The sequence below is a fragment of the Rutidosis leptorrhynchoides genome, chromosome 6, assembly GCF_046630445.1.
Source record: "Rutidosis leptorrhynchoides isolate AG116_Rl617_1_P2 chromosome 6, CSIRO_AGI_Rlap_v1, whole genome shotgun sequence".
NCBI classification, from domain to species: Eukaryota; Viridiplantae; Streptophyta; class Magnoliopsida; order Asterales; family Asteraceae; genus Rutidosis; species Rutidosis leptorrhynchoides.
In genome coordinates this window covers 323,114,259-323,186,347 of record NC_092338.1, presented here as the reverse complement: position 1 = coordinate 323,186,347, position 72,089 = coordinate 323,114,259, and the positions used below count along the sequence as shown (strand labels likewise).

Here is a 72,089-nt window from a genome sequence, read left to right as displayed (position 1 = left end):
TTATTTGTAAATAAATATGTATATATAAAAATTGTAATTTTATAATATAAGTTAAATTATAAAATATAATTTAAACATTAGAATTAAATATGTAAAATAAAATACAAAATAATTAAGTATAATTTAAAATGAATCTATATATAAATATATATGATTTCTATGCATAATTATTATTATACGTATATTGTAATATATAGGAATCTTAGAAATAATAAATAATCAATAAAAGTTATTATATGATATATTATATGAATAATAAATATTACATAAGTAATAATACATATATATAATACAAGTATAATTATAGTTGTTATAATAATATTGTTAATACTTTCAATATTAATATCAATACTAGTATTATTAATATTATTTTAAATATATAATCTATAGATATGAATTTAATATATATAAGTTGTTATAGTATTATTATTACTAATATCATTATTATTATTAATAATATTAGTATTATTATAATTAGTATTGTTATTATTATTATTATTATTATTATTATTATTATTATTATTATTATTATTATTATTATTATTATTATTATTATTATTATTATTATTATTATTATTATTATTACTATAACTATTATTATCATTATCATTAATAATAATATTATTATTATTAATATTATATTATTATAAATTTTATTATTATTATTTATAATATTAAGTGTATTATTAATATAGTGTATTTATTAAGTATTAAGATTAATTATAAGTTATAAATAGAGATATATAAATACAGACTTATTTATATAAGTTATATAAATACAGATATATACTCCGTATATACTCCGTATATAAATACAGATATATACTCCGTATATTAAAACGTGTCTATTCCATCTCTATCAATTTTTTTCTATTTTTCTCCTATCTCTGTTAAACTCGTAATATGCTGTCAATTACAATCACCACTATCAAACAATGTTTAATCAATTATAACTATAACAATAGATATTAAACACTCTATAATATTTAACTTCTACAAATCACAGATGAAGAACAATTTTTTTTTAAAAGAAAACCGAAGGTCCCCTATAACATTGTCCAGAATCTAAAATCACGATTTATGTTCTTCATCCTCAACACAAAGCTACTGCTACTGCCATCATCCATTTTTCTTTCTGTTCCTGCTATTAAACCGTTTCTTTCTGTTTCAATCCAAGTCATAAATCAAACTCGGAAATTAGCTGTTAGGGTTGTTGTTGTCTCCAGTCGATGGATTTAAAGAAGATGATGACAGCGAATTTAGATGAATATAATTAATGTAATAATAATTCAAGACAAACGAGCTAGAGCAGATGGATATGGGTAGTGTTGGATTAACGAGAGGTCTCGGGTTCGAACCTGGTCAATGGCGTTTTTCTTTTAAAGATTGTTTCTTCAAAGGTTGTACTTCATTTTATTAATATTATTATTATTATTATTATTATTATTATTATTATTATTATTATTATTATTATTATTATTATTATTGTTATTATTATGATTATCATTGTCATTGTTAATATTGGTATTATAATTATTATTATTAGTATTATCATAATTATAAGTATTATAACCATTACTATTATTATTAGTCTTATAAGTATTATTAATATATTTATTATTGTTAATTTTACCATCTAAGTATTATTATTATTATGATTATTATTATTAATATTGCCATTATTACGCTTATCATTATTGTTATTATTATTATTATTATCATTAATTATTAGAATTATTATTATTATTAGTATTATTATTAGTAAGTATTATGAATATTAGTCATTACTGTTATTATTACTAATATAGGTATTAGTTACCAATTATTATTATTATTATTATCATAACCCTAGTTACAATTATAATTATTATTATTATTATTATTGTTATTAATAATATTATTATTAATATAAGTATTATTATTAAGTAAAATGATTATTTATATGATCATTATTAATATCAAAAACTACTTTTTTTAAGAAGATAAATATTTTGTACATAAAATATACTTATTACATATACTATAATTATATTAAATTTCACATAACTATATATATATATATATATATATATATATATATATATATATATATATATATATATATATATATATATATATATATATATTTATATATATATAACCTATTAATATTATTTATATAAATACTTATAAATAACAGACTATCGATTTTTAAATATAACATTAAATAATTATGTATATAAATATGGATATGTAACTATATAAATAATAACCATTTTGAATACATATACACAAATTAAACATACATAATATATAAAATTAAAGATATAATAAATAAATTTGTTCAGTTATGAATATATGTTTTAATATATATATATATATATATATATATATATATATATATATATATATATATATATATATATATATATATATATATATATATATATATATATATATATATATACAAATGATATAAGTTCGTGAATCCGAGGCCAACCCTACACTTGTTCAGTGCCGTCATATGTATTTTTGCTACGAAATATAGTATAGTGAGTTTTATTACTCCCTTTTTAAATGCTTTTGCAATATATATTTTGGGACTGAGAATACATGCACTGCTTTTATAAATGTTTTACATAATAGACACAAGTACTCGAAATTACATTCTATGTTGGATTATGAATACCGAATATCACCCTTTTAGCTTGGTAGCCTAAGATTAGGGAACATACACCCTAATTGACGCGAATCCTAAAGGTAGATATACGGGCACTAACTCCCCCCATACTGGAAAATGGTATGCTTTAGTACTTCGAGTTGTTAATACAGATGGATTTCTGTTTTGGGGATATTCTATATGCATTTTGTTAATGTCGGTTTCTAGGTGTTCAACATATGAATGAATTTTATGCAGATTGATATATGCATGCATGATGTTTATGAAAAATGGAAATTAAATCTTGTGGTCTATTAATATTATGGAAATGATTGATTATAATAAACTAATGAACTCACCAACCTTTTGGTTGACACTTTAAAGCATGTTTATTCTCAGGTATGAAAAAAATCTTCCGCTGTGCATTAGCTCATTTTAAAGATATTACTTGGAGTCATTCATGGCATATTTCAAAAGACATTGCATTCAAGTCGTTGAGTTCAATAGAGATTATTATTAAGTAAACGACAGATTAGTTCATTTATAGGTTGGATATTATGAAATGGTATGCATGCCTGTCAACTTTTGATGTAATGAAAGTTAATCTTTAAAAACGAATGCAATGTTTGTAAAATGTATCATATAGAGGTCAAATACCTCGCAATGTATCCATATGTTATTGTATTCGTCCTTATAGATTAGGACGGGTTGCTTCAAAATGAAAAAGTTAGCACGACTATACTTGAAGGAAGTCATCTCCAGACACGGAATACCAGTCTCTATTATCTCTGATAGGGATGGTAGATTTGTTTCAAGATTTTGGCAGACGTTACAACAAGCATTGGGAACTCATCTAGACATGAGTACTGCCTATCATCCACAAACTGATGGACAGAGTGAAAGGACGATACAGACGCTTGAAGACATGCTATGAGCATGTGTTATTGATTTTGGAAACAGTTGGGATCGACATTATGACAACCCGAAAAAATTTCGACTAAATTTAAACCTAACTTTGATATGATTCCGACGATTCACGAACCATTATTTATAAATAATTATGTATTAATATTAATTGTTATATTAATATTATTATTTATCATCGCTCACAAGTATTATTACTCTCCATATTATTAATAATATTATTATTAATAATTATTATTATCATTAGTATTATCACTTTTAATAAAAGTGAAAAGATTATTATAAAAATCATTATTTTTAATACAACTTATTATTAATAATATTATTGTTATTATTAATAGTATTATTAACATTTTATAATGATTATTATCATTATTACTAACTATAATTAAGAATATCATTTTATCATTAATATTGTCATATTAATATTATTATCATTATCATTAATATTATTATTATCATTACTAGTATTATTATTTAGTATTATTATTATTATTATTATTAACATTTGAACTAATCATTATTATATATATTATCAATATTACTATAAAAAAATACAATCTAATATTATTATCATTAATAATATTATCATTAATAATATTATTATTTATTAATATAATCATTATTATTAGGATTATTAATTAATATTAATTAAAAATAAAAGTGGACAAATACCTAAAATTAGGTCAATACATTATCTATATTTTTTTATCGATTGTAATCTCTGATTTTATATTTTTTTATATTTTCAGTTCAATCGTGATCTTCTAATTATTATTTTTTATTTATTGTATCTGCTTTTATATATTTTTTATATATTTCTGTTTGATCAATGAGTCGACAACCATAAACAGCATATTAAAATCAATTTCTATTACTGCTTTATACAGTCAAATGACATTATCATTATCATTTATATATCTAGTGTTAGTTGCTGCAAATTGAAATCAAACAGAAAACCTAATAAAAAAAAACCCACGAACTCTCTGTTCTTGAAAAAATTTCAAAAAAATTCGAATTCGATTAATTTTAAAAATCCTTAAATGTATAAGTGTTAGGAATCGTCTATTCAAACAACCTGAAAAGTTTTAGAATCCAATTCTTTGTATCGAGTGGTAATTTTAGAGTCAAAGTTTTATTTTTAAAAAGTCAACAGGTTGTTCTTAGTGAAATTCGTAGTCGTTTTGAGCTTTCAAGTTAAATTGAGGATTGATAAAGTTTCTAGGAATGATTTCAAACCTATTTCATGTAGGAATTTTGATCTAAAACGCTCTCAAATTAAAAATCAAACTTTATTTTTTTCTTAAAAGCTACGACTGCAGTAGCATTTTTTATTATTATTTTTTATTATTTTTGCTTACTGATCAATTAAAAATCCACATGGAACGTTCCTATTTCAAATACAAGTTTTAAATCGATCAAATAGATTCGTTTAATATGGTTACCTGTTCGTTTTTGATTAGAGAAGAAGAAGAAATAGAAACAGAAGAAGAAAAGGGTTATATATATGTTGTTTGGGTTTTAATCAGAAAAACGGAACTAGAGGAGTGGTTTGGGGTGTTTACGGGTGAACGAGAGGTCACGGGTTCGAATCCCAGTTGAGGCATATTTTTTTTAAAGAGCTTTAAAGGTAGTTTCTTTATCAAAATAATAATAATAATAATTATTATTATTATTATTATTATTATTATTATTATTATTATGAAAATAACACAAATTATTAATATTAGTATTAGTATCATTTTATAATTAATAATACTACTATTATCATAAGTGTAATTATTATTATTAGTATTATTATTATTAAAAATTATTATCGTTATTATCAATTTTACAAAAATTAACATTTTTGCTATCATCAAAACTATATTATTATTATTATTATCTTTAGAACCTTATTATGACTATTATCATTTTTATTACTAGTATTATTGTTATTACAAAATAATACAACTTTTTATTCATTAATATTATTAATATTATTTCATTAAATAAATATTTATAAACCTAATATATATAAAAGTATATATACAGAAAAATATAACAATTGAACCAAATAAACTTATTCGATTACGAGTATATGTGTTAATATATAAATACTTGATATAGGTTCGTGAATCCAAGGACAAACTCCGCACTTGTTCAGTGCCATCATACGCATATCATACAAACTATCGTATCGTGAGTTCATCTGCTCCCTTTTTTATCTATATTTTTAGGCTGAGAATACATGCGCAACTTTTATAATTGTTTTACACGTATCAAATATTAAACTGTGATATGTTGGGCTATGACCAGCAAGTCCCCAACCGACAAGTATAAACGATAACTTGTACGGAGCAAACTAGTCTAGTCTAAATATCAGTACCAACTATTAAACTGTGATATGTTGGGCTATGACCAGTAAGTCCCCAACCGACAAGTATAAACGATAACTTGTACGGGGTAAACTTGAAAGTCTAGTCTAAATATCAGTACCAACTGTTAAAACTATGCTATACCCGGCTATGTCCGACTAAGTCCCTACAGTGATATTTTTAATTGCTGCGGCATTCTTAATTATTGGGGATAGGCCTATCGGGAGTAATTTTCCCGATACATTTGACTAAGTCTTTGTATTACTTGATAATGAAATTAAAACGACAAGGACAGAACAACTTGTCACGGGGCAAACAACGTTTAGTCTAAATATCACGCACTGGCATAACTTTTGATCCTGCGGGAGATCAACTTTACTGGATCTGAGTAATCTACTTATGAAAACAAATCTTGTGGTCTAACATTATTACTGAAATCATTATTTATGACAAACCTATGAACTCACTCAACCTCGTGTTGACTTTTTTAAGCATGTTTATTCTCAGGTACTTAAATATTGCTTCCGCTGTATATCTACTGCTTTGATGATGATTGCTTTCTATGCTTGGAGTCTTCATTACATATCATATCAATTAAAGACATATTTATCTTCCGCTGCAAAACTCAACAAAACGTCTCATGTAGAGTCGTTCTCGTTTATACTACTGTGATTTGATATAATTAGACACAAATACCCCAGGCCCTATTTGGAGGTGTCACAGATTGGTATCAGAGCTGGTTTAACTGCGTCCAAAGCAATGATCGGTTAACGTTCCCAACATTTGGGTTCGGTTAACGGCAACGACTTTGGGTGAGTTAGTCGTAGAGGGGGTTCTCACAGTGTTACCTGTGATAAAGCATTGGCTCTTACTCCTTACGATCCTTTTATAGTTGGCCAAATAACAGCGGTGACGTAGGCTGTAAAATCAGAGTCTGAGGTACGCTCAGTGGTCACCCTATTCGTAGGAAAGGCACTGTTTGGGTTTTAACCCCAATCTGTGTCACATGGTGTCACAGCTTGGTATCAGAGCAGGTTGTTGTAGAGAACCGGGATTGCATTTTATGTGTGCCTTATACAATTAGGTACCTTAGCAATGTAGGACTACAACTTTTCTTGACCGTAGTGCCTTTACTTGTTGCCTTTAACTGTTAAATACTATACTATGCTTTAGAAACTTTACTTATCTTATAATGCCGAGCCAACCTAAGAACTCTGCTAACTTTCCTAAGTATTATCCAATTACGCCACCGCATTTAAATGCGACACCATGATTTCTGAAATTCTTGACATTCCTATGTCATCTATCATGGTTTTATGTATTACATGAAATATTATCCATGATTTTTGAAACTCCTATAATTGTTACTATTCATACTCAAACATATATAACTCCCTGTTATATCACGTACCTATATGCCTTATACCTTTATGCATCGGTTTGCTAACCAAAAAATGTCATTGGGTTATCACAGTATACGAATTGAAAGTCTTTAATCGAAAGATTATTAGATTACATACTTATCATTTTATAATCTCGACACGTCATACTGCCATTATTGGAGTATAGACAAATCATATCTTATCATATCTATCCCAATAGACCTTATCTACCACTTTTCCTAAATTTCCTCTGTAAATTACGGAAATCTTTTTGCTATAAATACATATTCAAGGAGACGAATATATCATTCAGTATTCAATACCCATTTCATATCAAACCCTATTCCAAACACATAATATGAATTTCTCGAACTCCTCGAGCTCCAACGGCAACGTAACCGGAACAAACGAACCAATCAGCCATCATCTATTCTGGATGAATTGGGGATGGGTTCGTAGCCGACTCAATCAATGGAGGAAAGAAGAAGGTGATCCCTTCCATCAATCAAATTCACCTCTTGGCGAAGAACCTAAAGCACTTACCGGCGAACCAGTTCTGAACACCATTTTCTCTCTTCTTTCCAGGGTATCCCGTCATGAATATATAATATCGAAGATTTTAGATCTTATTCACCCCCTTGTTCCAACCGCCAATCATCCCGGAATAATAGAAGAAGTCAACGAGCTTCGTGCTCGAGTAGTGGCTCTGGAGAATATGGTGCGAAACCTACGAACACCAGCAGCAGCACCAGCAGCATAACCAGTATCACCACTAGTACCAACAGTACCATCAACATCACCACCAATAACAACATCGGCATCCCACGCCTCAACATCACACTCGGCACCTCGGATATCAACATCATACGCCCCAAAGATACCAAGGAATATTAGCAATAAAGAGTTAAGATGTATTGACTCATTCTTCATGAAGAATTATATATGTATACCTTATATATATATGATTTGAAACAATAATAAATCTCGTCGTACTAAGTAATTACGTGAGAATCTCAACTAGTATGTACTACTTGGTTAATTCATATCACTAATATGCTATAATGTACACCCTTCGTTAGTGACTTAACAATTGTTAATCACTGCTTCAACACAATAAACTCCATTTCATAATAAACCAAGTGTAACGATGAATGTATTGATTCATAACTTCATTAGCAAAACATTTAGCGACAATTATGAAATCTCTAAGGTTTTGGAGATTATTTACTCTCGTTCCAAACCGCAAATCAGATGAGTTTAATATATTAACTCATTAAATCCATGATTATATCTGAAGAATACATATATGAACGTATATCTTCATAAAGATTGTAAATTCTGTTGTACAAACTGTTAATTGTGAAAATATTTTAACGGGTAGGTAATACCCGAGAAATATTTACATCTCACATTAATACACTGTACATTCTTCCATTTCGATTCATAAATCATTAATTGTACGCACTACCTTCACAATGATACACAATCATCTTCATACAAAATCAATTACACATTTTGAAATTTACATATCGGAATTCAAGTAAAGCTTTAGCAGGTGTTATCTTCCTAAAGATTACTACATTCATGAATTATATTCATTCGTATTCTGCAATGAATTATCACATCAAATCACCGAAATTATCATTCATCACTTTTAAAATCAATAACGCCTATTCGTTAACCATTAGATCCGTTGACGATTACAATCAGCATTTAATCATCTAAAAATAAAATTTCTTGAAACCATCTCGGATTGATAACCAATGATTCAGATATGGTAGCATTAAATGCAGAGGAAACAGAAGAATTTTCCTCATCATTGGACCTTAGAAATTCTAAGATATCACCGTATCTTTCGTTATAAATATCCTCTATATTTCTGAAGATATCTTTATAACGATTCTTGTCAGCAATTAATTATCTCTTTGCGATATCTTTATCACATCATAAAGGAAACTATTTTAGTTTCTATATTCTGTAAAATTCAAGTTTAAATTATGAATGATTTGAAGTAGTTTTGGGAATTGAAGCATGAGTTAGTATAATATAATGACGTCATGCCAACGTGATTATTTTACAGTAAGTCATGCTAAATTTTTAATGGAAGATGATGATTCATAGACTTTATAATCATCATTTGCCATGTTACACGACTCTTACATTCTATTTAAACTCTAAACATATCAAGAAAATATTTTTCTTGATGATTCGGTCTTTTCCGGATATTCTGGTAATATGACAAATCAAAACGTGCTATTACCTTTCCTTCTGCTTTGAATATCATGATCACTCAAAACTTCATACCTACAAATTTTGGACTGTTACTTGCTTTACAAAAGCATGAAGCTTCGGCATATAAGGGAAAATATAAAGCCCGATAACAACACTGAAATTACAAACCATGTATATCAATGCGTATAACAATATAAAGACACGGGAGAACTAAAAACACAATAAATCCTAGAGCATAGTAGAAGTAAACAGACTCCTCTGGTGGGAGTTGGAAAAGAAGGATGATTGTGGCGATAACCAATATAAGGTCAAGAACAAGAACTGGATTGAGCATATTAACAAAACTTTTGGAAGTATGAATTGAGAAAGAAAGTATAGAAGTGGTGAAGATAATGAAACGGAAGAAGAAAATTTATAGCAAAATTCCAGACACAGCAATCGAGGCAATTCACCGCATTTAATTAAAGAAAATCCTAATTTTCGTAATTACCGGAGAATCAAATCTTATACAGATTTCGAAGATTTCTTTAATTCCTTGAAATTCGGAAATCAATCGTAACTACGTCAAAAGTTAAGGCGAACATTTAATTTCCTCATTTCACTCTTTTACGATAGCTTCGTTTATACTCTTTCTATAATCGAATTACTTTATCCATATTATTTAATGTCGATAAAACTCTAATTCATCATTCTTGTTGTAAAGAATGACGATCTCTATCAAATCTCATGACTATGATTTTCATGAACTCCTCTCTGTTTTGTCTGCCCTAATATTGCAGCATAAACGCTCAAGGTTTTAAATGAGCTCAATATTATTCATAACACATTTCAGGTATCCAATTTACTGAAATGACATGCATAACATCATCATTTTGAATGATCTCTGCATTAATGATAAAATGCACTTCGTAGAAGAACCTGTAGAAATTATGGTTCGTATGACTTAAACGCTTAAAACAAAACAATATACTATCCGTTGGAAAACACGCAAGGCCCCGAACATACTTGGGAACGTGAAGACCAAACAAAACGTAAATATTCTCGTCTATGTACAAACAACGCCGATTGATGGCAACAACTAAATTTCGGGATGAAATTTCTATTAACAAGGGGATACTATGACAACCCGAAAAATTTCGACTAAATTTAAACCTAACTTTAATATGATTCCGACGATTCACGAACCATTATTTATAAATAATTATGTATTAATATTAATTGTTATATTAATATTATTATTTATTATCGCTCACAAGTATTATTACTCTCCATATTATTAATAATATTATTATTAATAATTATTATTATCATTAGTATTATCACTTTTACTAAAAGTGAAAAGATTATTATAAAAATCATTATTTTTAATACAACTTATTATTAATAATATTATTGTTATTATTAATAGTATTATTAACATTTTATAATGATTATTATCATTATTACTAATTATAATTAAGAATATCATTTTATCATTAATATTGTCATATTAATATTATTATCATTATCATTATCATTAAAATTATTATCATTACTAGTATTATTATTTAGTAGTATTATTATTATTATTAACATTTGTACTAATCATTATTATATATATTATCAATATTACTATAAAAAAATACAATCTAATATTATTATCATTAATAATATTATTATTTATTAATATAATCATTATTATTAGGATTATTAATTAATATTAATTAAAAATAAAATTGGACAAATACCTAAAATTAGGTCAATACATTATCTATATTTTTTTTATCGATTGTAATCTCTGATTTTATATTTTTCAGTTCAATCGTGATCTTCTAATTATTTTTATTTATTTATTGTATCTGCTTTTATATATTTTTTATATATTTCTGTTTGATCAATGAGTCGACAACCATAAACAGCATATTAAAATCAATTTCCATTAATGCTTTATAGTGTCAAATGACATTATCATTATCATTTATATATCTAGTGTTAGTTGCTGCAAATTGAAATCAAACAGAAAACCCAATAAATAAATAAAAAAAACCCACGAACTCTCTGTTCTTGACAAATTTTCAAAAAAATTCGAATTCGAATAATTTTAAAAATCCTTAAATGTATAAGTGTTAGGAATCGTCTATTCAAACAACCTGAAAAGTTTCAGAATCCAATTCTTTGTATCGAGTGGTAATTTTAGAGTCAAAGTTTTATTTTTAAAAAGTCAACAGGTTGTTCTTAGTGAAATTCGTAGTCGTTTTGAGGTTTCAAGTTAAATTGAGGATTGATAAAGTTTCTAGGAATGATTTCAAACCTATTTCATGTAGGAATTTTGATCTAAAACGCTCTCAAATTAAAAATCAAACTTTATTTTTTTTCTTAAAAGCTACGACTGCAGTAGCAGTTTTTTTTATTATTTTCGCTTACTGATCAATTAAAAATCCACATGGAACGTTCCTATTTCAAATACAAGTTTTAAATCGATCAAATAGACTCGTTTAATATGGTTACCTGTTCGTTTTTTATTAGAGAAAAAGAAGAAATAGAAACAGAAAAAGAAAAGGGTTATATATATGTTGTTTGGGTTTTAATCAGAAAAACAGAACTAGAGGAGTGGTTTGGGGTGTTTACCGGTGAACGAGAGGTCACGGTTTCGAATCCCAATTGAGGCATATTTTTTTAAAGAGCTTTAAAGGTAGTTTCTTTATCAAAATAATTATTATTATTATTATTATTATTATTATTATTATTATTATTATTATTATTATTATTATTATTATTATTATTATTATTATTATTATTATTATTATTATTATTATTATTATTATTATTATTATGAAAATAACACAAATTATTAATATTAGTATTAGTATCATTTTATAATTAATAATACTATTATTATCATAAGTGTAATTATTATTATTAGTATTATTATTATTAAAAATTATTATCGTTTTTTTCAATTTTACAAAAATTAACATTTTTGCTATCATCAAAACTATATTATTATTATTATCTTTAGAACCTTATTATGACTATTATCATTTTTATTACTAGTATTATTGTTATTACAAAATAATACAACTTTTTATTCATTAATACTATTAATATTATTTCATCAAATAAATATTTATAAACCTAATATATATAAAAGTATATATACAGAAAAATATAACAATTGAACCAAATAAACTTATTCGATTACGAGTATATGTGTTAATATATAAATACTTGATATAGGTTCGTGAATCCAAGGACAAACTCCGCACTTGTTCAGTGCCATCATACGCATATCATACAAACTATCGTATCGTGAGTTCATCTGCTCCCTTTTTTATCTATATTTTTGGGCTGAGAATACATGCGCAACTTTTATAACTGTTTTACACGTATCAAATATTAAACTGTGATATGTTGGGCTATGACCAGCAAGTCCCCAACCGACAAGTATAAACGATAACTTGTACGGGGAAAACTTGAAAGTCTAGTCTAAATATCAGTACCAACTATTAAACTGTGATATGTTGGGCTATGACCAGCAAGTCCCCAACCGACAAGTATAAACGATAACTTGTACGGGGTAAACTTGAAAGTCTAGTCTAAATATCAGTACCAACTGTTAAAACTATGCTATACCCGGCTATGTCCGACTAAGTCCCTACAGTGATATTTTTAATTGCTGCGGCATTCTTAATTATTGGGGATAGGCCTATCGAGAGTAATGTCCCCGATACATTTGACTAAGTCTTTGTATTACTTGATAATGAAATTAAAACGACAAGGACAGAACAACTTGTCACGGGGCAAACAACGTTTAGTCTAAATATCACGCAGTGGCATAACTTTTGATCCTGCGGGAGATCAACTTTACTGGATCTGAGTAATCTACGTATGAAAACAAATCTTGTGGTCTAACACTATTACTGAAATCATTATTTATGACAAACCTATGAACTCACTCAACCTCGTGTTGACTTTTTTAAGCATGTTTATTCTCAGGTACTTAAATATTGCTTCCGCTGTATATCTACTGCTTTGATGATGATGATTGCTATGCTTGGAGTCTTCATTACATATCATATCAATTAAAGACATATTTATCTTCCGCTGCAAAACTCAACAAAACGTCTCATGTAGAGTCGTTCTCGTTTATACAACTGTGATTTGATATAATTAGACACAAATACCCCAGGCCCTATTTGGGGGTGTCACATATTGGTATCAGAGCTGGTTTAACTGCGTCCAAAGCAATGACCGGTTAACGTTCCCAACATTCGGGTTCGGTTAACGGCAACGACTTTGGGTGAGTTAGTCGTAGAGGGGGTTCTCACAGTGTTACCTGTGACGAAGCATTGGCTCTTACTCCTTACGATCCTTTTATAGTTGGCCAAATAACAGCGGTGACGTGGGCTATAAAATCAGAGTCTGAGGTATGCTCAGTGGTCACCCTATTCGTAGGAAAGGCACTGTTTGGGTTTTAACCCCAATCTGTGTCACATGGTGTCACAGCTTGGTATCAGAGCAGGTTGTTGTAGAGAACCAGGATTGTATTTTATGTGTGCCTTATACAATTAGGTACCTTAGCAATGTAGGACTACAACTTTTCTTGACCGTAGTGCCTTTACTTGTTGCCTTTAACTGTTAAATACTACACTATGCTTTAGAAACTTTACTTATCTTATAATGCCGTGCCAACCTAAGAACTCTGCTAACTTTCCTAAGTATTATCCAATTACGCCACCGCATTTAAATACGACACCATGATTTCTGAAATTCTTGACATTCCTATGTCATCTATCATGGTTTTATGTATTACATATGTATTACATGAAATATTATCCATGATTTTTAAAACTCCTATAATTGTTACTATTCATACTCAAACGTATATAACTCCCTATTATATCACGTACCTATATGCCTTATACCTTTATGCATCGGTTTGCTAACCGAAAAATGTCATTGGGTTATCACAGTATACGAATTGAAAGTCTTTAATCGAAAGATTATTAGATTATATACTTATCATTTTATAATCTCGACACGTCATACTGCCATTATTGGAGTATAGACAAATCATATCTTATCATATCTATCCCAATAGACCTTGTCTACCACTTTTCCTAAATTTCCTCCATAAATTACGGAAATCTTTTTGCTATAAATACGTATTCAAGGAGACGAATATATCATTTAGCATTCAATACCCATTTCATATCAAACCCTATTCCAAACACATAATATGAATTTCTCGAACTCCTCGAGCTCCAACGGCAGCGTAACCAGAACACACGAACCAATCAGCATCATCTATTCTGGAAGAATTGGGGATGGGTTCGTAGCCGACTCAATCAATGGAGGAAAGAAGAAGGTGATCCCTTCCATCAATCAAATTCACCTCTTGGCGAAGAACCTGAAGCACTTACCGGCGAACTAGTTCGGAACACCATTTTCTCTCTTCTTTCCAGGGTATCCCGTCACGAATATATAATATCGAAGATTTTAGATCTTATTCACCCCTTTGTTCCAACCGCCAATCATCTCGGAATAATAGAAGAAGTCAACGAGCTTCGCGCTCGAGTAGTGGCTCTGGAGAATATGGTGCGAAACCTACGAACATCAGCAGCAGCACCAGCAGCATAACCAACATCACCACCAGTACCAACAGTACCATCAACATCACCACCAACAACAACATCAGCATCCCACGCCTTAACATCACACTCGGTACCTCGAATATCAACATCATACGCCCCAAAGATACCAAGGAATATTAGCAATAAAGAGTTAAGATGTATTGACTCATTCTTCGTGAAGAATTATATATGTATACCTTATATATATATGATTTGAAACAATAATAAATCTCGTCGTACTAAGTAATTACGTGAGAATCTCAACTAGTATGTACTACTTGGTTAATTCATATCACTAATATGCTATGATGTACACCCTTCGTTAATGACTTAACAATTGTTAATCACTGCTTCAACACAATAAACTCCATTTCATAATAAACCAAGTGTAACGATGAATGTATTGATTCATAACTTCATTAGCAAAATATTTCGCGACAATTATGAAATCTCTAAGGTTTTGGAGATTATTTACTCTCGTTCCAAACCGCAAATCAGATGAGTTTAATATATTAACTCATTAAATCTATGATTATATCTGAAGAATACATATATGAACTTATATCTTCATAAAGATTGTAAATTCTGTTGTACAAACTGTTAATTGTGAAAATATTTTAACAGGTAGGTAATACCCTAGAAATATTTACATCTCACATTAATACACTGTACATTCTTCCATTTCGATTCATAAATCATTAATTGTACGCACTACCTTCACAATGATACACAATCATCTTCATACAAAATCAATTACACATTCTGAAATTTACATATCGGAATTCAATTAAAGCTTTAGCAGGTGTTATCTTCCTAAAGATTACTACATTCATGAATTATATTCATTCGTATTCTGCAATGAATTATCACAGCAAACCACCAAAATTATCATTCATCACTTTTAAAATCAATAACGCCTATTCGTTAACCATTAGATCCGTTGACGATTACAATCAGCATTTAATCATCTAAAAATAAAATTTTTTGAAACCATCTCGGATTGATAACCAATGATTCAGATATGGTAGCATTAAATGCAGAGGAAACAGAAGAATTTTTCTCGTCATTGGACCTTAGAAATTCTAAGATATCACCGTATCTTTCGTTATAAATATCCTCTATATTTCTGAAGATATCTTTATAACGATTCTTGTCAGTAATTAATTATCTCTTTGCGATATCTTTATCACATCATAAAGGAAACTGTTTTAGTTTCTATATTCTGTAAAATTCAAGTTTAAATTATGAATGATTTGAAGTAGTGTTGGGAATTGAATCATGAGTTAGTATAATATAATGACGTCAGGCCAACGTGATTATATTACAGTAAGTCATGCTAAATTTTTAATGGAAGATGATGATTCATAGACTTTATAATCATCATTTGCAATGTTACACGACTCTTACATTCTATTTAAACTCTAAACATATCAAGAAAATATTTTTCTTGATGATTCGGTCTTTTCCGGATATTCTGGTAATATGACAAATCAAAACGTGCTATTACCTTTCCTTCTGCTTTGAATATCATGATCACTCAAAACTTCATACCTACGAATTCTGGACCGTTACTTGCTTTACAAAAGCATAAAGCTTCGGCATATAAGGGAAAATATAAAGCCCGATAACAACACTGAAATTACAAACCATGTATATCAATGCGTATAACAATATAAAGACACGGGAGAACTAAAAACACAATAAATCCTAGAGCATAGTAGAAGTAAACAGACTCCTCTGGTGGGAGTTGGAAAAGAAGGATGATTGTGGCGATAACCAATATAAGGTCAAGAACAAGAACTGGATTGAGCATATTAACAAAACTTTTGGAAGTATGAATTGAGAAAGAAAGTATAGAAGTGGTGAAGATAATGAAACGGAAGAAGCAAATTTATAGCAAAATTCCAGACACAGCAATCGAGGCAATTCACCGCATTTAATTAAAGAAAATCCTAATTTCCGTAATTACCGGAGAATCAAATCTTATACAGATTTCAAAGATTTCTTTAATTCCTTGAAATTCGGAAATCAATCGTAACTACGTCAAAAGTTAAGGCGAACATTTAATTTCCTCATTTCACTCTTTTACGATAGCTTCGTTTATACTCTTTCTATAATCGAATTACTTTATCCATATTATTTAATGTCGATAAAACTCTAATTCATCATTCTTGTTGTAAAGAATGGCGATCTCTATCAAATCTCATGACTATGATTTTCATGAACTCCTCTCTGTTTTGTCTGCCCTAATATTGCAGCATAAACGCTCAAGGTTTTAAATGAGCTCAATATTACTCATAACACATTTCATGTATCCAATTTACTGAAATGACATGCATAACATCATCATTTTGAATGATCTCTGCATTAATGATAAAATGCACTTCGTAGAAGAACCTGTAGAAATTATAGTTCGTATGACTTAAACGCTTAAAACAAAACAATATACTATCCGTTGGAAAACACGCAAGGCTCCGAACATACTTGGGAACGTGAAGACCAAACAAAACGTAAATATTCTCGTCTATGTACGAACAACGCCGATTGATGGCAACAACTAAATTTCGGGACGAAATTTCTATTAACAAGGGGATACTATGACAACCCGAAAAATTTCGACTAAATTTAAACCTAACTTTGATATGATTCCGACGATTCACGAACCATTATTTATAAATAATTATGTATTAATATTAATTGTTATATTAATATTATTATTTATCATCGCTCACAAGTATTATTACTCTCCATATTATTAATAATATTATTATTAATAATTATTATTATCATTAGTATTATCACTTTTACTAAAAGTGAAAAGATTATTATAAAAATCATTATTTTTAATACAACTTATTATTAATAATATTATTGTTATTATTAATAGTATTATTAACATTTTATAATGATTATTATCATTATTACTAATTATAAATAAGAATATCATTTTATCATTAATATTTTCATATTAATATTATTATCATTATCATTATCATTAATATTATTATCATTACTAGTATTATTATTTAGTAGTATTATTATTATTATTATTATTATTAACATTTGTACTAATCATTATTATATATATTATCAATATTACTATAAAAAATACAATCTAATATTATTATCATTAATAATATTATCATTAATAATATTATTATTTATTAATATAATCATTATTATTAGGATTATTAATTAATATTAATTAAAAATAAAAGTGGATGAAAAAGTGGACAAAATATTAATTATCTATATTTTTTTATCGCTTGTAATCTCTGATTTTATATTTTTTTTATATTTTTCAGTTCAATCGTGATCTTCTAATTATTTTTATTTATTTATTGTATCTGCTTTTATATATTTTTTATATATTTCTGTTTGATCAATGAGTCGACAACCATAAACAGCATATTAAAATCAATTTCCATTAATGCTTTATACAGTCAAATGACATTATCATTATCATTTATATATCTAGTGTTAGTTGCTGCAAATTGAAATCAAACAGAAAACCCAATAAATAAATAAAAAAAAACCCACGAACTCTCTGTTCTTGATAAATTTTCAAAAAAATTCGAATTTGAATAATTTTAAAAATCCTTAAATGTATAAGTGTTAGGAATCGTCTATTCAAACAACCTGAAAAGTTTCAGAATCCAATTCTTTGTATCGAGTGGTAATTTTAGAGTCAAAGTTTTATTTTTTAAAAGTCAACAGGTTGTTCTTAGTGAAATTCGTTGTCGTTTTGAGGTTTCAAGTTAAATTGAGGATTGATAAAGTTTCTAGGAATGATTTCAAACCTATTTCATGTAGGAATTTTGATCTAAAACGCTCTCAAATTAAAAATCAAACTTTATTTTTTTCCTTAAAAGCTACGACTGCAGTAGCAGTTTTTATTATTATTTTTTTATTATTTTTGCTTACTGATCAATTAAAAATCCACATGGAATGTTCCTATTTCAAATACAAGTTTTAAATCGATCAAATAGATTCGTTTAATATGGTTACCTGTTCGTTTTTTATTAGAGAAAAAGAAGAAATAGAAAAAGAAAAAGAAAAGGGTTATATATATGTTGTTTGGGTTTTAATCAGAAAAACAGAACTAGAGGAGTGGTTTGGGGTGTTTACCGATGAACGAGAGGTCACGGGTTCGAATCCCAGTTGAGGCATATTTTTTTTAAAGAGCTTTAAAGGTAGTTTCTTTATCAAAATAATAATTATTATTATTGTTATTATTATTATTATTATTATTATTATTATTATTATTATTATTATTATTATTATTATTATTATTATTATTATTATGAAAATAACACAAATTATTAATATTTATATTAGTATCATTTTATAATTAATAATACTATTATTATCATAAGTGTAATTATTATTATTAGTATTATTATTATTAAAAATTATTATCGTTATTATCAATTTTACAAAAATTAACATTTTTGCTATCATCAAAACTATATTATTATTATTATCTTTAGAACCTTATTATGACTATTATCATTTTTATTACTAGTATTATTGTTATTACAAAATAATACAACTTTTTATTCATTAATATTATTAATATTATTTCATCAAATAAATATTTATAAACCTAATATATATAAAAGTATATATACACAAAAATATAACAATTGAACCAAATAAACTTATTCGATTACGAGTATATGTGTTAATATATAAATACTTGATATAGGTTCGTGAATCCAAGGACAAACTCCGCACTTGTTCAGTGCCATCATACGCATATCATACAAACTATCGTATCGTGAGTTCATCTGCTCGCTTTTTTATCTATATTTTTGGGCTGAGAATACATACGCAACTTTTATAACTGTTTTACACGTATCAAATATTAAACTGTGATATGTTGGGCTATGACCAGCAAGTCCCCAACCGACAAGTATAAACGATAACTTGTACGGGGCAAACTTGAAAGTCTAGTCTAAATATCAGTACCAACTATTAAACTGTGATATGTTGGGCTATGACCAGCAAGTCCCCAACCAACAAGTATAAACGATATCTTGTACGGGGTAAACTTGAAAGTCTAGTCTAAATATCAGTACCAACTGTTAAAACTATGCTATACCCGGCTATGTCCGACTAAGTCCCTACAGTGATATTTTTAATTGCTGCGGCATTCTTAATTATTGGGGATAGGTCTATCGAGAGTAACGTCCCCGATACATTTGACTAAGTCTTTGTATTACTTGATAATGAAATTAAAACGACAAGGACAGAACAACTTGTCACGGGGGAAACAACGTTTAGTCTAAATATCACGCACTTGCATAACTTTTGATCCTGCGGGAGATCAACTTTACTGGATCTGAGTAATCTACTTATGAAAACAAATCTTGTGGTCTAACACTATTACTGAAATCATTATTTATGACAAACCTATGAACTCACTCAACCTCGTGTTGACTTTTTTAAGCATGTTTATTCTTAGGTACTTAAATATTGCTTCCGTTGTATATCTACTGCTTTGATGATGATTGCTTGCTATGCTTGGAGTCTTCATTACATATCATATCAATTAAAGACATATTTATCTTCCGCTGCAAAACTCAACAAAACGTCTCATGTAGAGTCGTTCTCGTTTATACAACTGTGATTTGATATAATTAGACACAAATACCCCAGGCCCTATTTGGGGGTGTCACAGACATCTACCGTTAGCAAAATTTCCCTACAACAACAGTTACCACTCGAGCATTGAGATGGCACCGTTTGAGGCACTTTATGGTAGAAAGTGCAGGTCTCCAATTTGTTGGAGCGAGGTGGGGGATAGACAAATTACGGGTCCGGAGGTTATCCAAGAAACTACCGAGAAAATTATCCAAATTCAACAACGGTTGAAAACCGCTCAGAGTCGACAAAAGAGCTATGCAGACAGGAAAAGAAAAGATATAGAATTTGAAATTGGCGACATGGTCATGCTCAAAGTGTCACCTTGGAAAGGCATGTTCGTTTTGGAAAACGGAGAAAATTAAACCCGAGATACATTGGGCCATTCAAGATTATTAATCGTGTGGGGCCGGTAGCTTATCAACTAGAATTACCGCAACAATTAGCCGACGTACATAATATCTTTCACGTTTCGAATCTGAAGAGATGCTTAGCTAAAGAAGATCTCACGATTCCTTTAGACGAAATCCAAATCAATGAAAAACTTCAATTCATTGAAGAACCCATCGAAATAATGGATCAAGAGGTTAAAAGACTTAAGAAAAATAAAATACCAATCGTTAAGGTTCGATGGAATGCTCGTAGAGGACCAGAGTTCACCTGGGAATATGAAGATCAGATGAAGAAGAAACACCCACACTTATTTCCAGATGATGCGTCAACACCTTCAACAGCTTAAAATTTCGGGACGAAATTTATTTAACGGGTAGGTACTGTAGTGACCCGAACTTTTCCATGATTATATATTATATGAGATTAATATTTACATGAATAAATGTTTCCAACATATTAAGCAATCATACTTGTTAAGACTTGATTAATTGAAACGGTTTTTGTGTTAACGTTTGACCACCCAGTTTGTCCGATGATTCACGAACGTTATAACTTGTATATGACATGATATTATATATATGAACAGATATATATGTTAACATGATGAAATGATAATTAAATTATCTCATTATGTATATTAACAATGAACTTTATACATAAAACAAGACTACTAACTTAAGAAATTCAAAACGTTATCTATACGTAACGATTATCGTTGTAATAACATTTTAATATTTATATATCATATTAAGATATATTAGTACATCATGTTATCATGATAATGTAACAATTTAACATCTCATTAAATATAATAACAATGGGATTAATTACATTTAACAAAATCATTAACTTAAAGGTTTCAAAACAACACTTACATGTAACGACTAATGATGACTTAACGACTCAGTTAAAATGCATATACATGTAGTGTATTAAGATGTATTAGTACACTTTTGAAAGAATTCAAGACACATATCAAAGTACTTCTTCTTAGCAAATATTCTCACAATTACATTCTCGTTCATTTTCATCAATAATTCTACTCGTATGCACCCGTATTCGTACTCGTACAATACACAGCTTCTAAATGTATATACTATTGGTATATACACTTCAATGATCAGCTCTTAGCAGACCTTGTGAGTCACCAAGACATGTGGGAACCATCATTTGGCAACTAGCATGAAATATCTAACAAAAATACAAACTACTGGAGACTATATGTGTACTCCATATTCACGTGAACTAGCACCAACCATAACACTCTCATTTTTCAACTTTCATGCATCAAACAACTCTCTCTCAAGTGTTCTCTCATTGTTCTAAGTGTTCTTCATCATCTTCAACAAAATCTAACTCAATCTAGTTCATAAATCCTAACCAAGATCACCTTTCAAAACAACTACTCAAGAACACTTTCAAGTTTACAAGTCTACTTCCAAGCTTTCTAATTCATCCCAAGTAATCATCTAAGATCAAGAAACCTCTGTTATTTATAGTAGGTTACCATTTTAATTCAAATTAACACTCATATTCAAACTTTGATTCGATTTCTATAACTATAAACTATCTTAATTTGAGTAAAAATCTTACTTGAACTTGTTTTCATGTCATGATTCTATTTCAAAAACTTTCAAGCCATCCAAGATCCTTTAAAGCTAGATCAATTCTTGTCACTTATAGTAGGTTTACCTACTAAACTTGAGATAGTAATGATGTTCATAACATCATTCGATTCATATATATATATAACTATCTTATTCGAAGATTTAAACTCGTAATCACTAGAACATAGTTTAGTTAATTCTAAACTTGTTCGCAAACAAAGTTAATCCTTCTAACTTAACTTTTAAAATCAACTAAACACATGTTCTATATCTATATGATATGCTAACTTAATGATTTAAAACCTGGAAACACGAAGAACACCGTAAAACCGGACATACGCCGTCGTAGTGAAACCGGGGGCTGTTTTGGGTTGGATAATTAAAAACTATGATAACCTTTGATTTAAAAGTTGTTCTTCTGCGAAAATTATATTTCATATGAACATGAAACTATATCCAAAAATCATGGTTAAATTCAAAGTGGAAGTATGTTTTTCAAAATGGTCATCAAGATGTCGTTCTTTCGACGAAAATGACTACCTCTTACAAAAACGACTTGTAACCTGTATTTCCGACTATAAACTTATACTTTTTTTGTTTAGTTTCATAAATTTCAGTTCATTATGAAACCATAGAAACTTGATTCACTCAAAACGGATTTAAAACGAAGAAGTTATGGGTAAAACAAAATTGGATATTTTTGCTTGTTTTAGCTACGTGAAACTTTATAACAAATCTATACTAACCATAACTTAACTAACTTATATTGTATTATACATGTATTCTAACATATATTATGTAATCTTGATAGACCATAGACACGTATACAATGTTTTGACATATCATATCGACGTCATCTATATATATTATTTGGAATAACCATAGACACTCTATATGCGGTAATGCTCGAGTTAGCTATACAGGGTTGATGTTGATTCCAAAATAATATATATATATACTTTGAGTTGTGATCGAGTCTGAGACTTGTATACACTGGGTCGTGGATTGATTCGAGATAATATATATTGATTTATTTCTGTATTACTAACTGTGGACAACTAATTGTAGACTACTAACGTTGGACTGTTAACTTAACAAATTTTAAAACGTCAAAACGTAATAAAAATGTTGTGAATATATTTCGATCATGTGATGCCCCGTACAAAACCATCGTGTACGAATCATCAACAACAGGATCATTACAAGGTTAAGTACTATATGCTGTAATTAAAGAAATTGCATTCACGATAAAAAGGTGATGTCATAACCGACATCAAATGTTTTACATTTCAAAAGCATGCTTCACTAAGTAGAAGCAAATAAATAAGTGTACGTGACCCCAAAGGTCGTTACATAACATAGTTTCAAAAGTAAATAAGTTTGAATGCAAGATAAGTAGTCATGCGATAACAACTCTAAGCAGCGGGTTCTACAGCACGACAAGTAAGACAGCGGAAGCAACCTCAAGCACCTGAGAAATACATGCTTAAAAACGTCAACACAACGGTTGGTGAGCTATAGTTTAAGTATAACAGTATGTAAGGTAGGCCACGAGATTTCAGTGCTACAAAGAGCGTTTCAAAACAGTATGATAAAGTATATGTTAACCGTGGGCACTTGGTAACTAACTTAACGTTTAAAATACCCCCTGAAAGTACACTTGGCGAGTGCGTATGTTTACGAAGTATTAAACACTCGTTGACTGCTAGCGCGACTAGCCCGAGTGGGGATGTCAAACCCTATGGATCCATATCTAAGATTCGCGTTCACCGGTTCATAAACCAATGATTAAACGTTACCGAGCTAAAGGGAATCTTTATGCCGTTGTATAACCCACACATATATAAGTTTAAGTACTCGTGCCTAGTATGTAAAACATAAAATCCGCATGTATTCTCAGTTCCCAAAATAAGTTAAAGTAAAAAGGGAATGCTATAACTCACAATGATATGTAGCGGTAAAGTAGTAGTCGGGAAAGGTGTGCAAGTAAATGGTCCGAAGTCCTCAACCTAAGTCAAATAGTACTAAGTCAGTAAATCGTCTTAATAGGTTTAAAATTATGTAATTAAGGTCTTAAGGGTCATCATCATTCATCATCAAACAAAAGGCGTAAAGTAAGTTTCGTTTATGAAAGCAGTTTTCAACAAAGTCTGACTTCAGTCAGTCACCACGGCCTGTACCCTTACTGAACTAAGGTGAGACCAGTGGCCATGGCTCCGTCTATGAGTCCCTTAAGTGTGGTAAAATTTACAGAAGCAAACTCGTCTTGGTTTGACCGTGGCGACGGTCTAAGTGCGAGTAGGTCAGAAAGTTCTGCACAACGTTAAAGGACATAGTGACGATCGGAGGGCCATAAATCCTAAACCGTAACTCGGATTAAGACGAGTCCTATATGAAAAGTTATCTACACGAACTGAGCTATCTGAAAATCAAGGTTACAGTAGCCTAGGTGTACTGGTCTGTTACAGAAACCAGAAAAACAGAAACTGTACACAGGAAACAGAAAAGTAAATGGACATAGTGACGCTCGGAGGGCCGTAGACTCTAAACCGTAACTTGGATTAAGACGAGTCTTATATGAAAAGTTATCTACTCGAAAAGTTCTATCTAAAAATCAAGGTTAGAACAGCCCAGGTCTACTGGTCTGTTCCAGAATCATCAGGTCAGTAGGTTTTGGACAGAACAGTGAGTTTAAAAGGGGTTCCGGTGGTCTTGGTGCTTGATGTTCATCATGGTTCTCATCCTTGATGCATATAGCTTCAAGTGTACAACTCATTGATGTATATACATCATCTTAACCAAGTCTTGACCATCATAACCCATGTGCAATTCTAAGACATGAAGCACAACTCACTTAAGAGTTGTATGAAGTTTGATGAACCAAAGTTGCATCAAAGTCTTAGATCTAACACATGCATGGACTTTAAAGCTAATAACAAGTTACAAACTTAAAAGTAAACTAACTAATCAAGATCATAAGTAGTAGAACATAGTTCCTAGTTTGATCTTGAAGATCCAAGACTCAAAAGTCTAGATCCAAAGTTACATTTAAAGAAAACTTGTTTGTGTGTTCTTGAACTTCCAAGGTTAACTTGATTTGTTCAAGAGATATGAGATCAAGACTAACTTGTAGTACTTGACCATATAAACTAACTACATGAAATTAAAGTGTATAAAATAAAGAAACAAGTTAACTAAACAAGTAATTAGTTCAAGGGTTGCTCATACTTTAAAGATTCAACCAAAGTTGATCTTTAAGTAAAGTAAACTTTAAGTTTACTTCCATGACTTACAAGTATGATTTCAACAACAAGAACTTTATAATCTTTGAAACATTATATGTAGAACCTAAACTAGAGAGTTTAGTTCTTGATTGTTCTTGATGAATACAAGATATTATGAAGAATCAAAACTAGGAAGTTAGATTCTTGAAAGTTAGTAAGTAAGTAACAACAACATGTAACAAGAATCAAACAACAAACAAAGATTGATGATGATGAATGCTTATGAAATCAGTTTTTAGCAAGGAAAAAGAGGAGAGAAAAGTTCATATTACTTACAAGTAAGTAGAGAAAAGTGAGAGAGAATGCTTGAGAGAAAATGGGAGATGAATGTGTGTTTGAATGAGAGAAAATACAAGTGAGAGTAATGAAGGAAAAATGAAATCAAAACACCACTAAATGGTCTTCATGGATTCGGCATTCAGCAGAAAAGGGAGGGGGAGAGGTTAAGTTTGATGGTTATTAGCATGTAAAGTTCATAAAGGTGGTTAATGAATGGTCATGCATGGGGAAGGTGTGCAACTAGATTCCTTCAAGTATTAAACTAAGTAGTCTCCATCTAATTGATACTTACACTTGAAAGAGTGGGCTAGTCAAGTCCATTTAAAAGGTAGGGTGGGCTTACAAGTCTTAATTCACGAGTCCATTAACTAATCAAAGCCCAAGTTCAATTAATTAACAATTAAACCCAATTAAAGCCCAAGTAACTAACTAATAGCCTTAGTTAATTAAAATGATTAATAAATTTAATCATGAATGTAAATAATATCTAAAAATATTATTCGTGAAAGTTCCGGGTGTCACAAAGACGTTTCGGGCCCTTAAAAGTCAAGTACGGGCAATCATGGCAACATGTAAATGTAATAACGTACATTCGTTTAATCACACGTATTAACAATAATAATTATTAATAAATAAATGTTGGAAATTCCAGGGTCGTTACAGATCATATGTTGATATATATGTTATATTTGTTATAGGTTTGTGAATCGACCCGTGGCCAAGTCTTTTTTCGACGAATTGAAAATCTGTGAAAGTGAGTTATAGTCCCACTTTTAAAAATCTAATATTTTTTTGGGATGAGAATACATGCAGTTTTATAAATATTTTACAAAATAGACACAAGTACGTAAAACTACATTCTATGGTTGAATGATCGAAGCCGAATATGCCCCTTTTTGCTTGGTAGCCTAAGAATTAGTAAACCAGTCTACTAATTGACGTGAATCCTAAAGATAGATCTATTGGGCCCAACAAACCCCATCCGTTATTGCGGATGCTTTAGTACTTCAAAATTATCATGCCTGAAGGATGTCCCGGAATGATGGGGATATTCTATATGCATCTTGTTAATGTCGGTTACCAGGTGTTCACCATATGAATGAATTTTTTTTATGCAGATTGCTATTATGCATGCATGTTGTTTATGAGAAATGGAAATATGAAATCTTGTGGTCTATTAATACGATTTGATAAATATATAGGTTAAACCTATAACTCACCAACATTTTTTGCTGACGTTTTAAGCATGTTTATTCTCAGGTGATTGTTAAGAGCTTCCACTATTGCATAATAAATTAAGGACAAGATTTGGAGTCCATGCTTCTATAATATTGTTTAAAAACTGCATTCGAGAGTTTACTTTGTTGTAACATATCAATTATTGTAAACCATTATGTAATGGTCGTGTGTAAGCGTGAAATTTAGATTATCAATACTTGATAATCTAGGTTATGTCCTTTAAACCTTTGTCGATAAAATAAAGGTTATGGTTTGTTTTAAAAACGAATACAGTCTTTGAAAAACGTCTCATATAGAGGTCAAAACCTCGCAACGAAATCAATTAATATGAAACGTTTATAATCGATATGAACGGGACATTTCACCGCAAATGGCCGTCGTAAAAGAATTTTTGTTTCTTTTTTGCTTTTCTTTAAAAAAATGTGGATCCCACTCTCTAGTGTCGCAAAAAGCCGTCGAAAAAAGCAATCGCAAAAGACCTTTCACGGTGAACCTTGGACGTCGATGTATTTGCGGCGAGATATCTCCGCAAAAGGCTTTTGCGGCAAGTTTTAGGGCCTTATGCGGCGATAAAAATCGCCTCAAATGGGCCGATTCCCTGAAGTGTGTTAAACTTGGAGTAATTGAGTCATAGATTCTTTAAGTATTTAATTATATTACTCAAGTACTCTTAAGTTGAGTTTTTATGGATAAATTAACATGAGCTTGCCTATTTATAAGATCATAGTGCGCAACGAAAGTGTTAGGATTATTAGCTATTATAATTAAGAAATTGATATGATTAGGTTTTGATATATTTTTTACATATAAAACTATTTACTTATTTTTATCGAATTTCGAGGACGAAATTTCAATAAGGTGAGGAGATTTGTAACATCTCAAAATTTAAGAAAAATCAAAATTATATATATTAGCTATGGTAAGTAAGATTCGTTTGACGAGAAATTGTGGTCAAAAGCCAGCTATTCTCAGGGATTATTGATTTTGATTAACAAAGTATATTAACTAATTAAAATGAAACAATACTTAAACTTTAATGGTTTTAAGCAAAGAGCATAAACAAAAGGTCAAAGATATAAAGTTGTTATCAATGAATTAAAAGCTTTATTCCTTTAAAATCTCAATTGATACAATTCATTCAAACAAGTATTAAGGTTTATCAACTGTTCATATAACTCACATAGACATAAGTTCTTCAATTTATCTAGAACACTATCTTGAGCACTTTCATGTAAATTATATAGCTTGTCTTTATCCCTAGCATATTTAACACTAAATGGATATAGAACAAATAATCAACTCACAATAATAAGTCTTACAATAATTGAATTCGATAAATTTAAATTAAACGATAACTTGAACAATTCAATAATTCATAAATCCAAAGACTTTATCAACACAAATCATGAATCACAATAAATACTTGAATGAAATCATAAATACACAACTTTTCACTGGAAGGAATAAATAAGAAACTTAGCCAAGCATATTGGTGATGATGAACACGATGATAGAAGGATGAATCATGATGAACACGTCTTTGATCCTTGAAACAATGATGAATTTAATGTTAGGGTTTGTGTTTGGAGCTAAAAAACTAAGTTGGGAGAGAACTCAATTCGTAGATAGGGGTTTCGTTTATATAGGAATCACTAAATTTGTCCCCTAAGTAAAAAAAAACCCCAAAAATCGGCCATAAAATAACTTCCAGGAATAGTCTGGAGTAATTTACGTCCATTATGGCGTAATTTACGTCTGAAATATGCAAAGGCGTAATTTTGGACGTAAAAATACGCACCATATGTGTTTTTTTTTTTTTTTTTTACTATTTTTCAACTAACAATGATGTAATTTACGCTAAGGGTGGCGTAAATTATGCCAACCCATATAAAACAAAGTTGTAGATCTATGAAATACGGACGTCTAGAGTTTTGAATCACCTCAATCGGAGGTTGTATGCTCATGTTATGGCCAATTTCGTAACGGCTCGCAAGAGCCGATTTTTTCAGCATCTTTTTTCTTCTTTTCGCACATTCTATGCATGAAAACCCACAAAACTACTTCGTTTCCACCATTAAAAATCACATAAAATTCTTGTCATTAATCATCATTCCGAGCATAAATTAAGAACCGATCACCCCATTACATCTATATATGTTTAGGTGCCATTTTATTCTATAATCTTCAACATTTACTTTTACTACTACAATTAAAGTACGAAATTAATTGGAAGAGGTTTCACTTGACAAGCAATGGTAAAAGAAGTTGAGTATGGTAAATAAAAAAATCTACTAATTAGTTGTATGATTTAATCAAGTGAAGGAAATGAGGAAGCTTCACTCATTAGTCCTTCAAAGTCCCATTCTTCAACTTTTAATATATCTTCTCCTTCCCAATAATTTTCAAACCCTCCTGCTATGGCTTGTACCTTATGCTTGTTATTGCTATAACTTTGGTTCATGATGATATTGTTCATATTGCTAGTCATGATCAAGGTGTTCTCATCATCTAGATTTTCACTTTTCATATCCTGATTGTTGTTAGGTATATTATCTAATGGTGATATATTAAAAATCTCATCTTCTAACCCTAAATTCCCTCCAAAAATCTCATAACATCCACGATAACTAATTCCATTACCATTTGTTCCAACTCCTGATGTTGTACCATGGCATGATCCATGCATGATCGACATGTTTTGACCATAATGATCACCCATTAAGGGCAATGGTTCCATCATTTGTTCCATATTCATGGCTTGCAAAGATGATGATGATAACGATCGTCGTGTTGAATCCATGTACATAGCCACGATGTTGCTAGAATCGTGCATGGACATCAATCCGCCCATGATATTGTCCCTATATTCAGAAGAGCGTGAATCATGACTTGTGTTTGGTGATGATGAGTTTGATGTTGATTTCTTCACTCTCTTTTTTACCGTCGAGTTCCAGAAATTCTTGATTTCATTATCTGTACGACCTGGCAATCGAGCTGCGATTTGGGACCACCTAAATCAATATAATAAGTTTATAATTAGTAAAGTTAGGACGATATATTACTAAAGAATTATGAATAATGAATACAACTAAATGTTGTAATAATGTATATACATGATTTTTATTTATAGACTGCGATGAATTTATGATGTAAACTCAGTAGTGTCCTATTTTTTTTTTTTTTATAAAGTACCCTTCATAATTAATAGTCGTTTAACTAAAAAAAATTATAAATTCTACGAATACATGGGGTCCCATAGTTCAATTTAATGAAATCTTATACAAATTTACGAGTATTTAATAAAGAAGCGTTTAATGTAGTGGGGTCATGGGACCCCATAATCCACAAGCTAAACTCGCCCCTGTTTATAGGCTAAGATTACTTGTTGAACAAATAACAAACTGTATTTGAAAATCAAATAAAACTAATAATTAAAGATAGACATTGAACAATTATAATCACTAAATAATCCCTAACTAAAATATTCTAGATATATCATCTAATATTGCCCTAAGTTTGAACCGTAGAAAGATGAACGATCAAACTAGATTATTTTAACAAAAGCAGCTAGCCTTTTTCGGTGGCGGTGGCGGTGGCGGTGGCGAGTGGCGATGGCGGTGACAGAACTTTTCAGTGGCAACAGCTGACCGTTTTTTGTTGCGGCAGCGGCTGACCAATTTTGATAGCTGCGACATGCCATCTTTGGTGGCGTCTGATTCAATGGAAAACTGCGTCCCACTTAAAGTTGCATAACCTTCATCAGTGGCGTAACCATGATTCCACCAACGGCGAATTTTTTTTTTAAGGTGTTCACATCAACTGTAAATTTTTTTCTTCAATGAAAATACAACCTTTTGGGTTGCTTTTAGGTTGGGGCAAAATATGAAGGCTTTGGGCAAAATACGAAGGTTTTGAATCATGAGCTTTTGGGTTGGGGGCGAAATATGGAGACTTTTTTGCCAAAATACAATATTTTTCTTCAACGTAAACAGTCCAACAATGAAAAACATGAAGGCTTTTGAGTTATGGATATTTAGGTTGGGGGAAAATAAAAAATCTAAAATTTTGACTTTAAAATTTTTAAATCCACTAAAAGCAAGTCCCCCAACTCTATTTTCGCCACTGGAATCAAACTATATTTGAAAATCAAATCAAACTAATAAAGATCCACATCAATAAAAATCACTAAATAATTCCCAACTAATATACTGCAATATATCCTCTAATAATTACACGTGAAATACGGTTTGAATGCATGAAATGCATGGATGTTGGCTTCATTTATAAATAAAGTATTGAAATGGACAGTGGAGTATCTTTAACTCAAAGCTAGGTTACATGTGGACACACACACACCTAAGATATCCCTTTATTCCCTTAATTTTAGCTTTGTACCAAATTCATAGAAATTTGTACGGTACAAATTAGTTGAAAACCATGTAATTAATATGAGTTTCAAAACTTATAATTACAGAATTATTCAATATCCAATAACCGATTGCTTACTCATATGTTTTATTTGAATGTGATATTACAAGTAATGTTTCTCCATAGAATCATTGTGGATTCATTGGTTGCTTAAAGTTATTAGAATGTAATGTTAAATGTATATAATATTGTACAAGTGTAAGAAGGATGTTAAAATGTGAATGATAATTATGTCTTGTTACACTTTCTTTGATCAAATTATGGAAGATAATGATTGGTAGATCCATTAGGGATTTGTTAGACGACTAAGGTCAAAAGCACAAAGATTAAATTTGCATTGTAATTAGTTGCAAATATAATTATGTGACCATGATTTTGACATTTTACTTGTTAAAATGAATTATATATATATATATATATATATATATATATATATATATATATATATATATATATATAGTGATAGGATCAAGAGGGAAGTAACCATTCGGGGGGAAGCGGTGGGAAGCAAAAACTTTTTTTTTTTTTGTTTTTTGAAAAAACTTTGTTCACGAACATTATAGATGAGATGAAAATATGAACATTTAGTAGAGACACTTTGTGATAAATGTTTTTATTTTGGCGGGAAAATGCTCGAACAAGTAATATATAACAATTATCGTATTTTTTGAGCGTATTTTGAGATTTTAGCTATTGAGGTTTAGATATTAGGGTTTATAGAGTTTAGATATTAGGGTTTAGAAATTTAGGGTTTAGGGTTTAAATTTAGGGTTTAGATTTAGGATTTAGATTGAGTTTTTAACACGAACGGTTTAGAGTTTAGGGTTTGGTGTTTTGGGTTTATGGAATAAACCCAAAACACCAAACCCTAAACCCTAAACCCTAAACCCTAAACTCTAAATCGGGCTAAATTTTACTTCACAAAACATGAAGAAAAAAAACGTTCATATTCTTCACGGACAATATTATCTTGAATGTTATTTTTGTCGATCGTTTTTCCGCCTAAATAATAACATTCATTGCGAAGTGTCTCTTCTAAATGTTCATATTTTTGTGTGATCTTGATGCCGGAAAAAAAAATTAAAAAAAAACGGAAAAAAAAAATTTTTTTGCTTCCCCCGCTTCCCCCCGATTGGTTACTTCCCCATTGATCCTGCCTATATGTGTGTGTGTGTGTGTGTGCGCGCGCGCGCGCGCACCTAAATTAGGGTAGAGAAAAAAACCGAATATATCAAATCTAATTGTATTAATCGTCAAAATCGAACTAAATTAATTAAAACAAATAGAGAATTTTGGGTTTAGTTATTACTTTTGGATTAGCTGAAATTTATGGTTCGATTTCATAAATAAAGAATGTCAGATCCATTTAATTGCAAAACTTCATTAAATTCTACTTTAATTAAAAATAAAAATAAAAATATATAAGATACTAATGATCACATATAACTATGTTTATTTGTTTAGCCTCTGATTCAAGTTACTAAATTTAATTCAATCTTCAAATCATTTAGTAATTGAAAATTGAATAATTAATTCTTTTTTAATTTTAGGTGGTGATAACTAATCAGCGGTGTTTCTAAATGGGAGTCATGTTTAATTTATCACTATCAGTGTAGAAATTTTAAATGACTTCTTTTTTTATCAAATACGGAGCAACCATTACTATTACTATTAATCAATAAATGATTGAAGAATTTTATAAACTAATACAACGACACAACGACCGTTAATGCTCGAAAATAGTAAACAAACTAGTAAGATCGACCTAAAACCTAATTAATTCAAACCGAGCCAAAACGTAAACGGTCATACAAGTACAACTAACCACCACAACCAAACTAATAAACAATAAACAACCACAATAAACAAAGCAAATCAAACAAAACGATTAGAGTACCTTAAGGCACAACCCAATAAGTGAACCACAACAAACTAAAAACACAAGAGATCAAAAAACTGAAAACAACTAGGAGGGGCCTTTACCAATCATTTTGTATGAAAGGGACGTTAAATCCCATTTTTATTTTATGTGTTTATTTTTGAAAAAAACTTCTATTTTCTACCTTTTGGAAAGTTTTTACTTCGTTTATATTAGTATAGTCAGTAATCTATACATATATATAAACGAAAAAGTTATTCTTAATTGTGGTTGAAAGTTATTTATGGACATATATATCTATATATATTTTATATATATATATATATATATATATATATATATATATATATATATATATATATATATATATATATATATATATATATATATATATAATAATAATAATAATTATTATTATTATTATTATTATTATTATTATTATTATTATTATAAAATATATATTAATTAATATTAAATTAATAGAATACTCCGTATATGCTTTCAAATAAGAAATCTAGGTTCCTATAATACTCTCCGAGGGAGCTTTAACATAGAACTTTCATTTTAGATGTACAGGACCAAATAAGAAATTATTCAATCGATTGGGTATTGAATTTTTATTCAATACAGTACAACTCACAGTTGAAGACAATATCCTCAAAGTGTGTTATGTTTCTTATGTAAATTCAAATGAAAGGTTAAGTGTATATTCTATAATTGTATATAATAATAATAATTATAAAAATATTTTACCGCCGTCTAATGCACGGGCTCTTAAACTTAAAAGAATAATGAAATAGATATTAATTGTGAGAAATAATAAAAAAAATTGTAAACATTAAGTTAATAACAACAATTTTAAAATTTGTCAACACCACGGAATCTTAAACTCTAAAGAATTTTTAAAATTTGTCAACACCACTGACTCTTAAATAATTTTTATACTATACCAATATGAACTGCAAATTACATTTTTTTGCACGATTTTTCACACACCCGTACAATACACGAGCTCAAAAACCTAGTAATAGTTAATAAATAAACAATTTTTTAACCCACCATGTGTATATACGCATACGGTATCTCATCTTTTTAGTTTACGTTCTATAACATTATATATATATATATATATATATATATATATATATATATATATATATATATATATATATATATATATATATATATATATATATATATATATATATAAATTACAAAAGATAGATTAGAAGATTAGATCGATAGATAGATAAATAGATACATAGATAGAGGATAGATAAGAGATAAATGTAAGTATAGTGAAAAGAATAAAAATCCCGAATTCGTGTTAGTTGCTAGTTGAATCGGTGTAACCGAGAGTATTTTAGATGATCACGATGATGATTCTATGAAGATGACGAAAATCACTACCGTATCATGATGTTCTGAATATGTAACTCGATGTTTATGAATGTGCGAGAGTTGGTTACAAGGCTGTTTTGTTCTGGAAAACACCTGGATAAAGTGTGAATTATATGTTCATACAAACTATAATGTCGTCCCAAATTAGCTGTTTTGTAGTAGTGAGGCTTAGCAAACTATAGGCCATGATACTATTTATATGTTCATACTATCGCTCTTACATCACTTAAAATGGATCTAATGCACAATATCTATTTTCTGACTTAACATATGGATTGTTGAACTTTCCTAATTATATTGAAGATCACATTGTTTACATATTTATAATTTTATTAAAAACAATTAAAAAAAAATAATTATTAAGAATTAAGAACTCATACTAAAAAAAACATACTTGAGGTTAAGACATATATGAAAATTGATGATCGAACTTCTTTAATTTATTTTCATTTATGTCATTATTACACAGAACTACTATTTATTACTTTAACAATATTAGATATATAATGGAAAAGTTCGAATGCATATATTTAGATTAAAATAGGAATAATTGAATCAATCAAAATTTATTAAACAAGAAACATAAATAAAAAAGTCATACAGAATATATGGCTAACCTGTTGCCAAGAAGAGAATGAAGATGAACAATGAGTTCTTCTTCTTGAGGTGAAAAAGCGCCACGTTTAAGGTCCGGCCTCAAGTAATTAATCCACCTAAGCCGACAACTTTTACCGCATCTTTGTAACCCGGAATTACGAGCAATGTCACTCCAACAACCTTGACCATTAGTAATCATATAATTCATAAGTTTCTCATCTTCTTCAGGTGACCACAACCCTTTTCTCATTTTCACTGACATCATCGCGTTAGTACCATTCGATAACATATTATTCGTGTCGCTAATACTATCTCCTATAGGTTTCCTCATTAATTTTCAATATATTTACACGTACACACAATGAAACACAATGTGTTAATTAAAAGAAAGAGAGATGAGAGAAAAATGGAGCTTTATTTTTGAATGATAAAAGCTTAGAAAAAGTAGTTCTGATTTGGAGAAGTTGATTAGTTTATAAATAAACAGCCAAATCTACCTGTGTTTGTTTGTTTGTGGAAGAGAGATACGAATGAAATTGGTGATGATGATGATGAAGACGGCAGTGGGGTTTGCTTAGAAATGGGTCATTGAATAGAAAAAAAAAAAAAGAAAAATACTATCATAGTATTGTGATGTGGAGATAAATTTGGAGTTTTTGAGAGGTTTTGAGGGTTTTTGAGTGTAATGTGGAAATATAATTTATTTTTTTTTTTTTTCGATAAAAGAGATAATAATATAATTTATTAATGGGATTTAAAAGTCAATTTTTTGTTATCAAAAACTTTTGAGTTATGTCATAAGATTAGAAGTCGAATGATAATCAATAATAATAATAATAATAATATTAATATAAAATTAGGGACCTATTAATGAAAACTTCATCACACATACGTATAAAGATTTGAGGTGTCATAATACCTCTCTGTCGATCATGTATTTGAGTAATCCATCATCCGTCATTTTTAATACTCGTCAAGGGCCTCATTTTCATCAAATGGCACCAAATATGTATCGAAATCATTTTTGAAGCCTTGTCGTTTGGTGTTGATTTCCCAGGATTCCCCCACTTTTAAATGTCCTTTTACCCTCTGGTGTAACAATGCTACATTACCTTTTTTTTTTTTTTTTTTTTTTTTTTTTTTTTTTTTTTAGTTCAACGGAGTGGCTGGACTATTTTTATAATTCTATATATGCATCAAAAGGAGAAAATAAGGAGTTAGGTTCGGTTACGACGTCGCATCTTCGGATTAGTCATCTAATCTCGGTTTCTACAACAAGTCTAATAGTGTTAGTTGTTAGATAATTTATATCATAAGTTCTAAGTTTTTATTGTTTCATTGGTATAAAATAATTATACAATCAATCATATTGTTCGCCTATCGCGAAGCCAGGATTTCAATGAGTGCTGTCACATAAAATAATTTAATGCTCCGTATCACACCCCTCCAAATTACCATCTGACGGCGTGTTAATTCCGGTCTCACAGTTAACAGTTACGCCCTCTATATGAGACGTTTAAAGCAATCGCATTTAATTTTATTCAAAAATTAACTTTCAAAAACACAAGTCAATAATCCCAAAATAGAAACACTGTTGTGATCGTAACCACAAGCCAACAGTATTTAAACAGTATAAAAGTTTTAAATGCGAAAGTAAATAATATTCTTTAAAATCAAATGCTGACTCCACGGCCAGTCATGCAGCAAACACATCGGAAGCATACCTCTTAAGGACCTGAGAATAACAACACGCAAAAACAGGTCAACAAATAATGTTGGTGAATCTACAAGTTTAAAGTAATGTAACGGTATCTAAAAAACAGTTATCAGAAAAATAGTTTTAGTTTCCTTGACCACGAGATTCTATCGTTTGCATAAACCGAGCACCTGAATACTAGCAATGACCCGAGTATAGAAGCCACTATACCCGACCTTACCTCGTAAAATGTTATACACTTGTTCAAATGTATTTAATGTTCAAAGTAAATGCACCACTGTTTTTATAGCGGGTGAGGTTGTCAACCTAACGGATCCGTCCATCTAAATTGTGCTTACACCGATGGTATTAAAAGTATTCAAGCTAGATGCTTTTTGAACAAACTCATTATGCATATGTGTAGTACTCATGTCAATATAAAAGTATTTGAAAATGTAAATATAACAGCGTGTATTCTCATCCCTGAAAAACATGTAAAAAGCGGGCCTGTAGACTCACCATAGAATAAGCTCGGAATGAAAGACAAACGACTTGTACGGTTTAGACCCGAGTAATGCAACCTAAGTATACGTATGTAGGTTGGTCAATATATGTACCTTATATAAGTGTGGTTTCATAGTGTACGTTGTCTTATTGCTCGACTCGACGCGTTCTAAAGTAAAAGTCAACTATATCATGCAAGTCAAACAAAGTCAACCGAAGTCAAACCGAAAGTCAAACTTGGTCAAAGTAGTAAACTAAAGTCAACATCAGTAGGTTCATGTCAAATATTGGTCAACATGTCAAACCTAAGTCAAACAATACGTTTTAGGTCATGAATGATCATTTTCACAATTTCAGTTTATCGTCATGCACAAAATTTATGAACACGTAGCATACTTAGCACATTATCTCATAGTACAAAATTCAAGTAAATATGACAAACTCCAGATCAAAAATATACTTAAAATTGATTCCAAAAAGTCCAGCCAGGGACTCATACGACAATTAAAAGTCAGGAATCAGAAGGGATACATTTGGGGTTTGCCAAGTCAGTTTCTGACCGCGCACTGATTTCATTTTGGCTATAACCGGAGTTAGGAATATGAAATTGATACAAGACCAGTGGCCATAGTTCAAAGGCAAATCAAATTAACACATATCAAAAATCTAGCAACTTTTATTTAGCCAATTTGTACAGTTTATTCGTGCAAGTTGAACATTCAGTTTTCAGCTCAAATCAGAATTCAAATAAAGTATGGCTCTATTGTACTCAATGCATAAGATTTCAGAGATTGACATAAACTAACAATAAGTCACATATAATGTTAAGTTTCATTTCCAATAAGAATACATGCTCAATCAATATACAAAATCCACATAGTACAAAACCGTGTTCAATTTACAGATTCGATTCTCATTTAGTTAGTCACATTTGCATACGATTATCCGAAGATCTAGATACAATTAGCCTATGATATCCACATGAAAGATGAAGTACTTTTTGTCTACTTTTCAAATATGCAAATCTTTAATCACAAAAGTTAACACATTTTATCATACAAGGTTATTTTCATGCAAGTGCTGTATAAAACTACATTTACACTAATTCTAGCATATCTCGGGCTATACATAAGCAAACGACATGATATCCTAGTCTAACTTGAGTGTTTTTAAATTATATTTCCAGTGGTATAAGTCTCACATGTTAATTCGTTTTCTATCAATACCAGATTTCTGATCAAGCAACAAAAACACAACGATAATTCAAATCGACATAACTTAATCATACGGAAACGAAATCAAGCGAATCCAAAGCTTAAACTCAATAGTTTTTCTCAAGGAATCTGATTATAACATAATAATTAACATTTGAAAAACTTAATTTTTCTGATCAAGCAAATACAAATTCGTTTTTAAACCCTAGCGCATCAAACAATCAAAATAACGATAACGATTAACACGTACGCGTATAGAATTGAGCAATTGACAACATAACTATAAAACTCACATGAAAATTAGATTTTAAGAATTAGGGTTTATGCAATTATACCTTTGATCGCTAAAAGAATTATATCAACGCGTAGAGGAGATCGGGAATTACAACTTTCGTGTTCAAGGTTTTGTCAAAAAGTGAAAATTGAATGGTGGTAGTGGTGATGGTGGTCGACGGTTTTGGGAGCCAGGGAGAGAGTCGACTGCTTTTTTTTTTGTAAGGGTTATTATGCAGTAAAATTAGGTTAAGTCTTGTATTATATAGTTAGGGCCTAACACAAATTAGCATGGATTAGTCACTAGTGGCCCAAAGTGGAAAGAAAAGGGGTGGGATAGTGGGTTTCGGCTGATGGGCCCCATGGGAGTGTTCCCGGGCTCGTATTTTGTAATCCCGTGTAATCGTGGTCCGTTTTAAGTGCCGTTTAGTCGTACCGAAGGCCCAGAACGCTAACCCGATCGTTAAACGCAACCAATTGTTTAATTTATTAAAAACCCAATAAATTAAATATTTTAAAAAGTTAATAATTAATAAAATTAATTATTAAAATAAACCAGAGCGTTTCGTTGCTCAAAAAGCTATGATCAAAATCGTATCGTTTTTATCGTATTTCATTATCCGAAATATTTATTTGAATTAATATCAACCCATATTAATTATTAAAACCCTCCGAAGATCAATTATGCATTTAATACACGTAAACACATAAAAGTTAAATAATCGCCGTTAAATAAACTAACGGAAGGTTAACGGAAGTAACGGAAAAATCAGGGTTGTTACATTACCCACATGTTATTGAAAATTTTGTCCCGAAAATTTAGTGATCGTCTGCTGAAGTAGTTTCCTCGGGAAACAGTTGCGGATATTTCAGCCTCATCTGGTCTTAACGCTCCCACGTGAACTCTGGTCCTCTTCTCGCGTTCCACCGAACTTTTACGATAGGAATTCTGCTTTGCTTCAACTTTTTGACCTCACGGCCCAAGATTTCAACAGGCTCCTCAATGAAATGAAGTTTGTCGTCGATACGTAGTTCCTCTAAAGGAATAATCAAATTATCATCGGCTAGGCACTTCTTTAGATTGGATACAGGGAAAACGTCATGAATACCGCTGAGTGCTTGTGGCAGTTCCAATCTGTAAGCTACTGGTCCAACTCTTTCAGTTATCTCAAAAGGTCCAACATATCTAGGACTCAGTTTACCTCGTTTCCCAAATCGTACAACACCCTTCCAAGGTGATACCTTAAGCATAACCTTGTCTCTAACTTGGAACTCTATGTACTTTCGTCTAACATCGACGTAACTCTTTTGACGACTTCGATCCGTTCTCAATCGTTCCTGAATCTGTAGAACTTTCTCAGTTGTCTCCTGAATAATCTCAGGACCTGTCAACTGACTATCTCCCAATTCGCTCCAACAAACGGGAGATCTACACTTCCTTCCATACAATGCTTCAAAAGGTGCAGCTTTAATACTCGCATGGTAGCTGTTATTGTATGAGAACTCAGCTAGTGGTAAATACTTATCCCATCCGTTTCCGAAATCAATGACACACGCTCTCAACATGTCCTCAAAAGTCTGAATAGTTCGTTCGCTCTGGCCATCCGTCTGGGGGTGATATGCTGTACTCATATCTAAATGGGTTCCCATTACTTTCTGCAATGATTGCCAAAACCTGGAAGTAAATCTGCTGTCGCGGTCGGATATAATGGATATAGGCACTCCATGCGTAGAGACAACTTCCTTAATATAGATCTGAGCCAACTTCTCCATTTTATCAGTTTCCCTTATCGGTAAGAAGTGTGCGGACTTAGTGAGATGATCTACGATAACCCAAATAGTATCGTGACCTCTCGCCGTTTTCGGCAGTTTCGTAATGAAGTCCATGGAAATACCTTCCCACTTCCACTGGGGAATCTCTAGTTGAGTTAATAATCATGATGGCTTCTGATGCTCAGCCTTGACTTTAGCGCAAGTCAAGCACTTCCCGACATAAGTAGCAATGTCAGCTTTCAAATTCGGCCACCAATAAAATGCCTTTAAATCTTGGTACATTTTATCTGATCCCGGATGAATTGAGTATCTCGACTTGTGTGCTTCCTCCAACACTAGTTCTCTCAATCCACCAAATTTTGGTACCCAAATTCGGTTAGCAAAGTACCGTGTTTCATCCTCCTTGATGTCAAACTTCTTATCCATCCCTTTGAGAAATTCAACATCAACATTCTATTGTTTCATGGCTTCTTGTTGTGCTTCGCGGATTTGTGATGTGAGATTCGTACGGACAACTAAATTAAGCGCTTTAACCCTAAGAGGTTTCTCTCGCTCCTTTCTGCTTAAGGTGCCACAACATTTGTCTTGCCCGGATGGTTTTGAAGTTCGCAGTTATAATCGTTAAGTAGTTCCATCCAACGTCGTTGTCTCATGTTAAGCTGTTTCTGATCGAATATGTGCTGTAAACTCTTATGGTCAGTGAAGATAGTGAACTTGGTTCCAAACAGGTAGTGTCTCCACATTTTAAGTGCAAAGACAACAGCTCCTAACTCAAGATCGTGCGTAGTGTAGTTCTGCTCGTGTATCTTTAACTGACGCGATCCATAAGCAATAACCTTGTTTCGTTGCATAAGCACGCAACCCATTCCTTGACGTGAGGCATCACAATAAACAACAAAATCTTCACTTCCATCGGGTAGAGACAATACTGGTGCAGTTGTTAACTTCTCCTTCAACAACTGAAATGCAGTCTCTTGCGGTTCTGACCACTCAAACTTCTTGCCCTTATGAGTCAATGCGGTTAATGGTCGGGAAATCTTAGAGAATCCTTCAATGAATCTCCTGTAGTAACCAGCTAGACCAAAAAATTGCTTAATCTGCGTTGGCGTCTTTGGAGTTTCCCAATTCTTAACCGACTCAATCTTTGCTGGATCGACCTGTATTCCATTGGCCCCTACAACATGGCCAAGAAATTGTACTTCTGGTAACCAAAATTCACACTTAGAGAACTTTGCATACAACTGCTCTTCTCTAAGCATAGTCAATATCGAACGTAGATGCTGCTCGTGCTCTTCTCTGTTCTTGGAGTACACCAATATATCCTCAATGAACACAATGACGAATTTATCTAGGTATGGCTTACACACACGGTTCATGAGGTCCATGAACACTGTTGGTGCGTTAGTCAAACCAAATGACATCACTGTAAACTCGTAATGGCCATAACATGTTCTAAACGCTGTCTTCGGGACATCAGCTTCTTTGACTCTCAATTGATGATACCCGGATCTCAAATCAATCTTTGAATAACAACTAGATCCTTGTAGCTGATCAAATAAGTCATCAATCCTCGGTAGCGGATACCGATTCTTGATTGTCAACTTGTTCAATTCTCTGTAGTCGATACACAATCTCATCGACCCATCCTTCTTCTTAATAAACAGGACCGGAGCTCCTCAAGGCGAAGAACTCGGTCGAATAAATCCCTTGTCTAACAACTCTTGCAATTGACTAGACAACTCTTGAAGTTCTGGGGTGCAAGTCTGTACGGTGCTCGAGCCACCGGTGCCGCTCCTAGCACTAAGTCTATCTGAAACACAACTTCTCAATGCGGTGGGAGACCAGGTAATTCCTCCGGAAAAACTTCAAGAAATTCCTTAACTATAGGAACGTCTTCGGGTCTCCTTTCTTCTGGTACAATTTGGCTTACATGAGCCAAGAACGTGATACATCCCTTTCTCACATACTTCTGGACTTTCTAGCAGTTAATGAGATGTAATTGTGAGCCATTCTTTTCACCATAAATCATCATAGGTTCACCGTCAGCAATAGGAATATGAATAGCCTTTAGGTCACAGACCACCTCGGCTTTGTTACCAGCTAACCAATCCATTCCAACCACAAGATCAAAACTTCTCAGTTTAATAGGTATCACATTAATGCTAAAGGGCTTACTTTCTAACGTCAAAGTACAATCACGATAAATCTTATCAGCTCTCATCAAGTTACCATTCCCTAGTTCTATGGAATACACGTTATCTAAGGAAGAAACAGGTTTCTTCACATTGTGACAAATATCCTTAGATATAAAACTTCTATCGGCGCCAGTATCAAACAAAACATAAACAGGTTGATCATCAAGTGAAAACGTACCCGTGACTAGCTTTGGATCATCACGAGCTTCCGCAGAATTGATGTTAAACGCCCTTCCTCAAGCATTCCCATTGTTGTTCTTAGGACAGTCCTTCTTAAAATGACCCGGCTGTCCACAACCATAACAGTTCTTACCACCATTAGCATTGTTCGCGTTGCTTGCAGTGCTGTTGTTGGTGTTGCCGTTGAGATTAACCTTGCAATCTTTTGACAAATGACCAAACTTCTTACAACGGTCACAATTTAAAATAGAACAATTCCCAGTATGATGCTTGCCACACTTCTGACATTGTGGCTTTTTGCCCTTATACCCGGAGTTAGTTCCTGTTGTTCCAGTGTCGTTACGGTAAGAATCTTGCTTTTTGAACGGCTGTTGATTGAAATTCTTGTCCTGACCACCGTTCCACTTCCTCTTACCATCGTTTGACCTATTCTCATTCACTGTAGTGCCCTTCCCTCTCTAGGCAATCTGATCCAACAGCAAACTAGCCATGTCAATAGCTTCCTGCACATTTGCGGGTTTTGAAGTAGTGACCCCGCCTTGAATATTCTCACTCAGACCTTCAATGTACAGTTCCACCTTACGCCTTTCCGGAGTTACCATTTCAGGACACATTAACGCCAGCTCAAAGAACCTCTTATTATAGGCGGTGAGATCGTTGCCTACTAACTTCAACTCTCGGTACTCGCGTTCAATTTTCTTAACCTCGTTCCTCGAACAATACTCTTCGATCATTCTTTGCTTCACAGTGTCCCAAAGTAGGGCATAAGCATGATCATGGCCCAGGGATTGAGCATAGTTGTTCCATCAAGTGAGCGTACTGTCTGCCAGTGTGCCCGTTGCAAAGCCTACCATGTCGTTATCATTACAACCACTAATGCGGAAAACCGAATAGCTTCTCAAACCACCTAGTGAGACCAACTGGCCCCTCAGTTCCGTTGAAAGAATGCGGGTTGCAACTAGTGAACGTTTTGTAAGAACATCCATTACGGCCTTGTGTGCCGTTTCCATTGGTGTTGCTCGAGCCACTACGATCATTACTGTTTCGAGCGTTGTTGAATTCTCTTAGTAGTTCAGCTCTTTCAGCCGCGATTCCTTCGGCGACCATTCCAACTAATGCTTCCAAACTATCTAGGGATTCAGCAAAAAAGAGGTTTCTCCTATAAACAGGAGAACAAGACAGAAGCATAACACAATGGATTACAATTCATACTTTCACACTCTCAACTCTTCTTCGATGGCGTAAAGCAGTTCACATACTAGCTACCTTCGGGGAATCGCAAACGAAGAGAAATTCACCCATATTAAACCGTTTCTGTAGTTTAAAGTTTGTATTCTCATTCATTCAATATGGTCTGCCAAGAATTGTACAAATAATTGGCACACCCAGCGGGACACAAAATACATATTGTGTTTAAAAAAGTACAAAATCGACGACATGACCGGCTCTAGTCACACACCACCTGGGTGAACTCAACTCATTGAGATGTCAACCCAAGACCAACCACGATTGGAGCCTGGAAATATGAGTGCGCCAATTACACCCCTTCCCATCCACAGTAACGTTTCCTCGCCAGGAGAATCATTACCAATAGTGAGCAGAATGTTCGATTTGGACAATCATCAAGGAGCTAAGAGCCGATGGGATTCTTAGAGGTAAAAGGGTTCCTACACGCAAAATAAGGCAGTTAAAGGGAAAACAGATGCAGCAACGCGAGCTAACCAATCCACAGGAACAACCCACCACTTACAATATTAGGTAAGCCCCGGAACCTCTCAAGTAGACTCATCCCAAGCGCCAAACGCCCTAACGCTATTCTAATACCTAAATTGGAACGGACTGAGACCTTATAATCAATATATGGGACCTGAAACCTTACCACCTGTGTACCAAACCCCAACCATTGTGGAAATAGTACCCGCACCTTTCCTACCAAACACCCCATTCGTATTCGAAGCATTCCAAAAAAATTACCCTGCCTAGAATTACCAACCAACCGAATGGATACAACATCAAAAGAATAATGCTGAGAGGAACCTAAGCGACAACTCGAAGATCCCCTTCGCCCTTGACCAGCCGTACACAAGTACTCTAGGACAGGGCATCCATGACAATAGCTCGAGTAGGATAGGATCATCCTAGAAAAAACAATGCCTAGATAAAGCCGTACTGACAATAGACACTCAGACACCCTACCTAAAAAGGCAAAAAAGGTACGGTACGAAGGAGCAGGGAGATATAACTTTCCCTTCAATAGGTACGTTCACCCCATCAAAATTACCTGTTACCATAAGCGGAAAAATCTTCAACAGAACGGTTCACATGGTTTACCTAGATGGAGGAAGCACCTGCGATGTCATGTACAAACATTGTTTCGTCTAGCTTCGTCGAGCCATCAAGGCTCGTTTGACATCATCCCGACCCCCTTAGTGGGATTCTCTGGAGAAAGATGTTGGCCTCTCGGGGAAATTGAGCTAGATTTTACATTGGGAGAACCACCATTCATAAGAACCGAAACTTTAGACCTCGTTGTGGTACGATCGAACTCTCCGCACAATATCTTGTTGGGGAGAGGAGCAATGAGAAAGATGGGGATGATAGTGTCAACTGTGCATCAACTAGTCAAATTTCACACTCTCGCGGGGATTGGAACACTTATCTCTACTTACGTCTAAGAAAAGATATTTCTAGCTGTCAAAAGGTCAGAAGAAGAACCCGGAGAGGTATAACACGAGGAGCCCGAAGAGAAAACGCAGTAGGAAAGAATATCCATTAACCTTATGTTTCCCGAACAACAAGTAAGTATTGGGAGTAACCTAACCCCAGAATTGAAACAAAAGCTTCGAAAATTGCTACAAGAAAACGTTGATATATTTTCCTGGGAATACAGCGACATTAAAGGAATCCCAAGGTCCATCAACATACAGGGTTCATCATTCTCGGTCCCAAGGTCCATCAACATATAGGGTTCATCATTCTCTACGGAGAACCTTCTCAATGAACACAAACACCTCGAACCAGTGAACCAAAAGAAAAGAAACTTAGCAATCGAAAGGGACGAAGTCGTATGCATAGAAGTGAAAGAACTGTTGAAAGCCAGTATAATTCGAGAAGCTAAGTATCCATCTTGGGTGGCCAACCCCGTCATTGTAAAGAAGTCCGACGGCGGTTGGTAAATATGCGTGGATTTCACAAATATCAATAAAGCCTGCCCCAAAAGATTGCTACCCCTTAGCGGATATTGATTGGAAGGTGGAATCCCTGAATGGGTACGAATTCAAAAGTTTCCTAGATGCATACTAAGGTTACCATCAAATACAAATGGCAGCAGAAGACTAGGAGAAGACATCATTCTTCACCAGCAAAGGAATCTACTATTACCAAAAGATGCCGTTTGGACTAAAGAATGCCGGAGCCACGTACCAAAGATTGGTGGATAATGTCCGTTAAAGACAGCTTGGTCGAAATCTTGAAGCATACGTCGATGACATGGTCATCAAAATTCAAGAGGATACAGATTTGTTGGGTGACATACAGGAAACTTTCAATACACTCCGTTCAATCTGCATGAAGCTAAACCTGAAGAAATGTTCCTTCGGTGTTGAGGAGGGAAAATTCCTAGGAAATTACATCACCCAAACGGGGATACAAGCAAATCCAGAAAAGATTGACAAACTGAAACAATTGCAGGCCCCAACTATTGTCAAAGAAATGCAAATCCTGAATGGAAAATTAGCTTCGCTGAGACGATTCCTATCCCGAGGAGCAAATAAGCAACTTCCCTTCTTCAAAACACTAAAAGGATGCCTCAATAAGAAGAAAATAGTCCGAAATGAAGAAGCTGAGAAAGCCTTTGTCGAAATGAAAATGCACATTGCTAATCTCCCAACCTTAACGTCACCTTTGAAAGGAGAAACCTTATACCCATACCTAGCCGCCTCAAAGGAGTGCATAAGTGCTATCCTAGTGTCTGAGCGTGAATGAAGGCAAACTCCAATATACTTCGTTAGCAGGGTTCTTCAAAATGCCGAAGCAAATTATCCTGAATTGGAAAATCTCACGCTTGCATTGGTACATACGGCGAGGAAGTTGTGAAGGTACTTCCAAGCTTAACCCATAGTGGTACTCACTGAAAAACCGATCCGACAAGTACTCACGAAGCCCGAGAAGTCAGGAAGAATGGCCAAGTGGGCAATTGAACTTGGAAAGCACGTTATTGAATTCCAAGCAAGGCACTCGATCAAAGGAAAAGTCCTGGTAGACTTCATGGCCGAAATAGCCACGAACGAAGAAGAAAACGTTGCAAGTACCACACAAGTCATTGTACCAACGGTGGAAGAAGAAGAATGGAAACTGTATACCAATGGAGCATCAAGCTCTAATGGATCAGGAGCAGGGTTGATGTTGGTTAACCCCTCGAAGGTCAGGAATTCACATACGCCTTATGTTTTGAGTTTCAAATCACTAACAACGAAGCCGAATACGAAGCACTGCTTGCTGGACTAAGGTTAGCAAAAGAAATGAAGATTCGCCACTTGCGAGCCTTCGTTGATTTGCAGTTAGTCACGAACCAAGTCACGGGAACATTAGAAGCAAGACAACCATCCATCCAACAGTACCTTGCAAAAACGAAGGAATTGATTGAAGGTTTCAATAGTTTCGCCATTGATCATGTGCGACGAAGCCAAAATAAAAAACGATGCACTAAGAAAGCTCGCTTCACTTACCTTCGAACATTTGGCGAAAAGGGTGTTAGTAGAGGTGCTCGAGGACAAGTCAATTTTAGAAAAGGAGGTGGATGATCTAATTCAGGAAGACGAAAAGACATGGATGACACCCATAAGGGAATACTTGGAACATGGGATCCTACCCGAAGACAAGAACGAAGCAAGGAAGATCCGAGTGAAGATACCAACATACAAGCTTATGAATGGAAGGCTATACCGAAGGTCATTCCTAACGCTACGGCTTCGTAGTGCTGGGCCCAGTCAAGCTTTGATCATTATCCAAGAAATGCACGAAGGGATCTATGGCCTACATTCAGGTCCCCGATCAGTAGTGACGAAAATCATGAGAACTGGATACTACTGGCCAACCATGCACCAGGATACCGTCTCAACGTTGCAAACCTGTGAATCCTGCCAAATCCACACGAAAGTACAAAGACAACCCAAGCAAGAGCTAGTCTCCGTCACATCCGCTTGGCCCTTCATGAAATGTGGAATTGATATCGTAGGGTCTTTGCCAGACACACCAAGGAAGATCGGGTTCTTACTCGTAGCAGTGGATTATTTCATCAAGTGGACTGAAGCGAAACCAATGGCGACAATAATAGGGAAGCACGTGGAGAATTTTGTTTGGGAATTCATTGTCTGTAGGTTCGGAGTACCTAATGAAATAGTATCCGATAACGGGAAGCAATTTGCAAAGGGAGTGTTCCCAAAATTCTACAATAGGATGAACATCCAATAAAACTTCATTTCTGTATACCATCCTCAGGGGAATGGTTAAGTAGAGGTAACTAACCGAGACATTGTAAAAGGGTTAGAAAAGTGATCTGGAAAATGTGAAAAGTGATGGATAGATGCGCTCTCTTTGATTTTATGGGTTCACCGAACCACTCAAAGAGAAGTAATGGTGAATCGCCTTACAGCCTAGCTTATGGAACAGAGGCAATTTTCCCAGCAGAAATACAGGTATTAACTGGCAGAACTGCCAACCCGGAGAACAATGAGGAAAACCTTCGAATCAACCTAGACTTACTAAAAGAACGAAGGGAAGTTGCGTTGATCCGTGAGGCTTCTGATAAGAAAATAGTCGAAGGTTTCACGACCCGTCCTAATCCATCAGGACGAGTACATTACACTTGGTTACATCGCGAGGTACTTGACCTCTATATGATACATTTTACAAATATTGCATTCGTTTTTAAAAGACAAACTTTCATTACATCGAAAGTTGACGACATGCATACCATTTCATAATATATCCAACTATAATTGACTTAATAATAATCTTAATGAACTCGATGACTCGAATGCAACGTCTTTTGAAATATGTCATGAATGACTCCAAGTAATGTCTCTAATATGAGCAAATGCACAGCGGAAGATTTCTTTCATACCTGAGAATAAACATGCTTTCAAGTGTCAACCAAAAGGTTGGTGAGTTCATTAGTTTATCATAATCATTCATTTTCATCATTTTAATAGACCACAAGATTTTCATTTCTCATAAATACACATCTCATATCAGGCATTTCGCAAACTGCATAGAGATAAAAATCATTCATATGGATTAAACACCTGGTAACCGACCTTAACAAGATGCATATAGAATATCCCCCAGTATACAGCGCGCAGCTAATATACTAAATGATACCTTGAAGTACTAAAGCATCCATACCCTGGATGGGGCTCGTTGGACCCGATAGATCTACCTTTAGGATTCGCGTCAATTAGGGGCCATTTCCCTAATTCTTAGGTTACCAGACTTGAAGGGGCGATATTCAGTTTAATAATCCAACCATATAATGTAGTTTTCGATTACTTGTGTCTATTTCGTAAAATATTTATAAAAGCAGCGCATGTATTCTCAGTCCCAAAAATATATATTGCAAAAGCATTTAAAAAGGGAGCAAATGAAACTCACTATACTGTATTTTGTAGTAAAAATACATATGACGACATTGAACAAGTGCAGGGTTGGCCTCGGATTCACAAACCTATATCAATTGTATATTTATTAACACGTGTAATTGTAATCGAGCGAGTTTATATAAATTATTATTAATAATATGCTTGTTATATTATATTTTATTTAGTTAAATTTAATATATTTAATTTGTATATTTTATATATACTAATATTTATCTTTCTTTATAACAGGTTATAAATAAAAACTTATACTAGGGTTTTTATATGATAAAAATATATTTATATATCAATTGATATCTTTTATAACTTAATTAGTATCATTAAAAAAAATAATATGGTGATATGTATTACTAATATTATAATAATGAAATTTTTATATACGATTATCTATTTGTAATAATTTTGATAATGATCAGTGATAATAATAATAATGATCTTTCATTTATAATTTTCTTGAAAACAATATATTTATTTTAAAAAATCTATTTTCGTAATCCTTCTAATTTCAAATATAATGATATTGATAATACTAATAATATTAATACCAGTATTAGTTCTCATTTTAACAAAGTGATAATAATTATAATGGTAATAGTTTTTAACAATAATAATATTAATGATAATAATCATGCTAATAATAATAATAATGATAGCATTAATAATAGTTCTTATGATAATAATAATAATTATAAGTATGGTAATAGCACTAATATTAATGATAATGATAATAGGTTGTATTATTTTTCTAGTAATGATAATAATAATCATAATCATAATAATAATGATAATACTTATAATAATAATTATAATGATAGTACTAATAATCATAATGATAATACTAGTATTACTAGTAATACTTTTCATAATAATAATACTAATAACAACATTAGTAATAACAATAATAAAAGATAATAATAATAATAATAATAATAATAATAATAATAATAATAATAATAATAATAATAATAATAATAATAATAATAATAATAATAATAATAATAATAATAATAAATAAATAAATAATAATGATAATGATAATAATAGTAATAAAAATAATAAGGTAATTAAATGACTACCTCAAAAGAAGCTTTAAAAAAAAATATTGTCGCGAACCGGACTCGAACCCCCGACCTCTCGAATACCCGTCACTCCTTTAAACCATCACGCCATATATATTTTTCTGATTAACATCACATTTGAATTATTTTAAACCCGTATTATTTAGTTTTTATTCTCTTCATCATCTTCAACACCACATCGATTGAGACTAAATCAATTCCTCATTTAATATTTGATGTAGAAATCAAAACAGCAACAACTATTATTTGTGATATCAGTTAACAGACACAAAAAAAATTAAAAAGAAAAATGAAGAACAGCCACTGTTTGCTCGAAATTTTTTTTGAAGAACTCAAATCTGAATCTCGAATTCTAGGAAGTATTAGACAAAAATTATAACACGAATTTTATTTCAAAACACTCCTAGAAACTTTCTAAATAATCAATTGCTTCATAAACTCAAGAACGAATTCAAATTTATTGAAGAACAAATTGTTTGACTTTTTAGAATTAAACTTTGACTCACGAATTGGAATACGATAGGAATAATTGGTTTTTGAAAACTTTCAGATAGATTAAATGGATGATTCCTAATAGGACTGCATTATTACATTTTCAAATTTGATTCAAATTCAAGGTTTTCATAAATTGACTCAAGAACAGAGTTTGAGTTCTGTGTTCTTCAAATAAACTTTTTGATTCTGTTCTTTTTGCTCGAATTGTATTGGTAGATAAATATATGGAGGTTATCAAATATTCTTACAGCTAATTGACTCAATTATCATTTGTTTTGTAGCTAAGATATGTCGACAGCAAATATTCTATCAGGTACGAAGGAAAATAAAAAAAAATAAAAGAAGACTTTGATGGCTAACAGAATTTGGATATACTTGTAGTTGAATTCGTTTTGGTACAGATTTGGGATTGATTGGAATCAATTCTTGCAAACAGAAACAAATTTTAACTACAGTTTGATCGATATGTTCAACTGAATGGGTACTGTATTCGTATAATTATTCTACATAATTAATATTAATAATTATAATTAATAATTATATTAATAATAATCTAAATACAAATAATATTAATAATAATAATAATAATAATAATAATAATAATAATAATAATAATAATAATAATAATAATAATAATAATAATAAGAGTAATAATAAGTCACAATAATAAAATCTTAATGGAATAGATAATAATAATATTAATAAACTAATAATAATAATGATAATAGAAATAATAATGATATTAATACTAATAAGAATAATAATACTAATAGTTATAATAATGTTTATAATGATATTATTAATGATAATATTAATAAATTATATTATTTTTATAATATTAATAATGATAATATATAACAATAATAATGATTCTTAATGATAATACATAATAATAATACTAGTAATGTCAAGTTACATGTTTCAATTTTTATATCTATATATATAATATATTATAATAATATTAATACTACAAATAATAATAATAATGAGAGTAATACTAATAATATCGATATAACAATTTATACTTATCAAATCTCATATATATATATATATATATACATATATATATATATATATATATACTATATATTAAATTAAAAATATTAATAATACTGATATCAATATTACTAATAAGAGTAATATAATAATTATATTTTAACTTGTAATTAAATTTATTATAATAATGTTACATATTATTAATTATGTAATACTATTACTATATAATAACATATTTTGAATATTTAATATGTATATATATTATATATATTACAACATACATATGATATTAATTGTGTACAAAATTCATACATATAATTTTTATATAACATCTTATTTATTTTTGTATATTACTCTACATGTTTAATTTAAATGATTAAATGGTATCATATTAATTCAAATTAGTATATATACTTATATTTATATTTACATATATATATTTATTCACATATTTATTGGCACACAATTTTTCGTGAATCGTCGGGAATGGTCAAAAAGGGCAAATGTATTCATGTAAACTATTCCAATGTTTTCGAGACTCAACATTACAGACTTTGCTTATCGTGTCAGAAACCTATAAAGATTAAGTTTAAATTTGGTCAGAAATTTCCGGGTCGTCACAGTACCTACCCGTTAAAGAAATTTCGCCCCCGAAATTTGATAGAGATCATCATGGCTGACAGTAAGTATATTTTCATGATGAATCTGAGTTATTAAATAGAGTTTTATCACTATTAAATAATATAGATAGAACGATTCAATTACTCGAAGCGTACGAATGAAGCTATCACTAAATAGTGAAATGTGATAGACAAGTTTTATCATAACTTTTCACTAGTCATGGTTGAATTCCGGAATTCAAGGGATTTAAAGATAGTCTTCGAAATCTATATAAAATTCGATTCTTCGGTAATTAAGGAAATTAAGATCTTCTTTGGTTAAATACAATAGGCTGTCTTAATTGCTCTGTCGGATATTTCACTATAAATCCGCCCTCTTCGTTTCCTTTATATTTGGAGTTCCATTCTTTTGTTTTTTCTCTTCCCGACTTTAAGTCAAGCGAATAATGATCCAGAATTCGTAGGTATGAAGTTTCCAATGAACATGACTAATGTTTTAAGATAGAAATTGTAATAGCACAATCTGACTTGTCAAATTACCAGAATTTCAAGGGAAAGATAGGACTATCAAGAAAAACATGTTCTTGATATGTTTATAGATTAGACAGAATGTAAGAGTCGTGTAACATGGCACATGATGACGTTATAGTCTGTAAATCATCATGTTTCATTAGAAACTCAGCATGACTTACTGTAATATAATCACGTTGATCAAGTGTCATTATATTATACTAACTCATGCATCAATTTCCAAGTCTACTTCACAAACATTCCTATTTTAAACTCGAAAGTTTACAGAATATAGAAACTAACAGTTTCTTATATAATGTAATACTGATAGCGCGAAGAGATTAATGATGTCAGACAAGAATAGTTATGAAAATTTCTTCAGAAATATGGATGATATTTATAATGAAAGATACGATGATATCTTAGAATTTCTAATATACATGGATGATGATGAAGATTTGTCCGTGAAGGTGTAGAGTCAGAAGCAAGGTATTCGCTAAAGATTTCAGCAGACACTGAATTATTTAGATTTTTTGAAAGGCAAGTTTAGTCTTTGTGATTTGTCCACGGCTTCCTTCATAGTTTCGCATAATCCGCTTTTTGGTACTAAATTTTCTATCGAACGTTCCCAACCTTCCATTCTTTATTATCAAACTTTTGGCTGTTTAGACCATCTACAATTTTGCTGTTTCTTCTGCATTTAATTCTACCATATCTGAATCATCGATTATCGATCCGAGTGGTTTCAAGAGAATTGTGTTTTTAGATGATTAAATACTGAAGGTAATGATCAAGCATATTTTCATAGGGTCAAGGTGAACCTACACTTGAGTGCATAAAAGGGGTTTAAGGACTAACAACATTCGAACCTCCGACACTTGGTCGTGGATAACCCACATCGGTATCGTTTCGATTCCGATAAGGTGGCCGATTTGAGAGTCCACCAACAATCTAGCATACGAGGTTGAGTGGCCCAAAGACATGAAGGTTTTATAGTTCAATACATACCTGAAAGTCTTTAGAGATCGTAAGAAGCTTTGTTCGTACGATAGAGATTTGTATGCTATAGTTTACGTATAAGTAAACAAGTGAACGTATATGTATTTAGGGTTTATGAGCAATATTTATAGGCTCACGAATTAGGGTTTAGGTAGAATCTCTTCCCTAATTAAATGCAATCTCATCCTTAACTAACTTTCGTTATGTAAGGAAGAGAATCCAACTTGATTATACCGTACACTCTTCTAGAATGTACCGGACCCTTATGAAAGTATACGAAACTCGCATCAGATGGTATAGGCGCATATTGTGCAGCTATACCCGTGCCACATGCCTTATATGGCAGTTTATGTACGTTCTAGGGCGTTGGATTCGCAATCCGCATAGTCTTGCGGATATGCGTATCATTAAGTCCCCCCAGTTCAATGTTATATACTATGCCAATAAGTGTATGGCGTCGAACTAATAAAATATCAGCACCGAATAATGCCCAATGATTACCTCTGATCTTAGAATTGTGTATTTTAACGTATAGGCAAGACACACGGGACATTATATGCGTGTATGTGTACCCAACCGCCATTTGCATTGAATGCAATATATTCGTATAGTTGAAAAATTGTCCTTTCGACTGTAATTCCTTCACCCGATGTAACAGCTATCACTATTTACCCTAGAGATAATGATGACAGCGTATGCAACTGCCTAGAGTTGCTATTGTACACTGATTGTTAACTCACGTAGATTGTTACACGTGTACGCTGAAGAATTATCCGTGTCATTTTCATTTATACTTTCCTATAAATAGGCAAATTACCCTTTTTGGATTTTACACGCTCCTCTTGATTTTCAAATTTTTCTATTTTTCCGGCCGCCATTTACTTTTCCGTTCGTATTCAGTTATCCGAAGGTCCGTGTTTTCTTTCCTTCCATCTTTTATTTACATTTTTTAATCTTGCATCGATCTGCCATGTCTTCTGATAAGAACGTCAAGAATATAGAGTCATCGATCACCGAATCAGAGATTCGCCGAATCGTGCAACAATATCCCCCTCTTGAGCAGTATTCCCCAATTGCCCCTTTGAATGGCCAACGGGCTAATGAACCACCGGAGTTAATGGTTGCAGTTTACGAGAAAGTTTTGGAGCTCGGCAACACCCGTATTCCGCCAACCCCTTTTTTCATGGACGTTCTTCGCCACTATTCTATCGGTATTAGCCAACTCCATCCGTATGGTGCCAATCGCATTTCTATTTTTGAAATGTGGTGTCGCGCCAACGGTCAAACGCCATCTTTAGCTATTTTTACCAATCTGTTTCGTGCCTCGATGAGTGACGAGAGCTGGTACTCTTTCGATAATGTTGCCAAGTTTTGTGTTACCCCGAAACAGGGTGTGAAGAGGGCGTGGAACAAATCATTTTTCTTTGGTAAAGCTACTTGCATTTCTGAAAAGTTTAATAGCATTCTCATCTGGTATTCTGGCAAGAAGGGGGAGAAAAACAAGCCTTTGCCGATTCCTTCTGAGGAAGATAAATTTTACAAGTCTTGCCTTAACCTTCAGCTTCCATCTCGTGTTTATCCCAATGTCCCCTTAGTTATCGGCTGCATTTCAACCGACTGGGCACGCGCTGATAAGCGTCCTGTTATAATTAAGAACAAGAAGGGTATATCCCTTTTTTACCTGCATTACATAGTATGTTTAGCTTCCTTTTTCTCATATTTGTATGTATTCGTGTATTTGCAGAGATGGATTTGAACGAGTTCATGCCGTTGAAGACGTCCGATGGCATTGTTTATGGACAGAAAGATCTGCACGATACTGATTCTGATGTGCACCCAGAAATTATCAAGGCTCCAACTAATCCAGCTGCTCCTGCTACGTCGAAGCGCAGGACAACCAGTCTTCGTCAAGAGAGAGAAACTGACGTGTCTTCCTTTGTTGAAATTCAGCGATCCCCTGTTGTTGAAACTTCGAAAGCGGCCGGAAAAAGGCCAATCATAGGTATGCACCTTGTATGCTCTGTTGTAGAACATTTCTATTTTACATTTATTACTATTATAAATATATTTCATTGTAATTCTTTATGTTGCAGCTATTAGCAATCCAATTAAAGTTGACCAAGAGGTACAATCTGCCAACCGTGCCCCTGCTCTAGAAGCCCAAGTATCCCAAACAGTTCCCATTCTTCATCAATCAACTGCAGATTTAAATGTTTCCTGTGAGCTTCCACCATTTCAAAGGCGCACCAACTTGTACTCGGATGCCTCTTCGCTTGACACTAGCCGCAACAAGCATGCTCGACTCAACATTCCGACCAGCTTTGATTTATCCCCGGACATGAATCTGGACTATTTTGAGGAGTTTTTTAAGATATATGTCCCTACTTTTTCCCAGCAATTCTCGGATCTAGGTGCCTGCGCTCCTTCTAATCTTGCTGCTAAGTTTGAGAATCTTTCTCCCGAGCAAGATCTTTTTGTTGACACGCAAGCTACGATGTTTTATCTTTGTTCAGCCATCTGAAACAAAAGTCTAATTCCATAATTCTCGGTCATAAACATCTATCGCATGAGCAAAGGGAGTTTGCCAAGCTTGATGCTGAAAAACAACAGATTTCTGAACAGCTTCATCAGGAGGTTGCTGCTCGTTTGAAAGCTGAAGATAGGAATACTCATCTTGAGGGTGAGTGCCAGCGTCTATTGAATGAAATCAAACATTCCGAAGCTGTTCGTGCTGATCTTGAGTCGCAAGTGAATAATCTGTCCCTACAACTTGGTACTGCATCGTCGAAAAACTGTCAGTTTAAAAAACAACTTGAGGAGTTGAATGCGGGGCGCCAGATAGTTGCTAATGAGCGTGATGATCTAAAGGCCAAGTGCGCAGGCCTCCAAACTGAATGCTCAAGCCTCAAAGCTGAATACTCGAGCATGAAATCTGAATACTCGACCTTAAGGTCCGGTCTTCCTGAGATTGCAAAGCATGTTATGGCTTGTCCGAGTATTCGCATTCCGTTTGGCAAGGCTATAGTTGCTGCATGTGCTCTTGAGCGATCGCGATTCTGGGATGTTGTGAAGTCAAACCTTTCTGTGCCGGATATTATTCCGACATCTATTTCAGATGAACTTGTGGAGGATGCTGATGGGAAATGTATGGAAGCCTGTGCGGATTTAGCAAGTTTAAGGATTCCCCGTCTGGAGGAATTGGCTGAGAATCGGAACTTTTCCTCCCGTCAAGTGGTTGACGATGATAAGGTAGATGGTGGGTTGGAGGGGCAGTGATTGTCCGCTTCCCACTGTGCTGTTTTTTGCCAGCGAGGGATGGGCCCGGTAGTTTAAGGGTTTCGCATCCCTATATCTATATTTATATTATTTTTGTCTTCAAAGCGGGATATACGTCTAATCGCTGCGAGCGATGATTGTATATTCTCCTTAGTGTAGGGCACCGTTCCAATTAAGCCACCCTTAGTATATTAGTAGGTAATAATTATTTTAAACAATATGCGGAGGAGTAGAATTTTATCTGCCTTTTCTTATACGATGTTGGAGTATAAGAGATTTTCTGTTTGCTAAAGGCATTTTAATATAAATATTGCTCTACTTATCGTGTATGAACGTTTGAATATATTTTTCTATATGCATTTCATATTTGTTTGCAAATTTGTAAGCGGTGTATTTGCATGCGCATTACAACATAGGAATAAATGTCATTCGCATATGACGGGAGCGACCCTTCTATATGCGCATGCTCTTTTTATTCTTTCATATTATCAAAGCAAACCAATGCTTATATATATTATACTCTTGAGTTTTAAATTATTTGTACGCATTGATAAACCAATATTGAATCCGTCTGTATAAGTAATCCAATGCTTATTTCAAGAGTCTTCTGGACAATCCAATGTTCGTGGAATGAACAAGTAACAAAACTTGTATTTTATAGTCATGACTTTGCAAGTCTCCGTCTTGCGCGGTATACGAGCATTTGAAACAAACCAATGTTTTACTACTGTTACCATTAGAGATAGTATTAGTAACCAAACTAAACTATGCCACTTGGGATTTGGAGTGTATCCCTCTGCAGCTTTAGGGGCATATAAGTAACAAAAATGCACAAATTAAGGGCTTAAATTGCATGATTCAATTTATAAAAAGTAATTCAAATGACAGGAATAGAAACATAACAAAATTTCAACAGATGTCTGGGTGATTAATCATACTGTTGCTATCTTTTGCTCTTTTGCGCCGTTTATTTTTACGCATGCAAGGCGCATCATGTCAATTTTGTTTCTAGCCTTTGTGCCCCTTCTTATTGCATTTCCCAGCAACCGTATTATATAGGTTATTCACCACGCAATTACTTCTTGGGTTTTTATTTTTTCTTACCGCTTTTAATGTGGCAGTGCCATCATGTACTTTAACCCGACGTTGCTTTCGTGGCGTTTTTCCTTTTGACTCTCTTTCACTTCCCTTTATCTTTTCACGGACTACCTTCATGAGTTTTTTGCTTGTATGGTGTTTTATCCAACCATTCATTCGATTGTCGTTGTTTTAAACGCCATAAACTTCCTGCTGATATAATGTCCGAGAATAAATTTCAACTTCAATTAGGGTAAAATATTTAATTTTTCTGCTATTTTATGCAACCTACCTCTTCCTGATGACCATGTTTGAATGATGTCAGTAGATATTCAGGTGCACGCGCTTTTCTTTATATCGAGCTCTTCAGGCGCATCATTTTTTTTACAATTATGCTGATTTTTTATGCTGCCCGCAAGCTGTTTTTAGGCTTTACCTGTGCGCTCATCCTTGCATTTTGCTTTTGCATCGCAAGTTGCCGTTTTTTGGCGTTAGGCAATTTTTCAACCTTTGCATGTGCGAATTCTTTCTTATTCCTTGGTTGGCGCTGTCTCGCTAAACCAGTAATGTGAGTGCGGATCTTTTTTCCGCAGTTTCTTTTGACTCCTTGGTTCGTGTTAACACTGTTTCTAAGATTTTTCGAACCCTGCATCTTATAATAACGTATAATATTTTTAAAACAGGTAGCCACAACACAGCTTTTATGCACCATAATTACATTATTAAGCGTTTATCTTAATTGTTGCTAACTTTAAAGTGAGCGATTTTGTTTCAAATACAAATTGGTGCTTGTACCTTTTTCTAGAAACTGCGACACTGCAATATTAAATATCAATTTGAAATATTTATGTACCTGTGAGTGTAGCGCTTCATGGGTCATCTGCTGCTCACTTGACTCTACATCCTTTTCTTTCTGCCTCATACCCTCTAGCCTCGTTCTGTTCTTCTCATCCACTTCTGATTTTATGGTTGCAATTCCCCGTTTTGTTGGGAATTTTAGCATGCCATGTATTGTCGACGATATGGCACCTAATTTAACGACCCATCAAAGTACATTTGACGACCATCGTTATCTTGGTCCCACAGCTTGATCATAACTCTATATGAATTTAATAAATAACCTTGCATTCTTTATTTAAAAAAAATTTCCTATAAAGGAAACCTATCAAAATATGTAAGTTTAGAAAAACCATACATTCTTACTTAACCAAAAGTTGACCAAAACAAAGTCAACAGCATCCACTATTAAATGTATCAAAAGAGAATGCAAGTTATTGTTTAACAAAAGCTACCATCATAAATATGCAGACTCTCTAAGCACAGCGGAAGCAATCAATCATGAACCTGAGAATAAAACATGCGAGTAACTGTCAACAAAAATGTTGAGTGAATTATAGGTTTAATATTGCAAACAATATTTAATACAAACCATAAAAATCTATGTTTGAAAACATAAAAACTCCTTTTTGGACCACAAAATTATATGCTAGAAAATATATAAAAACATTATTCCATTTACCGTGAGCCACCTGGTAACCACTTAGCCATTTATTTACCCTTGCCAAACACAATAAATAATATACACCAAACAAGTGTATCTACAACAAAATACGAAGTACTAAACATTCCGATTATAAATTGCTAGCGCGACTAGCTCGAAATGGGGTTGTCAAACCCGATAGATCTATCCATAGGATTCGCGTTCACCAGTAGAAACCAGTGATTACAGTTACCAGACTAGGGAATATTTTTGTTCAACTCACAATGAATAATTTAAACCAACTTCCACTTGTGTCCAATACGTAAAAATATAATGCATGTAATCTCATCCCAAAAGATTTAAATAGAAAAATGGCACTATAACTCACCTTAATAGCAAACGAAGTAACCACACAAATACGCGAACAGCAAATGAAGTAAAGTGATCCGGAATGATCACAACGCCGACCTATAAATAAAGCAGGTCGATATAAATAACTAACTTAGGTCAAGTCTTAGTATGATAGCTATTGTACATATTGCAAGTAGTCATAGAACAATACTCAACATGCATCGGTTTGATCAGAACAGCGTACGGACACACACTTTCTATTTTTAGAACGTTTCTATTTTTAGCAGGTTTCCATTTTTGGAAAGTTTCTATTTTTGGAAAGTTTCTATTTTTGGAAAGTTTCTATTTTTGAAAAGTTTCTATTTTTGGAAAGTTTCAAGTTAGAAAAGTTTTCTTATTTAGAAAGTCAACAAAAGTCAACTGAAAGTCAAAGTCAACCGAAAGTCAACTCAAAAGTCAACATTGGTCAAACATAGTCAACGTTAATTTTAAAAGTGTAAGTTGTAATAATAATGTAAGTTATAATGTTTATTAAAGTTAAATATGTCTAATTATGTCATAACATAAGTTTAATTAAATTATAATGAATTATTAAAGTTAATATAAGTTTAAATGATATAATTTATATAACATAAGTATTTAATTAATTAATTAAATATTAGTCATAATATAAGTATTATTAATTAATAATAAATTTTAAATCATGTCATAAGTATTATTAATTAATAATGAATTATTAATCATATCATAAGTTTCTAATTATAATTATTAAATCATAAGTATTTAATAATTATTTAATTAAATAATAACTAAGCCTTATAATAATTAAATAATTAATTAATCTTTATTATAAGTCTTATAATAATAATCTTATAATATAAGCTTAATACTTATCATAAGTATTTTCCATTAATAATAAAAGTATTATTAATCATAAGTTTAATTAAAATGTTAATTAAATCATAAGTAATAATTAAATGATATAATAAATATATATCATAAGTCTTAAATTATAATAATTACTTTTTATATCATAAGTAATTAAATGATAATGAAATTCATTATTTTTATCATAAGTTTAATAATTAATCACAAGTTTTAAATCAAAAGTTCATCGGGTCGTATCTTGAGCCCCGTGTGTCGGTTTTCGGCGAGCCTTACATATATCTCCGCCTAATCAAACCACCCGACACTTCGGTACACTCAAGAACACACCAAGAACAGCCCACAAGTCGTGGTGATCAGCCAAGACATCACTTGAAACTTTAATTCAATCAAAATCGTGTTTTAGACGCAACGGGTTATTCGTGGCTCGGATTTAGATGACCCGAACATGAAAGTGTTGGAATTCATCATATAAACAAGTTTCATGAACATATATGTCACAACCCGATTTCAACATTAAGCGGAAGAATATTTATAAACAAATTAATATGAAGTTTAACCTTTTAAACATGAATTCCAAAACTATATCAAGTCTAGAAAATATGCTTACAAAGTAAAAGAGCTAGTAAAGAGGATATACCTACTCCAAGTTAGGAGGTTAAAAGGATGATTAGGATGATGAAGAAGATGATGAATAAGCAAGCTCCTTACTTGAAGCCTCAAGCTTTGTATACCCACAAGCCTTTGCAAATCAACACCCTTGAACTTGGTTAGGATTTAGACACCAAAATGCAAGTAAAATCAAATGAAGAACACCCTTCTTCCTCCCCAAAATTTCGGCCAAAAATGGATAGATGGAGAGAGTTTTGATTTTTTTGAAAGAAACTAGTTAATGATGTGTGTGTATATTTGTGCAAGCATGCATGTACTTAGAGTGTTAATACAAATAACCAAGCAAGCATGGGGTGGGGTGTCTTGGAACCCCAAAACCGCCACCACCACCCCTTTCCCTTTTTTTATTTTTTTTTTCTTTTATAACTTTTATATAAAAGTCTTGCTAGTTTTATTTGATACTTGCACATATTTTTAATTTTATAAACCTTTTATAAAATTATATTTTATAAACCACTTATAAAATTATAAGACACACATAAGTTTAATCATATAAATAATTAAACTTGTATTTATAATTATCCAAATAATTATTTCAAGCATTTTATCTTTAGAAAACCAATTTCTAAAGTTCAAGTGTCGAGTATTAATTTTAAAGATCCAATCGTTAAAATAAATACTAAAAGGTGTTGTTGGCTTGTTATTGGGTATGACCCGACTTGGATCATAACATATTGGCCACATTAATTTATTATGTCTCTCGGGCATATGAAATACCTTCAGAAAGTTCGTCCCATCACTGATCCTAACACACTAACACACCCTAAAGTCACCAAATATGGTCACAAAGTCGGACCAAACCTGGTTCATACCAATATCACATTTCAATCTTAACAAAATACCACTTTGATCATATCTAGGGCTCCGGGAATCGAAACGACATGAATTCGGAGTCTAAAATTAAAGTCTTGATAAGAGGAACTCATCTAGACACCTTAATTTCACTTTTATAACAGTTAAGTTTACTGAAATGGTCGAATAGTCTGCAATTCACAATCAATCAAACCGAAAACATGTAATAACGAGTGATTCTATGCATACAATCATCAATACAACAATACACAAGTGCTATACTATCATAATAACATCAAAATACATATATAATTAGTAGGAATGAATAAAAATTGAAAAATTAGGGTTCATGAATATACCCCAATCGAAGAACAAAGGATGTAGTCGCGTAGAGAACGAAGAGTAGAATCCGGAAATGATAAAAGCCCTAAATCTTTAAGCTTGAAAAATGAAGATGATGATGATGGTATATGGTGGTGGTGATGGCAACATGAGGAGAGGAGGAAGGAGAAGAGAGAGAAAAAATGATTAGGTTAAATGAAAGAAATGAGCCAATTTTGATCATGTAATCTAATCTTTCAAAAATTGGCACAATACCTCCCTCCCCTTGATGATTTCGGCTGAAATATGAAGGGTGGGCCCCACTTGTGGGCCAACTTAGAGTATTTACTTGTGGCCCGAATTCCCGAACGAAGCCCGAAACACGAAAATACCGCTACGCGATTAAATATTCGGAGAGATAACATATACGTGACAAATAAAATATATAAACACTATATATATTCATATGACATAAAAATATCATATTTAATATATTTAGGACTTAAAAATCCCGAAAGCTCGACCGTTGGTTTGAAAACCGAAAAGATTCACCGGATAGAAATCCGCGACAAGTAGAAACGTACAATTTAAGATATGAATAAAATATTCATATAACACATAATAATTAATATATTATTACAAAAATAATAATATAGGTCATAGAAATGACGTGGCACGAATAACAGTTAACGGTCGTTAAATAATTAACGGCAAAAGATAACGGAAAAAGTAGGGTCGTTACACCTAACTTTTGCAAGGTGCTCCTGCTTAACAGTGCATTGTGCTCAGCTTTTGATTGGACTACAGCGTATTCAATTTCAACATCACTCTTCTTTTTATCATTAATGTCGTCTCGTAGCTCTAACCCAATTTTAATCGTTCCTAACGACGGGACCATTTCACCAGCAAAACCAAACAAAGTAGCTGCTTTCTTTTTTAACTGCGACCTAACTGACATAGGCAGCGACATGTAGCAATGTTCATACATTACATCTGTACCACAACCAGTGTCTACGCATAATCCCTTAAGCTCCTGATTGCAGCTTCTGATGTATCCTTTAACTATCACGGGTTTGTTCAACCAGTCCCTTTTACTTGTTTCGAATGAGATTCCTGCTTTTATCCAATCTCTAACCTTTCTCACTTTTGCTATCACGTTCTCACTTGTTATCGTATTTATGGTTTTTTCTGCTTCCCCTGCTTTTAGTTCGCTTTTCTTTCGCCACGAAAATTCTTTTTTCTGTCTTGACTTGTGGCCTTCTGCTTTAGCCGATTTCTTCAAATGCTGCAACCTTCCATTTTTTAGTTCTGCAACCACCCTCTCGATTAACTGCCTGCACTTATTAGTTTCGTGACCAAAATCATCATGAAAATAACAAAATTTGGTTTTATCCTTTTTTGCATAATCGGGTAGTGGTGTTGGTGCTTCGAACGTTTTACATACTGACTTAGTTTCCAATATCTCCTTTGGCGTTTTGCTGATATCTTTTATGATTGCATAATTATCATCATGAACGCTCTTGTTTCGGTAACTACCACCTCCTCTACTGTTGTTGTACCGTCGGTACTTATTGTTATTATGATAACTTCCGCCTTTGAGAGGGTTATTATTATTATATCTCTTCGCAGATCCAGAACTCTTGCTCTGATCACGATGATGATCATCGTCATTATTGCCTTTGCCCAGGTAGCTTTTTCCACAATTCTGTGTTATATCTTCTTGCGCCCGTATGTAATCATGCGCCTCCTTTATTGCTTCCGCAAATGTTTGCGGAACCTTCCTTCTCAACCTCTGCCATAAAGATAGGTGCCTTTCTGTATCAAGGCAGTGTATAAACCCTGACACCTTTTGACTTTCTGGTAAATCTGGTATTTTAGCCACTTCTTTGGTGTACCTATCAATAATCTCACCCAAGGATTCTTTGGGTTTTTGCTTTATGTCATGGCATTCCACATGCGTTCTTCTGCGCGTACGCAGACTATGAAAATTAAGTAAAAACCGGGATCTTAAGTCTGCATACCCTGTTATGCTTCTGGAAGTTAAATTATTGAACCACTCCCGCGCCACTCCTTGCAATACGATTGGTAGCATGTGACATGCTACCTCGTCTTCCCAATTGTGGGTTCTTGATGTTCCCTCAAATCTTTGTAGGAAGTCATCAGGGTTAGATAACCCATCGTAGCTTCCTAATGTTAGCGGTATTACAGGTGCTTGAGGGAACGGGTGATTCGCTATATGTGCAGCGAATTTTTCTGTAGCGGGAGCCACCTCTAAAGATTGTCTTGCTTTATGCCCCTGCATTACTGCAAACCAGTTTTGCATAAACTCCTGAAATCACGCTGGCTCATTGAGTGCTAGCGCTAAATGTGGGGGTGCAACTTGGTGCAATTGTGAAATAAAATTATTTGATCTGCTTGGCTCTAGCGGATTATAAGGCGCACTTCCCTCATCACCCTGGTGTTGAGTTCGCATTAACCCATCTACACTTGGTTGGGCTGGTGCATAAGTCATCTTCACTTGGAGCGGCGCTACTGTAATATACGAACCATCTAGGTTTCTCAAACTCAATCTTCTTATTTCTTCTTGCGCACTTGCCGGGGTAACCCTCAAAGTTTGAATTTCTGGCTCCACCATTGTGATAATTGGGATCGTTCCTACATACGTGGTTTTTGCCATTATCTTAGCGCCACTTGGTGGAGAGTCATACTCTTCGTCCATTTCCTTAGAGCGTATATAGCTCATGTTATCTGGAGATCCAAAACTTATTTTTCCGGAGACTTCATTCGTCCCGTTTCCATTTCTTTGAAGAGGACATAGCCAGTTTCTACTACCGGGGGCGCATCTCCGCCACTCTGTAGCCACTCACTTTCTGTCCCTACCGTGGTCGGAGGAACAGTTTTTTTCGTCTCGGCGCTTTTCGGTCCTGTTTGGATATTTTCTGTCGAAGGGGGTTTTGACACCTTTTTCCCTTCTGTCACAGATGCATGTTTTGATGTTTGTACAGGTGTTCGTTGACCTGAAAATGTCTGAAAAGTTGGCTTCGGACCTTTGTTGCCCGCCATTGATCTGAATTAGATAAACAACCTGAAATCGACCGATTAGTACGAACAAAAAATATTTTATTGAAAACACAAAAACGAATTAGATTCATCATGAATTTCTTTGTTATTTGCTCATGTAACCGGTCCCACGGATGGTGCCAAATGATCAAGCATATTTTCACGGGGTCAAGGTGAACCTACACTTGAGTGCATAAAAGGGGTTTAAGGACTAACAACATTCGAACCTCTGACGCTTGGTCGTGGATAACCCACATCGGTATCGTTTCGATTCAGACAGGGTGGCCGATTTGAGAGTCCACCAACAACCTAGCATACGAGGTTAAGTGGCCCAAAGACATGAAGGTTTTATAGTTCAATACATACCTGAAAGTCTTTAGAGATCGTAAGAAGATTTGTTCGTAAGATAGAGATTTGTATGCTGTAGTTTACGTATGAGTAAACAAGTGAACGTATATGTATTTAGGGTTTATGAGCTATGTATTTATAGGCTCACGAATTAGGGTTTCGGTAGAATCTCTTCCCTAATTAAATGAAATCTCATCCTTAACTAACTTTCGTTATTTAAGGAAGAGAATCCGACTTGATTATACCGTACACTCTTCTAGAATGTACCGGACCCTTATGCAAGTATACGAAACTCGCATCAGATGGTATAGGCGCATATTGTGTGGCTATACCCATGCTACATGCCTTATATGGCAGTTTATGTACGTTCTAGGGCTTTGGATGCGCAATCCGCATAGTCTTGCGGATACATGATGTGCGAGCAGAGGTGTACGAAATAATATTATATTTTTACTGCGAAATACTACAAAATATGATACAAATTACACAAGTTTTATTTATTTATTTATTGAATGGGATATACCTAAACCTTGCTACAACACTTATAGGCAGTGTACCTAATCGTAGAGTAGTGTTGTTTTTAGTAAGTCCGGTTCGTTCCACAGGTAGCTAGCTGAATTTAACGTTATATTTTTAAACAATTATATTTGTATAAATATATATATAAGCCGTATTATTATTATTATTATAAAAAGGGGGGTTTTACCGTTTAATGACCGGTTTGTCGATTTTAAATAAAGCGTAAAGATAAACGATGATAATATAAATGACAGAATTTAAATTGCGATAAAGTAAATTGCAGTAATTAAAATGACAGTAAATAAAGGTACGATGAAATATGAAATAAAAATATTATGCTTATTTAAACTTCTATAATCATGATGTTTGACGTTTTGATTTTAATTAATTGTTACCTGGGTTAATTGTCTTTTGTCCTGGATTATTTGATACCTATTTAGTTTTTGTCCATAGTAGTCCATCGGTTATAATTATAAAATGCTCGTCAAATTAACCTTATTCCCGAAGTCAAATATTCCAACTAATTAGGGATTCGAACTGTAACAAGGTTTTAATACTTTGTTAACAATTAAACCAATTATCCTTGTATGTAATCCACCCCTGTTTTAATGAGATATGAATATTAATTTACCCACTTGATCAGAATGAATAATCAATTACCTACCTAAATAATTAATTAAATAATCGTAAAAGATGTCGTATAAACGTCACTAAATAGGACATACATAATCATTTTAATAATTATTAGATTAACTAATTTGAAGATAGGTTCGACAGGTTCCAATGAGTTGCGCTCAATTAGACATTACGCCCTATCTATTAATAGTCATAGTCCAATGTCCACAAGTGTAGGTCTTTTGTCCAAACCTTAATTATGGTACCAAATCTAATAACCACGTCTTAATATTTAGTCTAACATCTTGATTACATTGGCTCAAATAAGCATAATAATAACTTAGTTACGAGACATTAATTTAAAAAGGAAGAACATATATTACAGTGGTGATTAATCGCGTAGCGTTACACGGACAGAGTTTCGACTTACAAAACCTTAAAACATTTCTTACAATAACCCAATTATTATTAAACTTAAATTAAGCTTTAAATTATATATATATATATATATATATATATATATATATATATATATATATATATATATATATATATATATATATATATATATATATATATATATATATATATATATATATATATATATATATATATAGGGGCAGGATCAATGGGGAAGTAACCAATCGGGGGGAAGCGGTGGGAAGCAAAAAAAAAATTTTTCCATTTTTTTTGAAATTTTTTTTTCCGGCATTTAGATCACACGAAAATATGAACATTTAGAAGAGACACTTCGTGATGAATGTTATTATTTAGGCGGGAAAACGATCGACAAAAATAACATTCAAGATAATATTGTTCGTGAAGAATATGAAGGTTTTTTTTTCATGTTTTGTGAAGTAAAATTTAGCCCGATTTAGAGTTTAGGGTTTAGGGTTTAGGGTTTGGTGTTTTGGGTTTATTCCATAAACTCAAAACACCAAACCGTAAACCCTAAACCCTAAACCCTAAACCCTAAACCCTAAACCCTAAACTCTAAACCGTTCGTGTTAAAAACTCAATCTAAATCCTAAATCTAAACCCTAAATCTAAACCCTAAACCCTAAATTTCTAAACCCTAATATCTAAACCCTATAAACCCTAATATCTAAACCCCAATAGCTAAAGCCTCAAAATACGCTCGAAAAACACGATAATTGTTATATATTGCTTCTTCGAGCGTTTTCCCGCCAAAATAAAAACATTTATCACAAAGTGTCTCTACTAAATGTTCATATTTTCATCTCATCTATAATGTTCGTGAACAAAGTTTTTTCAAAAAACGAAAAAAAAAGTTTTTGCTTCTCCCCGCTTCCCCCCGAATGGTTACTTCCCTCTTGATCCTACCACTATATATATATATATATATATATATATATATATATATATATATATATATATATATATATATATATATATGTTTCTTACAGAGAAGGAAAAGAAAAAGATGTGTTTTACTCGTCGAAAAATGCTGAATTTATAGGACCTGGCCAGGAATCTGGCTTCATGCGATCGCATGAAAAATGGTCTTCCTGGCCATACGATCGCATGGCCAGCTGGATCAGGCCACCTACTTTTGTTTTCTAGTTTTGCCAACGTTTTATTATATAATATAATATATATATATATAATTTTAAGAATTATTTATATATTATATTATATTTATGTGCATAGTTGACTTGTAATTTTAGCTCCGTTGCGTCGCGCATTGATAGTTGGTTCATGTCCCGGTTCCGAATTTTCGAATGTCCTTGCGTACAATTTAATATCTTGTATTTTGCGTTTTGTGGCTCGTACTCTTGTAATTTTGAGACGTTTCTCATCAATAAATTGAACCACTTGAATTATATCTTGTACATTTGAGCTTTTTGGTCATTTGCGTCTTCAAATCGTCATTTTCTTCTTTTGTCTTCGCACTTATTTATTTAAACGAATATTACATAAAAATAGAACAATTACAACTAAAAGCTTTACATATTGGAAGGATATTGTGCCTAAATATATGTTAATTAGGAGCACTATCAAATATCCCCACACTTGAGCGTTTCTTGTCCTCAAGTAATACAAAACTTAAAATAAAATCACACTTCACTCGAATCACTTTTTTATTCTCACACTCTATACATCAGTGATTTTGATACGACGGTATAAACAATGGTAGTAACGATGTGGTTTACAGTCCCACATGACTATGAAAATTTAGATCCTTTAAGGAAATTGGATCTTTATGAAAACATTTGATCTTTTGAAAATTCATTCTAGCTTTTACCCTAGATAAGTTTTTCGGAATAACCCTTCACCGGTGTTTGCAAAATATTTTTGTGGGTTTCAGTTTTGAAAATTTTAGCTCAAAAACTTGTGGTTTTGTGTCACCCACTTGCTATCCTTATATTAGGAAAGCACACGTCCTGTATACTTGCTCCGTATATTACCTTTCGGTAAACTACCGTCCGGTTGTAAAGGAAAGCGTTGAACAAGCAACTGTTAAGGCAATGTCCCGTGATATGCTTTTGATTATGGTCTATGACGTGTCGGATGCAATTACTATCCTTTGTAGGAGCAATAGTAAAGATCACCCTATAATTTTTCGGTCTGGCACAAGGTCCTGTCTTCGACCATGCTATGCAACCACCGTTCTTACGGTTGACACCCGACTTGGTTCAGGTGACCTAATGAATACAGGTGAATTCCTAGGATTTTACGTTCAATGGTAATGAACGCATTAAAAATAGGGTTTTCAGAAAACAAATCGGTTTGTAATTTAATCAAAATATTTTCTCGTTCAAGCTCGAGTTTAGATATCATTGAATTCCATGAGTTTGTAATTCTCAATCTTTAAAGTCAATCTCAAAGATTGAGTAATATCAGGCTTAAAAGCTGATTTTTAATCTTTAAGGAGATTATCCTTTCTGGGGGTCTGATTCATTAGTCTTATCAAGCTAATTTGCATGGCGCCCTCCCCATTTTACGAGACAGATCCTCTCATGGTTAGGATAAGTTTGACCACTTGGCGACCCTGTTTGATGCTGAGGTCCGTGGATTTCCTGCTGATTTTTGAGATGATTTTTCTAGATTTTCGTCAACCTACAGCTGGTCTGGACGACAACTTCCTGACCTAAATCAAGAAGCGCGTGTCTTTTTCGGAATACTTTACTTCCTTTTAATGATGGAATAGATTCATTGTGTAGATCCATCTATTCTTTCAAAGGTATTACAATAAATCGGGTAAAACTGATTAGTTTAGTCCAAAGCAAAAGTACCTGCAATAATCTGTACCAAATATGTGATATGTGTTTTAAATAAATTGGTAAATTCTTCCCACACTTAGCTTTTATTTATTTTTTTTCTTTGCCTTTTTTTTCTTCTGTATTCCATTTTAAATGAATTCAAGCATTTTGGGTTGTTTCTCCATTTATGTTCTCTCTGAGGTAACAATAATTTCGGCATTAATACCTAGTTTTATCGCTCATAAATATGTATAAACATGATTTTGAATTTATTTAGTTGAAATTTTTTCAAATTTTCACAAAATTTGGCAATTAAACTAAGTGTAAACCCGAGAGAATTTATAACCCTTCCCCACACTTGAGATCATGCAATGCCCTCAT

The 72,089-nt window shown here is 32.5% G+C and overlaps 1 protein-coding gene across 1 annotated transcript; it reads right to left on the bottom strand.

Annotated features, from left to right (window-relative positions):
* Positions 1-29,901: 29,901 nt before the first annotated feature.
* LOC139855788 (transcription factor MYB83-like) lies at positions 29,902-36,229 on the bottom strand. The gene is made up of 2 exons (XM_071845032.1): positions 35,919-36,229; positions 29,902-30,604 (listed from the first exon to the last, which is right to left on the bottom strand). The coding sequence occupies exons 1-2, from the start codon at positions 36,227-36,229 to the stop codon at positions 29,902-29,904; spliced, it is 1,014 nt and encodes a 337-aa protein (XP_071701133.1).
* Positions 36,230-72,089: the final 35,860 nt, after the last annotated feature.

Coding starts and splice junctions, on each gene's coding strand:
- LOC139855788 (XM_071845032.1), bottom strand. CDS start 36,229: ATGAGGAAACCTATAGGAGATAGTATTAGCGACACGAATAATATGTTA. Junction 30,605..35,918: donor CATTCTCTTCTTGGCAACAG/GTTAGCCATATA, acceptor ATATTGATTTAG/GTGGTCCCAAATCGCAGCTC.